At 50.0% G+C, this 59,038-nt stretch overlaps 2 protein-coding genes across 3 annotated transcripts; one reads left to right on the forward strand and one right to left on the reverse strand.

Moving 5' to 3' along the window:
- The first annotated feature begins 25,809 nt into the window (after positions 1-25,809).
- CCNF (cyclin F) lies at positions 25,810-37,938 on the forward strand. Its single transcript, XM_088523217.1, has 17 exons — positions 25,810-25,861; positions 28,451-28,632; positions 29,000-29,106; positions 30,014-30,081; positions 30,798-30,991; positions 31,338-31,391; positions 31,932-32,036; positions 32,579-32,656; positions 33,046-33,197; positions 33,513-33,677; positions 34,407-34,530; positions 34,866-35,046; positions 35,467-35,554; positions 35,685-35,784; positions 36,102-36,232; positions 36,445-36,614; positions 37,206-37,938. Exons 1-17 carry the CDS (start codon positions 25,810-25,812, stop codon positions 37,658-37,660), a joined length of 2,406 nt encoding a protein of 801 aa, XP_088379343.1. The 3' UTR covers positions 37,661-37,938.
- A 2,974-nt stretch (positions 37,939-40,912) lies between these two features.
- On the reverse strand, positions 40,913-48,524 carry VRK3 (VRK serine/threonine kinase 3). Of its 2 annotated transcripts, XM_088523008.1 has the most exons (11): positions 48,116-48,524; positions 46,990-47,042; positions 45,076-45,142; positions 44,234-44,318; positions 43,654-43,756; positions 43,286-43,378; positions 42,935-43,067; positions 42,672-42,792; positions 42,319-42,377; positions 41,749-41,897; positions 40,913-41,261 (listed from the first exon to the last, which is right to left on the reverse strand). In XM_088523008.1, exons 1-10 carry the CDS (start codon positions 48,501-48,503, stop codon positions 41,749-41,751), a joined length of 1,251 nt encoding a protein of 416 aa, XP_088379134.1. In that variant the 5' UTR covers positions 48,504-48,524; the 3' UTR covers positions 40,913-41,261. The 2 variants fall into 2 exon arrangements, with proteins under 2 accessions (XP_088379134.1, XP_088379135.1); XM_088523009.1 differs by lacking the exons at positions 40,913-41,261; positions 41,749-41,897 and having other exon boundaries at positions 42,334-42,426.
- Between the last annotated feature and the right edge of the window lie 10,514 nt (positions 48,525-59,038).

Genomic DNA, 59,038 nt, shown 5'->3' on the forward strand with positions numbered 1-59,038 from the left:
ACAAGTAGGGATTTTATTAAAGCTTGTGTCACGTCAGAGAAATGAGAGCTGAGTCACTGCCAGGTACAGACAGTGACTGTGAGTCACCAGCATAACCCAGCTCATCAATAAGTCTAGCGCTCTTATTTCTGCTGCCAAGGCCACCTTTCCTCCGCAGTGCTGATGCTCCTGCTCGGGCTCCTGCACGGGTGGCCTCGCAGCCTCCTGGCCTCTAGCCGTCAGGCTCCAGTGCTGATCCTGGCAGCTTAGAAGAGCTTGCTTTAGCTCACAGTGTTGGTCCCCAGAAGTTACCAGACGGGTCCTTAGGTGATGGAAGTGGCTGCCCATACAGCCCATACCCACCAGCCAGCACCCTACAACGAGTGGGATCCCAGCCCTGCTGCAAGGCTGCCAGGCAGAGCTTGCTCTTTGGAGTCCACTGGTCCTTACAGAAGCTTCATTAGACGTGGAGCTAGGGTGGAAAGGGTCTGTACTCGCTAGCTGCCTTATAAGAGAGGAAGAGACACCCCTACCTGACATTTGAGCAGGCACGGGCAGAAGACAGTCATGTGCAGCTACGAAAGGGAGAGATGGTGCAGCAAGATGCAGTTTAAGAGCTTTGGCAATCCAAAACCCAGCACAGGACTGGATATTCACAATGTGACAAAGAGAGAAATTAGAGATAGGGATCTGTGACCATGGCAGATGAGACACAGACTACTAAATCAATGTGGAACTGTAAACAGGCATCCGTTACCCTTTAAAGCCCCAAAGGCCCAGGCTTCCACACGCATGAAACCATTTCTCTCTCCTGGTTCATCACCCAATCTGCAGCTTGACAGACACCTTTACGACTTCTTTCCTGGTTGAAGAGAAGAGCCTGTGAGAGGGTACGTTCCCCAGGGGTCACTCAGCTTCAGAGTCAGCACTTTAGAGTGGAAGAAAATTTTTTTTTCTTCCTTCCAGGACTTGCTAAAAGATCTATTTCCACAGATAGGGCTGTAAATGGAGGAAATTATCAAGACTGGTATTACTATAAGGAAAGCGTCTAGCTGGGGAAGCATTTTATGCTTCTAATTCTTGCTTTGGTATATTCATTAATATTAAAGTCAGAGTGAAGGAGAGGCATTTGTCTTACATGCATAGTCACAGCAACTTCTGCAAACAGAAACTGGTTCATGAAGTTTCTTTCCAGGCAAAGGACATAGTGCCCCAAACTGACTCTTGCTCAGGGCCCCAGGGAGCCCCCCGTGATCCCTCAGAGCTGCTGCGCACGGGAGGTTGACACGCAGCGGGGCAGTAATGGCTTCTCCATTCATGATGACCTCATGGGTGCCAGCACAGGCATCCCACCGAGCAAAAAGTGAGAGAGCTCAAGAAATGGGTCCTTAGAGGACTGGCTTGCAGGAAAAAGGAACTTTCATCTGGTTGAGCTGCCTCTACTGAAACCCGACTGCTACCACAGGGAAAGCTGCAGCAGTTGTTGTCCTCCCCTTCTTCGGCAAAAACCTGCACATCTGTCAGACTAACATGATCATGAAAACCAAAGAGCACAAAATAAAACATTCACTGACACAGAACTGAGCAGAATACATCCATGTCTACCAACCACAGCATCCTTCTGGGCAGCCTCACTGCCCTAGTTCCACTGATCACTTGGCCCATGACTGTGCCTGAGGTTTTCCAGCCAGTCCTTGCCCTTGTGGCCAGCAAGCAGCAAGAACACCACACGAGCATTGGTGTTGCTCTTCTGCCCATCGGCCATGACAGGCTCACTCAGAGCAGGTCAGCAGCTGGCAAATGTGTGGATGCCACCTGTCCCTCTTCCAGAGATGAAGCCATCTAATGGGGTGCAACACTTGCCCTTTTGGGGCACTTAGCTACTGGTCCACTTACAAGCAAAGGCCACAGTATAGTGGTCCTCTGGAGAGCATTTCTCAAGCTCTGCAGCAGCTGCTTTTAAACACACCGCTCAGTGTCTCACACGACACTTCGAAGAAGTACATCACGACCACATGAAAATGGCCAGAATAAATGGAAGAGGAGGCTGGATGACTCAAGGGCAGGACAGGTATGAAGTGCCATTAGCTGCTGCTAAGAGGCAGCTCAGGCTGGGAATAGGCTCTTGCTGTTCCGAGCAGACGGCTGTGAGCTGGCTCGTGTGGAGTAAATTTGGTGACCTAGGGCATTTCCTAATGGGTGACTGTTCTCAGCTACTCCCTAGGCCGGCTGCCTCTGCACAGGAGGTCAGGAATGAAGAGCAAAAGCTACCTGTCACCTCCAGCTGTGCGTCCTCCGGGATGGAGCTAAGGCACATCCACCAGGTTGTGTGCCTGCGTGCACAGCAACCATCGTTTGCTGATACCCGCTCTGTGCCTGCGCTGAGCCTAAACGAGTGCTCCCTTTCTGCAGGCTGCCACGCCAACGACTTCTGAGCGCTTTACATTTACAAGAAGCCTCTTTAAAGATAAAACAGACAAAATGAAACAATAAATCCTTTGAAAAATGAAAGCCAAAGGAGGGCAATTTAACACAGGCAGTGTTAATAAAGGCAATGAATAATCTGCCAAGTACCCAGAGGAGAGATCTGGCAGGAACCAACCACTTAAAACTTGAAATTTTCATCCTTTTTCTTTGTTAACTCCTCACCTTCTGTTGGCATCAGGCTCCTGCCTCCTGTTCTCATTCTTTAGAGGCACAGTACCTTTTATATGAAGTGTCCCCAAATGCATCACATTTGTTTTTCTGTACAAGAATCACTTTGTTCAGTCCCAAAATACAGCCACTAACATGGGAGGAGTATGGCAGCATGGAGTAATTAACACTACACAACACCAGATTAGGAGCAGAAGCAAAGGAGCAACTTAAAAACAAGCTGAGTTGTGTAGGATGAACCAGCCAAGCGGGAATTTTGCCATGTGTTCCCAAGTCCTGTGCCTGCAAATGTGTTTTTGACTTTATGTTAGGAAGTTGCAAGGCCTGACAGCACCATCAAACACAGTGCTGCGTGACTGGCTCAGTCTTGACAACTCGGGCCCTCTGACACAAGCACCTTCTTAACATCTTCATATTTCCAGGAAACCTTGGACAGGGGCCCAGCCCGCCAGACAGATTTTTAGAAATTGGAAAGCAAATCGTGTTTTTGCCGAATTGTATTAGTGCCTCTTTGCAACGGGGGCCCATGCACACGAGTGAGTCACTCCTAGCAACACGGCACCCATGCGAATGGCACGTTCTCGCTAGCCGAGCGAAGGCTCCTGGATTGGTGCTGCGGCGCTGCAATAGCTACGCGGCCCGTGTGCTGAAACGAGGGGGATGTCGATTTTACAGCAAACTCTGCGTATTCTGAGCAATGGGAGACGCCATCTAAACAGCCATGGCAACTAAAGGAGGAAACGTTCGCTTCTGGGGCTAGTAAGGCCATTTATTCATGCTTAATAGAGGAAATGCTGTGCAGAAAGGGTGGCGCAGAAATACATGGGACCAGAGGGAGACTTGCATTAGACTTACCTGGTGACCAGTGATGATACTGCACATGAAGGAACTCTCGAACTCAATTCCTGGCTGATAACGGCAGCTCAGAGTGGGGTGCCCAGGGAGTGCAAGCTCCCAAATGGCTTGTTTATGATTATGAGCAGCACTCCCTGGAAGGGCCAGTATGGTGTGACAGCTGGAGCGGGCATGCAGGCAGATCTCCGTGTGCCTTGGAGTTCTCATGAGCGGTGTCGACTGGTTTCTTCTTCCACCACAGGGTTTCCACCGCGCAGCAGGCCTGTATAGGAAAACAAATGGCCAACCATGTCACATAGGCCCAACGTGGGGAAAGTCAACACCTGCCCCAAGCTGGGGGAGATGCCTGCACATGTACACAGTGCTAGAGGATGCCTGGTCGAGGTCTTTAGGCAAACTGGACACCCATAAATCTACAGGCCCGAATGGGATGCACCCGAGAGTGCTGAGGGAACTGGCAGGGGTCATTACTTAGCCGCTCTCCATCATCTTTAAAAGGTCATGGAGAGCAGGAGAGGTGCCAGAAGACTGGAAGAAACCAACGTCACTCCAGGCTTCAAAAAAGGCAAGAGAGGAGCGAGGAAACTACAGGCTGGTCAGCCTCACCTCCGTCCCTGGAAAGGTGTTGGAACAGCTCATCCTTGAGACCATCTCTAGACATGTCAAGGAAAAGAAGGTGATCAGGAGTAGTCAGCATGGATTCACCAAGCGGAAGTCGTGTCTGACGAACCGGATAGCCTTCTACAATGAAGTAACCAGCTGGATGGATGGTCCGAGAGCTGTGGATGTTGCCTACCTTGATTTCAGCAAAGCTTTTGACACAGTCTCCTATAACATCCTCATAGGAAAGCTCTGAAAGTGTGGACTGGATGAGCAGACAGTGAAGTGGATTGAGGACTGGCTGGATGGAGGAGCCCAGAGGGTGGTGGTAAATGGGGCCAAGTCTGGTTGGAGGCCTGTGGCCAATGGTGTCCCGCAGGGGTCGTTACTGGGCCTGGTGCTATTCAACTTGTTCATCGATGACTTGGACAAGGGCACAGAAGGCACCCTCAGCAAGTTTGCAGATGACACCAAACTGGGAGGAGTGGCCGACACTCCCAAGGGCTGCGCTGCCATTCAGAGGGACCTGGACAGGATGCAGAGCTGGGCAGAGAGGAATCTCATGAGGTTCAACAAGGACAAGTGCAGGGTCCTGCACCTGGGGAGGAATAACCCCAGGCACCAGGACAGATTAGGGGTTGACTTGCTGGAAAGCAGCTCCGCAGAGAGGGATGTGGGAGTCCTGGCTGACAGCAGGTTAACCATGAGGCAGCAACGTGCCCTCGTGGCCTAGGCGGCCCATGGGCTCCTGGCTGCATCAGGAGGAGCGTTGCCAGCAAGCGAGGGAGGGGATCCTGCCCCTCTGCTCAGCTCTAGTGAGGCCACAGCTGGAGCACTGGGGGCAGGTCTGGGCTCCCCAGGACAATAAGGACATTGAGCTTCTAGAGAGGGTCCAGCGTAGAGCCAAGAAGGTGATTAAGGGACTGGAGCATCTATCTTATGAGGAAAGACTAAGCGAGCTGGGCCTGTTTAGCCTGGAGAAGAGAAGACTGAGAGAAGATTGATCAACATGTTCAAGTACTTGAAGGGTGATTGTAGGGAGGATGGGGCCAGGCTCCTCTCCATGGTGGCTGGTGACAGGATGAAGGATAACAGGTGTAAGTTGAAACCCAGGCAGTTCCATTTCCATGTGAGGAAGAACTTCTTTCCTGTGAGGGTGACAGAGCACTGGAACAGGCTGCCCAGAGAGGCTGTGGAGTCTCCTTCTACAGAGATCTTCACAACTCACCTGGATGCCACCCTGTGCCACGTGCTGGAGCAGGGGGTTGGACTAGATGATCTCTAGATGTCACTTCCAACCCCAACCATTCTGTGATTCTGTGATTCGGTGACACTTTCCTACCCTCAGCAGCTCCTCTGGCTGAGAAGGAAGGAAAGCGAGATGATGGGGAAAAGGAAGTCAATTTAGCCCTCAAATCAACACAAAAGTCAGCACAAGCTTTCTTCCATGGTTGGGTTTCCTATACCATGTCTCTTGAGGGATCCTGTGTCCTACACCCGTGATGCCAACCACATTGGAAAATAGCCTAGATGCAGTCAGCAGGTGCCTGCAGCCCTGAATTATCAGAATCTTCTCTTATTACGATCCTTCTTTGCAGGAACTTTTATTATAAGGTGCTTGCCCAGAATTTTCAAGTCCTGCTGGCCCCAGTCAGGGGGAACAGGCTGCGTTTCAGCAGGCCCCATGGTACCAAAGGTGCTGTCTCATTCCCTGATGCTTTTTTGCATTTCCCTTGTCACTATCAAAATTCTTTAGCTAAGGACAGTCCCAGTTGAAGCTGCCTCTCCCATAGAGATGGGAGCAGGCTCAAGCTATGAAACCATCAGCTCATTAACCGCCCTGGAACTCATAATTAGGTTGATCTGTGCAGGAAGCACAGCAGAAGCAGATTTCTCTACAGAGAAGGGAGGAGTCCTGTCTCCCCTCTGGTGCAGGAACAAGTAAAAGCAGCAAGGGAAAAACAGTATATTGAATAATATACTGGGGGATATCTCTGGGTGACTCCAGCCTGGCTCAGGTGCCTTCTGTGAGGCAAAATGGGATTGAAGGAAAGGCCAAAATAAAGGGCTGCATCTGGGTGATTCCTTAGGCATGTAAGCCAAAGAGTAGGTTAGTGATCACAGCATGTCTTTGTGCTCCTGCTACCCATGCTATGAAGGGCAGGAGCTGGAGGTCAGGATGATGCAGCTGTGCATGGAAATTTATCCATGGCTATTGATTTTATCTTGTAGAATAGAAAAAAATTCCAGCTGCAGTGGTGTGCCCATTCCTGGCGTGGGCACCAGCGAGGGGACGAGGAGGCTACAGCGTCGCCGCCACTCCTCAGCGGCAGAGCAGGCCAAGGCAGCGGGCAGTACGGTGGGGACCGCTCCTCTCTCCTTGTGCTTCCAGATGCAGACATGCCTGCACATGGACGCACACCATGCCCGCCCCGACCCGCACGGCTCCAGACCGGTGCCAGGACAGCTACGGGCAATGGGAGCAGCGCCCTCAGCTGCTACTTTCTCTTGGCAGTAAGTTCTCACCAAGCCTCCCCATGTGGAACTACATCCCCAAACCTATCCTCCATTTTCTCCATTTTCGTGGGGTTCTGAGAGACAGTGCTGCAGGCACCATGTGTTCTCCCCCAGGACACTGTCCCCATCGCCACTGAATGTTGTTGGCACAGTTGTTTTCCTGCTCGCGCTAAGGAAGCACCGCACGGGGCATTTACGGGGCGTCGTGGGGTTTTACTGGCCAGCAGTTAGCCAAAGACTGCAGCGGGAACATGGTGAGGTAATTGGGGAAGATAAGACTAATCTCATTTTGCTGTTGTGAAAGGGGCGTGAAGAAGAGAAAAGGAGATGTTCTGGTAAATTACCATCAGGGCTGCTATAGTAACACGTCTTTAAAGATTGCCTAGTTGGCCTCTTTGGGATGATAGAAAGCTCTTCAGCTCGTTTGGTACTTTTCCATTTCCTCCGATGTAGGACAGCCAGGGTTGGCTTGTGCTTTCTGCTCTCCCTGTCCCTTCCCAGGCCTGCCGGTGCACCCACCCTGGGCTCCCCACCTTCGGGTCCGGCGGAGGCAGCGCGAGCCCTGCAGAGAGCTGCTTCCTTGCAAGCAACGTGCTGAGGAAGGAGGCAGGCTGAATGTCCAGGATGTTTGTTAGCCAGGGGCTGGAAGGAAGAAAGGCTATTTCCAGTGAAAGCTCTCTGCTCGCTTATTTGCTTCTCATTTATCCCTCATTTACTATCTCATTTACCTCCCCTCATGACAGTGGCTGGTAGCAGGGGCATCAGACTGGCCAGCTGCTGGATCAGAGCTTCCCCATCTATCCTATAGGCATCACTGATGGTAGACAAGGTATTCCCAGGGGACATGCACCTTCCGACCGCCAGCGTGTTGCCATTAACTAAGCCACAAATGCTCTTTTGCCTGGGTAGTTGACCCAGGTGCCTGCGTGGGCACAAGTCCCTCTGCGGACGGAAGAGCAGGGTCAAAGGCTGGGACTGGCGTGGGGATGTGCTCAGGGGACCATTAAGGATGTCACAGTTCTAGGTCTGTTGGTAATGCTTAATGGTATTTGCTGGATAAACAGGATTTAGCAGAATTTCTGGCTCCAGGGACTACCCACGAGCCCCTTGAGTCTCCTCACACTCCTTGCATATTAATATTTTCTAGCAACAGATTTGTAGATGTGGGGGCGTCTGTATTTTATTTCTTTGGTTCCTTTGGGTTCCCCAGGACACAAAAATGCTAATGTTTAATTTCTACAGGAGGGAGAATGTGTTAAAAAGCAACCCTAGGGAAAATAACTAAAAACAAAAGGCCTGCATGCATTATGCCATGAAAAATTTGCAATCAGTAGGTGTCCTGGCCTGCAGCTTAAATCATCCAAGAGTTTTGAGCTCCAAATCTGTAGAAATAATCACTCTTATTTTTTATTAAAATAGCACCTGAGGTGTGCAGGGTAATTTCCTTGCAGATAAGGTGGTATCATCGCTGTTTCGAAGAGCTCAGGGTCTTGGAGATAAGCTGCAAGAGATGAAAGCAGGGAAGAGTGTGCGCTTAGGGAAAGAGAGCGGCTCGCAGCACACGAGGCTGCAGTCGCTCAGGAGCAGGAGAGCGCAGAGACTTGGCACTCGCTGCTCACACGCTCCCCGGGGCATGCGGCTGCACGTATGGTACCAAGGAAATACTGCTGGGAACGCCGTGACGGCCCTCGGCTGCGGCTTACAGCACACGGCGAGCCCTTAGGAGCACAGGATTAGAAGAGGAACGTGGCACTTCAGGCCCGCATCAGCAAAGTCCCTGAGAGCTCATCTCATTAACGGGCTGTGTCTGCCCAGCATCCTGATGTAGCTGTCCTGCCAGCGGGCACAGCAAGAGCCAAGAAGCTGTAGTTTGCACAGGGTCACTTCAAACACCCTGAGCTGTTTGATGAAAGGGGGAATGGGGTGATGCATCTTGCAGGTCCCATGGGTCTCACCACCACTTGATGCTGTGCCCTGCTCCGACCCATTTGGTTGGCAGGCTCAGAGGGACAGAAGCTCTGGACACCTCGGTCCTGCCGTACCAAAGAGCATCTACGATCCCCAGCTGAAAGGATTGGGTAAAACTCACTCAATATCCATGCAGTCCATTTTATCTTTATGTTTTGTTTTCTTTGTGCCTCACTCTGGCAGCAGTGAGGTCACACAAACAACTCACACAGCTGCCAGCTGGACCACTCATCAGAGCCAGCACTTAAAAAATCAGAGTCAGTGTTGAGTACCTGTTACCTGGAAGGCTCTTATAAACATCAGCAGCAAAGCAAGAGACTCACAAAGCTGAGTGTTAACTTCTTTGGAAAAGATCAAGAAAAATCAGAAGGTGCTATGTAAAAGGGCTTTGACTGATGGGGCCCATGGCAGGCAGTCCTTACCACAGTTCATGGTCATTACACTTCCTACAAGACATTTCAAGACAGAAGGCTTTCCCCTTGCTGTTCTGCAATCTCCCTTGCTCACTTTTTCTTATTTCACACCACTGCTTCCTTCCCTCCAAGTGCATTCTTGTGAGGCAGCTTTCTTTTCATTCAGTGGTTACTGGTTTTACAGCTAGAAATCGGACTTTTGTTCCTGTTTGCTCCAGGTCTTTCATTTTTCCCTTTCCTGATTGTTTTTTTTTTGTATGTTCACTGCACAACAGCCACTGTCTGCTGAATGCTCAGGTATCTTTTGGTTTTGTTTGATTAAGCTGGAGGCTGCTGGGGATGGATTTGCAGCTGGACTGCCATGCTGACCAAACCGTTCCAGCTATTTCTCAGGCAAAACCACGCAGATCATGGAAGAACTATTAGATCTACCAAGTCCCTTCTCCTGTGATTTTGATTAATATTTGGAGTATTGTTACATCCATCCAGTTATCGTGTCATCATCAAGAGTGTTGGAGCGCCAGCACATTTTCATGGAGAAAAGAGCTGCTATTGTCCATGATGCTGGAAGGGAAGAGGAGAGGACCGGCCAGTTTGTCCCCCTGAGTGTGGAACATCATCCTGAGGTCTCACTGGAAACTAGAGGAGGAATCTGGGTGAAGCACAGGTTGTTGCAGGTCAGTCACACTCACCTCTGAAGAGCAAATCCTTTTGCTCCCAAGGAAAGGATGCCACCAACTGATTGCTGGAAGTTTACGCCAGCACAGAAAAGGAGGTGCAGAGCCACCACTGTACTCTGTAATACCTAGGAGAGGGCCTTGAGACCTGCTGCAAGACTTCTCGATTTATGGGAACTATTCCAGAGCCCAGGAGGCACGCTGGTAGCCTTACACATATCAGTGAGCTGATGGAGAAGGAATATCCCCTAGCTCTGATGCAGTTTGTTTACTTTCTCCTCTATTTGCAATGTGTCAGATGGAGCACATTCATCTGCAAGAGTGAGATCAGTGCCTGCAAAGCTGTAACCAGAAACTTTTTGATGGAGAAGAGGGCATTGCCATCCACAGCTAAGACACTTTTATGTTGCCCTACAATTTTCTACCATTATTTGGCAAGTAGAGACAGTCTCCTGTCTTCTGAAGGTATCCACAGGAGCTACCACAATTCAGCTCTCAGTAACACAGTCACTCTGGGTGGCAGTAAGTGCCCCTGGACATTTTGTGCTGTAACTGAAGAAATTGCTCTTTGCAGCCAAGCTTCCCTGGCCCAGGGGCAAGAGGAAGGAGCTCTCCCAAGCTACCAGCCCTCTGCATGGGCTCGAGCACTAGACACATACTTCAGAATGGGGATTTTCCTAGTCTTGGTAAATTTTTTTTCCCTTCATGTTTTATGAAAGTTCATTGTTCCCAGAAGGTTTATTTCTTTCCATTACACAGTGCTTTCAGCTTTTACCGGGGATGTGGCTACTCCTCTTGGTTTTGCAGATGGATGAGCTCAGCCTCGGAGTTTATGTATACTTGTATTAATGCTAGATTTGCACAGTTGTTCTGCTTGACATTTCACTGGATTTCCCTCTGAGAACAGGAATCTTCCCACCCTCTTCCTCAAGTATCGTGCAATACTCAAGCAAAAACTAGATAGAAAACAGCCCTTGGCTAAGAGAGGGAGAGAGAAAAGAACTTGACATGGAAGTTTTGCTCTCTAAGAAGCTAGGCCGCTGTTCCCTAGTAGCTTAGAAAAGATTTTATTTCTCCAGGTTCATAAGGAAGCCAATGCAAGGAATTTCCTGCTGGAGGCAAGAAGTGACTTTAAGACTGATAGTTTGCCTTCACAATTGGACATCTGGAACCTGGTCCCAGTTTTGCTCTATCTCCTATGCATGACACTGGGTGAATCCAAAGCCTTTGCTTTCCATCTTGAGATCCTTTATCACCTAGTGAAATTCTGAGCTCTAGGGCAGGGACTGTAGTGCCTGGCATCAGAAGATGATGGTCTACAACAGAACCTTTATGTGCTATGATCAATATGGTGGTAGTCCATTGTAAACAGAAGCCAGTTCTGCCTGGTGGCTGATAGAGAGTCTATGTTGGCCATTGAAATGTCTTCTACTTCTTCCAACTTGTGTTCTCTTATGAGAGGAGAATTGACACAGAGCAAGTTTTTGTGGTGCTGCCCACACTTGCACTCTGTAAAGCTTTTCAAAACATAAATGGTTTATCTAAAAACTTTCCATTGTTACTTAGCTATCTGACCCTCAGATGGAATAAGAAGAACAGAGTAGCGGTGAATGTTTCTTCCCTCATCTTGCTCCACTGAATGTCCTGTAAGGCTAGCATTAAATTAACTTTTGCTATCAAAGCCCAAGGTATCTAGAGAAAATTCTTTAATCGTCATAAGCCGCTTCTGAGAACGGGAGACAAAGCTTTGTTTTGTTGGTTTTTCTTTCAGATTGGATCCTGGGGTGCTGCCAAAGGTTTCTTTATCAAAAATTCTGTGAGCCGACTGTGAGTCTGATGGACTCAGGACAACTTCCTCTGGGAGAGTGGAAGGAGTCGGGTCTCTGTGCATCATCCAAAGGCTGTGTGTGTTTTTCATCTTAGAATCTGCTTGTAGCAGCTCAGCCCAACACTTTTTGTTCTGGAGGCTGTCTTCCTCTGTAGAATTCCAAAGCATAGAAAGCTTGTAGCCAAATGAAAGCATTTACGCTCTGACTCTTTGTGTTGTAGAAATAAAAAGCTTTAAACCTTGAACTGGACAGAAGGACATATATCAGTCCCTGAGATGCATGTCTAAGTGCTGAATGGAGCCTGGCTGAGCAGAGTGAGTCCAGGGGCTGGAATGAGCAACAGGCTAAAGGGCTCATCCACTGAACTGATCAAAGCATCTGCTGATAAAAGCACAGAAAGAAAGAGGAGAGCGTCTTCAACCTTGCTAAAGCTAATCTAAGGCCACCACACATTGTAGGAGCTGCAGTATCCTATTTGACTTCATAGTCCACCCCCTTAGCATTGCTGTTCTTTTCTTGGTTCTACTCTTGTTCAAGAAAAAGATGTCGAGTTGGTATCTAACATAGGTTCAAGAACTTTTATTGTACCATCACTTCAATTTATGTCTGCCTTTTAAGCCTTCAAAGCTGGGTCAGACATTGCTGCCACCGACCACCTACTGAAGATGAAAGAGCCCCAAATTGTGCATACCCCAAGCGCAGTGTTACAAGTCACAGTCAGGAGCTTCTTAACAAAAGTGCTTTGTGCTATGATGGAAACATACTCAGGCTTCTCGGGTAGCATAGCACAAATGCAGCAACCCTACGAAAAACGCATCATCTACTGCGTTCCCCTGGGGTGCCCAAGGTTCTGCCCTTGCCCAGGTGCTTGGAGCAGGTCACAGATGTTACGTTGTTGGAGCTGGATCCTGGGGTGTCCATCAGGAATGGCCCAGATGAATACTTTCACTGGAAACTCCTCACTGCCTAAATTAGCTGCTGCCTCTGTTGGATCTCAGAGCTGACACAGAGCACAAATTTTGGCCTACACTTAGATGAAAGACCCCCTGGGAAGAGCAAGAGAGTGCAGAAAGCTCCACTAACTGCCCCCTGCTTTGAGTTCGACTCAGAATGATTTGGCCTCCCCTGGAGGATGTTGCCGTCAGAGACGCTGCCTTTCTGACCATGAAACTTTTAAAATGGAGGTTCAGCTCACTTGCAGTCAGGCAAAGTTCCCATGGTATACTCCCAAGAAGAGGACATCAATCCCATCGACCTGGTTTGATTTCAATCAATGTGGGAACACTCTGCCTGTGTAAGTTTTTCTGTAATGTTACTTGGCTACAAAAGGGATTTTCTAACCATTTTATTCTTATTGTATAAGCATTTTATAACGTATGATGGACAATCCCTTCTGCACTGTCAGTCACACACTCTGTTCCCAGCCACTTATAATGCCCATCCTTTGGCAGTACCCCAGTTTGTTTCTGTGATGGCACAGTGTTTCATCTTTCTAGTACTCACATTAAGTGCTTCTTCTTTCGTCCATAAATAAGTTTTCCTCAGCTTTACACTATCTGCTCTGGGCTGCAGATGAAGTCGTGTCTCGCTGGTCCAACGCATCTCTGATAGCTGCTGACAGTTCAGGGACCAGGAAGCACATTTATCTTCTAGCCTTCTTGTACCAGCCCTTAGTTTGGCTGTACTCCGCAGGGATTCACAACTACCACATCTCCCTGGTTGGGAGAGAAATAATTCATGGTCTGAACAGCCTTTTTGAGATCCTGCAATGTGAACATTAGTAGATATGAACCCAATATGAACTTTACTTGTTACATGACTCCTAATTATTTAGTAACGTGTTGGGTCTCTCTGCCCCAAAGATAAACCTCTCAAGATATATATGAAAAGCTTGCCTCTAGTTGTCTGGTGATAAGGTCTTTCTAAAGTCTGAGGTTTTGTTACCTCTGTGATTCTGCCAGCACATGTGCAGATAAGACTTTGAATTGTTCTAAGAGTCTGCAGGTTACAGGAATGTCCCAGCATCTGCATGTAACTTACCACAGCTCCATTTGATACCTGGCTTCTCAACCTGGCATTTGAGAGTAGATGTCACAGGTTTTGAACATCCTGTTTTTCTGTATTCCTCGAGCACACAATTGAGACAGGGTGGCATTCTGAATTACATAAAAGGAATTAGCTGTTTTCTTCCTTACCTCTCTTCTTTCACACCGTTAATATGCAAATAATCCATAAACGAATGAACTAGGGAAATAATAAGAGGGCTTATTTTTTAAACAAAACAAAAAACCCTTCAGGCCTTGCATCTGAAAACAAGGACTCTAAACACCACACCTGAAAGGACTTTGACCAGGTCAGGTCAGGTTTACTCAAGATTAGCTACTCTATGGGTGAGTTGCCTTAGACTCTATGTCTTCTGAAGGCAGATGAAGAAACACACCAGTTAAGCATAATGCGCTGCAGGCTTATGGTTACCAGCTTTATCTGAGATCTTCTCTACAAAGGTCAACCAAATATTAACTTGAAGACTGTCTATGTCTTAACACGTTTTATTGGAAGGACTTTGCACAATGAGTAGGCCAGCTGTAAGACTCCCCTCCGACTGCAGCACTGGTGAGGCAGACACCCTGGCCATCTCCTGGGCAGGGAAGTGCCACCAGCCTCCCTGCCAGTGTCACACACTACCCCTCCAGTGACGCCTGGCTGCCACAAGGAATCTTGTTAGCATGGTTGTTGAGACAGAGATTTGTGAGGCCTTTCTTGGAGCTCTATTTCCGTCTTTGCATCAGTACAGGATGAACTCTGTGAGCCAAGTGGTGGTTGACACAAACATGCACATGTGAGTTGGTCACCCAAAGGACACTGGTTGTCCCATGCTTCAGTCATGCCTTTTACTGCTTCACCAAAGAGCTAATCTAGCTTCTTTCATGTGTGTCTGAGATGTGTGCAACCACATTTGTGCATAGTGTCCATTCTTACCCACATCTTGGTCAGGGTGCTGGCACAGCAGCAAATGAGAAGCCATCCCCTCTCACCCACGTTGCTCTTCTTTCTCCAGAGGTTGTATAGGAGGGCTTGCTGCTGTCACTAGCTGCACTTCTTTCGGATGTCTATACTGATTTTGTATACACAAGGTATGATATCCTGAGGAAGAGTGGCTACAAGGTAGACTTGAGTTCAGAACTGTATTTCAGAAAAGAGAAGCTACCTGCACTTGAGTCATTCCATAGCATTCCCTGGCGGGCTGCTGGACTCCCTGCCCGCCCACATGGCACTGGCCACCTTGTCCTAGCATCTTTTTCTGCTTTGCCTCGCATCTTTTTTTCTACAACCTACATTTCAGAACATTTTTAGGTAAAGTGATTTACCTAAAAATTTGTCTGGCAACAAATCTAGCAAGGTCAACCTGTTCCCTTTGCCCCAGTCCTAGGGGGGATTATGATCAGACTGAAGAAATGGCTGAAGCGTAGGACAGCAGCAACATTAGCAACTTTGAGAATCTGGAAAAAAAATTGCCTGTTGGCATATGAAAATTAAGTTGCTTTGTGGTTATGGAGATGCAGTTTTGCAGGAAGCTTAGAAAGGAGCAAAACATGATGGTTCTTTTCATGCACTCACACACATGCACTAACACATAAGCATAGTGGTCTTCTGCAGAAAAATGTGGTCTGGGTCTGAGGAGCAATTGTTCACGCAAAGCATGTTCCTGGGAAGGAGAGGATGAACACTGCTCTCCACAAACGAAGGGGCAGGCAGCGTTCTTGACAGTGAATGAAAATTACTAATAAAAAGTGTAATTAAAGCAATTACCGTGTTCTCTGCACATACACACCCTACATGCTTCATAAAGACTAATGAGGATACAGCATTATGCCAGGAGAGATAGGAAATTGCTGGTTAATCGCCAGGGAATGGATAACTTCCTCAGCCAATCTTCAGCTAATGACTTTAACACGCTCTTTTGAATGCACTTTATTCCGGCTGTGATTGCAGGGGAACTCGGGGAAGGTGAGCTTGGAACAAATCTTCAGATCAGGTGCATCTTTATTAAAGTCAAATTGCTTGGGTATTGTTTCAGACACAACTGAAGGCTCATTCGGCACTGGTAAATGTTTGTCTCCTTTTAGCCCTTGGTGGTGAGGGACCTACTCACAGCTCTCCAACATAACCCCAAAGGAAATCATGCCCATTTACCTGACACTTCCACCAGCAAACTCCTTAGGGATTTGTTCTCTGGTTTCTCCATGTTCTCCAGGCGAGCTGGGCCTGTTTAGCCTAGCGAATAGAAGACTGAGGGGAGATCTGATCAATATGTATAAGTATCTGAGGGGTGAACGTAGGGAGGATGTGGCCAAACTCTTCTCGGTGGTGGCCAGCGACGGGACAAGGGGCAATGGGTACAAATTGAATCACAGGCAGTTCCATTTCCATGTGAGGAAGAATTTCTTTCCTGTGAGGGTGCCCGAGCCCTGGCACAGGCTGCCCAGAGAGGCTGTGGAGGCTCCTTCTCTGGAGATCTTCAAACCCGTCTGGATGCCGCCCTGTGCCCCTGCTCTGGGTATCTCTGCTGGAGCAGGGGGGGTGAAGTAGATGGTCTCCAGAGGTCCCTTCCAGCTTCAACCATTCTGTGATTCTCTGATTCAATGGGTGACATGGCTTCTGCAAAGTCAACAGACCTTCAGTGAAGGAGGACGCAGTGAACCATCTTGTTACTCCCTTCTTGTTTGCTGTTTGCTTAAACTTCTGGGCTGCAGAAGGAAAGAGGCCGCAGCTGATGATCAGCAGAGGTGCAGGACAGGTGCAGGGAAGGGTGGCTGACTCAACTAAATCAACACATTTTGGCCACGCACGACTGGCTAAGCCCTTCTGCAAAATTTATTTGCCTGGAATGAACTCTGCAAGTGTCCTAGAAAGATGCCGTGGTTCCATTTTGCTATGGGAGGCCTGGATGTTGTGCACAGCTACTGAGTCTGGGTTTCTTCCTCCCCAACAATTTAAAGGAGTGGTGGTAGTGGCTGAGCGTGCAGTCTTCTCGCTTGCGGTGCTTGTGGAGCATCCCTGACTTTCTGTAAAGTCCAGAGCCTTGCTTGTTATTGAAGGTCTGTAACCTTGTCCTTTCGCTGGAGCTGCCTGTGAACGTTATTGCCTTGAGTCTCTCGGGATATCACATTTGTCAGCTGATGAGCACTTTCTGACACAATGATCCTCTCTCCAGGGCAGCTCTTCGGAGGTCGAGATGGGGCTCCTGAGGTCTCAGCAGATAGGGCCAGTGCTTTGCTCAGAGAAGCTGACAGACTTTGGGGTCTGTATTAGCAATTTCTCCCTGTCAGCTCAGGACAGCCCTCTTAACCTGAGCAACACCCGAAGTTCTGTTATTCCAAATGACAGGAAAGAGCCAGGCGTTTTAGTATCCTGCTTCCAAGCATTGTCTTATTTCTGTTGGGATGGGAGCCCAAGCCAAGCTGACAGACAGCCATGTTAGACAAGAGAGGAGCAAGTGAATCTACTAGCTGCTAGGAGGATCCATGAAAAACATTCTAGAGGTCAAGTGGGTCAACCAGAGATTCAGCGCAAGATGCCTGAAGGGGAGGAGAAGGATCCGTTCTTTAAAGTTAGCTCTGAGATAATTTGGTATCATTTTCTAAGAATGGCTTCTAAAACAACTAATATAAACCTTGTTGGAGCAGTTTTCTTTCCACTCTGGGAATATTTCCAGCTCATTGAGTTATAGTATCATCACAAAGAAAATGGGATTTTATGACTAGAATTATTGAAGACAGCAATCACTAGAGAGAAATATTGTTTAACCATGGAGCTGCTGGGAGCACTAGGGCAGCATCAGGCAATCTGCCTGATTTTTCACCCTGCTATTGCATCATGACCCAGGAAGTTCAGAAAGCCCTCAGGCCTTTGGAAGCCCTCAGGACTGCAAAGAGGCTGCTCTCACAGCACTGCTTTCACAACATTTATTTAAATTGTTTTTGGGGGGTTTTATCCACAATTTGTAAGATCAGAAATCAAAATCAAACTCATTTTCTCTCTCCTTTCCCATTGATTCTCAGCTCCTATCTCCTCTTTCTTTTTCTCCCTTTCATGCTGCCTCTTTTCCTTCCCATCTCTGTTTGCCAGTCAATCACTACATAAAAGTCCTCCATCACAATTTTGCTTCTGCAACACTGTTTATTGCTCCTCTCTTCCTTCCTGTTTCATGCACTCTCCACTTCCTTCCCCACAATGATGTCCTGGTTTTCAGTTTGCCGGTGTTGGATTGCAAATTCCTTGGCCAAGGCCCATGCCTTGCAACGCGTATTCCTGGCCAGCTGTCCGGAACACGTTCCACTGCCGAGCGCAAGGCTGCTCCTTGAGCGCATTCCCATGCTTGCCTCTTCGGCACTGCTTGTCCAAGCTGCTTCTGTTACACCTTCAACCCACTTGCAGAAATCACTTCTGATTTTGCAGCTCATAAAGGCAGAACTATAACTGCAGGCGTATCGGCACTTCCTTTTCTCAAGCCAGACCCTCTGTTGCAGCTGCTTTATTTCACAGAGTTAGAAAATATAATCTTGATTTATAGCAAAACTGAAAAATATAATCCCCAAACCCAGTGTAGATGACAACCTGGATTTCCTGCATAGGACACGATTTGTCTGATTTCGACCAAGGCTGTAATGCTGTGCCCTGCTTGCCAGAGCAGCGCTCAGCGAGGACACGCTTCAAGCAGGAACCGGTCTGCAGTGTGTTTGTACAGCACCTGAAACAGCAGGGTCTGCACCTGCAGCTGGCATTAGCTAGTGATATTGTAATGTCAACACTAGTAATTAAACATGGCTGTAGTTTTGCAGGAAGAGTCATTGTATTTAACTTTGTTTAACACCGAGTGAGAGGAAAGCTAGTTCAGCAGCGGAGCTATTAGCCCGTGGGTGTGATCCAGATTTCACTGCCACCATGGCAAACTGCACTGCCTGCAGAGCACTAAGGCCTGAATTCATCTTCATCCCTCTTCTTGCACATGTGGAGCCTAACAACGGAGGTCCCTCTCTCCGAGAGCTCTGCAGTGTGATCCTGCCCACACTGTGCCTGAATCCTGCTGGAAGTCCTGTCCTTCTCTGTGGACTCCATGAGGACCAAGGCCTACTAGGACCTAGGCTGAGTACTTTCATTAAGGTCAATTGTTGCATAAGGAAGGATATTTAATTGTTCTCTCCATTTAGCTTGGACATCTTTACTGCACTCATGAGGTTCTGCCAGATTTATTCCTGATGTTACCCATTAACGGCTTTCAGGATAACAACATGATACAGCTGATGGGATCGGATGTGCTCTTGTAACTGAACCATGAATGGATCTAATTACTGATAAAGGCTTTGAAAACATGAAGTTGTCTTGGACGACTGACGATCATCAACCAGATTTGTCGGCTGCAGGGATGGAGACTGGGTAGTAAAAATCCTCTCCTGAGCACCTTGCAGCAGTGCCAAGTTTTGTTGATTCAAGCAGACAAATCCAGGGCTTGTGTTGTGAACATATAGCCATCGTATAGACAGTACCTAAGCGGTGTCCCTCCCTGCTATTTGCAGGTCAACTGCTTAAAGTCTAAAAAGACTAAAAGACATAAAAACAAGGGGCTACTGTTGCACCTTCTGGCAGAGGGACAAGTCAGAACACAATCTTCTGCGACTTCACTTGGATTAAACACACCCCAGCCTGTTCAAACCTTGCAAACACAGAGGCTTCCAGGGAGCTAACAGTGGTGCTTCCTCCTCTCTTGTGAAATACAAGACTCAAAGCACTGCAAACACAAAGTATAAAAACGTCAGTCACTTCCCAGGCTCCATTTCAACAACGAACAAATTTATGCACAGCCACAGTGGAAATTCATCTCCCTGAGTTTTGTGATGCTGGAATTGCATGGAATTGCTATGCTTTAGAGGTAATCTTTAAAGATAGATCTTTAGAGACCTGGATGTTTTATGCAAAAAGCAAGTGTATAAGAGAACGCTTTATACCTTTTGAGATCTCAAGACAAAGAAAGCCTTTCCCTAGTCTTTTGCCTGAGGCTTTTGTCTCTGTCTGGAAGTACATAATAATACGCATTAAATACATGTCCGGATCCCCAGATATATTTTGCCAACTGCCAATGATCTTAAAGGATCTGGGCTGTGCTTCTCTATCCTGTGCTTGCGTTGCCACTGATCAGAACTACATCTAATTGCAAGACGAGTGAATCATCAGCTTATCTTCGAATAGGTTATCTGCAACAGAAAACAGAGTCATGCCGCAAGGCCACCACCTCCTCATTAATCAGACGGATACGGGTAAGAACTGGGCTGTCAGAAACCTCCCATAAGAATTGTTTTGCGATGGAAAATTTTGACATACTGACTGCATTTTGGCATACACTAGCACAGCGACAGCAGTGCCTGCTTTGGAAGGAAGGACGCAGCAATTCACAGAGTAGGAGGACTCGCTCTGCGTTCAAGCCAGTAAGTCAAGTCAGCAGGTCAGGGTGCAGATCAGGCTGGCCTGTGTGTCAGGAACGAGCTGCAGATTACGTATTTCTGTGGGTGCAGGCCAGGCTGGAAGTCACCATGGGGCTCTTCCAAGGGCCTAGGCAGCTCTGTCGGTCCAAGCCAGGGTGGCCATGGTCATGGGTGTGGGTCAGCCCAAGTGCAGGGTTCACAGTTGGTTGCCCAAGGGTCCCCAGGGCTGATGGGGCTGCTGAGACACGAATGCTGAGGAACGAACCTCTAAGTGTGTAAGTTTGGGTGCTCTTTTTAAATGGCTGTGCTATAAGAAAGCCTTTCTGCAATTGCAGCTGCCCGGTACTTGCAGTGTACCCCCGGAATTCTGTTTCTTTCTGTTGTCCATCTGTTTCCTTCTCTCTCACAAGCAGTCCTTGCTGATACCCAGTGTGCTGTCCCAGGAAGCATGCAGAGAATATTTGCATACAGGTCTACAGTTCACAAATATGAATTTGGTGTAATACAAGAAGTGCTAATTGTGTCGACTGGATACATTCAAGGAGAGAAAAGCTCTGCTATCAGGTTAGCCATGGGCAAGGTTTTGCAGGGAGGATTTTGCTCCTTGGACATCAGCAATACGACCCAGCTCCTGCACCAGAGTCCTTGTTCCAGGCTGGCTGGAGAGAGGCCCACTCAGACATCCCTGCACTGAGTCACAATCCAGGGAGTTTTGCAGTTATAAAGGCTAAAGAGCGCATTCCTTTCCTCCATTTTTACACAACAGCTTAGTTTCTGTAGGAGGTCATTGGTTACTAGAGAGGAAATACTGCCATAGAAAGCTGCCAAGGCCAAGCCCTTGCACTGTCCTGCAGCACATTTTGAACACACTTTTCTCACAGGCTTGCTCCCTCTGTGCCTTGCATGGCCTGATGCCACCTAGATAACAACACATGCCCCATGTGTCTACGTCTGTATGTTCCCTATGTATGTGAGAGGGTAAGGCATGACATTTCCTTGAACTTCTCCGGTTACTGGCAGCCAACAACCGGTGCTTACGTGCCAAGTTCTGCTCCAGCTTCTGGGTTTCTATGGCCTGCTCCTCTCCTTGCCCTGGCTACTGTAGTCCCTTCCCAGGGCCATCCCGAGGCCTCCCAGGCTCCAGGACCAGCACACTGTCTTCTGCAGAAAGAGACACAGCATCCGGCCTCCTATTCCCGTCTGTATCCCCTTTCCATCCCACATCGAGAGCGAACTACGCACAAGGAGTCTGGACCTGGGACTCCTGTATTTCACCAGTCTCTGTGTCTCCCTCCTGCACCTCCTTTCACTTCTCCAGCCCTTGTGCTGCCTCTAGCTTTGCCTAGTCTGGCAAATGTCTGTTTTACAGCTTCCTTCTCTACAGTTCTGGCGCTCTAGAAGCACCATCGTTTATCTCTCTGCATCATCAACTCTCCACCCTTTTCAAATTCAATTGAAAGCACATTTTCTCCCTTGCCTGTGGTTCTTAAATTATACACTCAGCTTATTTCAAAACATCAATTCAGAAACTTGGCGAGGTGATTATTAATAACAGCTCTGTTCTTCTCCGGAGGAGAAATAATATGAGAAATATGTGAAATGTGTACACAGTTGTCATTCTCACTCGCCTCTTTTGCCAAACACTATGTTCTTTACAAGAAACAAATACAACCCTACACCCAGCATTAAACGTCTGTAATTGGTGAGGAACTATGGCAAATGAGGCAAGTTTCCTTGCCATGTTCTGACGCTCGTGGTGTTCATCACCTCCTGCGATGGAAGAGCGCTTGGCACCAGGTAGACCAGCAGCACGTCCAGGGCTCGGTCTCAGTGAGCGGGAACCCAGCTAGGCCCCAGGCTTTCCTCCTTCCCTGGTTGTATGTAGCAGCAAAGTACATGATAGCTATCAATATGCTTAATTAGTCACGGCAAATTGTGCTGCGGCTACAATGAAGCTGCTCATGTTGGGATTCCGAGGGCTTGGAAGATGTGCCAGGGATTCGCGGGGACCCAGAGCTGCTGGAAGCACTCAGCTGTGGTCTGGCCTGGAAACTTGAGCTGGCAGCCTGTCAGGTCCATTTCTTTTCTTTCCTTTTTTCTTTAACTCTACTTATTGGACATGCAGTAGGGTACTGAGGAGCATTTCACAGCTTAAGGACGTGCAGAGAAGAAGCTCTGTAGTCCTTCCTGATAACCGTGCACACAGGGACGCTGTGAATATAGAGGAGCTGACCTCGGTGATCCGGGTATCCCCTCTCACTCTACATTTCTGTGTCATCCTAGACAGAGTACGCGCTTCCCCAATGCACGAGAGGGAGAGGAGGTCGTTGGAGAATGAGGGGGAAGATGGAAAACCTCTAACTCCTGTGGCAGGGCAATACAAATAAAGTCTTCCAATGGAGAGGAGGCATAAGGAGAGAGAAATCCATGCACTACATGGACATGTGTTTTTAGCCTTGCAAGACAAGGGAGGTCCAGTTTCTGATCATTTGCTTTTGAGAGGAGACTAAAGCCTACACTGAGTTATTAAGGTAACGATGAGCTTTTAATTTTGAAGCCAGGTTTGCCCTTGCAATGGCCCTCAGTTTGTCATTGGCATGCAAGGACTAGGACAGAAGGATGTGCCAACACAAACCAAAGCAACGCTGTATCAGTAACACCAGCAGCACCTGGACCCAGTGCAACATCTTCCTGGCACCTGAGCCTTCAGGGTGCCACACATAGCTCTCTGTATGAGTAATATATCTTTTAATTTATATCTTCATTAAAAGAAGAAGACATAAATTGAATGCCTCATATCAGTGAGAGCCTCCAAGGTCACTCTGTACCCAAAGTGCCCCGTCACACCGCGAGCCTTGGCTCCTCGCTTGGCTGGCAGCTGAAGCACTGCTCTGTCTGCCCACGCGGTGCCGTCACATCTCCCAGCCGCGGCTCGCCGCTTCCCTTCCAGGTACTGCCCTCAGGCACAAGGGCTTCTCTTAAGAAGCGATACTCTATAATCATCGTAAATGTGCCTTTTCCAGCAAGAGCTTGAAGAGTGTCTGCTCCTATCCAGAAGGGAATGACCACGTTCCCTGTTTTCTGCAGCAGACATCAGTGCAGGCAGCGTGTTCCCACTCGAATGGCGGGGCAGTGAGATGCCCCACTGAGGAGAGCCCAAGGCACGAACCATCCCTCCAACCATCCCGGGAACAGGAGCAGCACAGGGATTCTGCTAACGGCGCCTCCAGGGACAACACAGGCCACTCGCTGCTGCCTGACTGTGGGCTCTGGAGGAAACGATGGAGACCCCTTAGAGAAGACACCACTTCCTATACCCGGTGTTACGGACTTTAGGCTGCCACAAAGCAAGTGCCTTCAGACGACCCACGCACACGCGTTATCCCACCCAGTATGCCAAGAGCTTGCCTTGGCCTTGTGCAAGGAGACTTTAGAGAGAGAGAGGGGAGACCTTTGGCAACCTCCTGCGGCTGTAAGCTAACCAAACATTCGAAGCCATAGCTCCCTTTTCAGGAAAATGAAGCCCATTGCAGACCTCTTTCACCAAGACATTTGTCATTAAAAGCCACATTCGTTCTTCCCTTGCTTTGGTGAGGACAGATCTGAATTTGTAAAAGTGCTGTGTTGACCTGCTTCAGAGCAAATATCTTGATTCTTATTTATTTATTCCTGTAAAGTGGTATTTAGTAATGCAAGACAGGGAGATTATACACATCAGTATTATGTGTGAGGAAGATTTGGAAAATTAAGACCTTGCTTCTACAATATTCGTGCATTCCTGCTTGGTTTAGGACATCTAACAGAGTTTTGATGTCCCATCATGTGTGTTTGATGCCACCTTCTGGTAGTTTGAGGTCCTCATTTGAAAGAGAAGGTTTTCATTCTTTTGGGATGTTTCTGCACAAATGAGTTCCATGAAAGAGAAATAAAATGTGGAGAAAGGACGGAGATATAGATGTCCTGCTCTGCCCTTGCCCATCATTTCTGATTCACAATCCTGTCTCCAAACAGTGCTGTTAACAAACTTTGGTGCAAACAGGGACTGCAACATTATGTTAAAATAAGCACAATATAGGGAGGCAGCCGTTGGAGTATAGGCTGAGACATCCTGACTTAAAACTTGAGCCAAAGTTTCCCCACCATCTAAGGACCTCAGACAAACTCTTCCATCTAACTTGCACCTAGACTTACAGATTTGTGGAAGTTCTTTCCTCTCTCCGAGAGCAACTTCCATCTCTAGCCAGACAGTTGTTATATTGTATTGAGCTACATCACCCTGCTTAAAGCAGGACCCAAGTTACAAACACTGGTATCACCATTTCCGTTGAGGACTGATGCTCTCAAAAAAGGACCATCTCTTTCTACCCTCTCACAAATTTAGTCCAACTGCTGCACACTAGTGATTGACAGGAAAATTTAGACAACCTGTTACAAAGTGCTATATATTGTTTTTGTTTGTCCTTTGAACCTTGGGAAAGACACCATTTTACAACTGCCTGAATGAATTTGTCAGGTAGTATAAAACCACCATGTTTATCAATTTTAGTAATCACAGACTACGTAAAAAATGTTGCAAGATTCCCCATTGCACATTTGCTTTCTAGCCTCAGGCATCCTAGTTTTCCAAATGGCACCACACAAGATCCTGCAGAAATCCTAGATCCTGAAGGCAAAATAGCTGTCATGTTGCTGCCTCCAAGCTAGTTACTCCTAAGGTTCCCCTTGTCTGATTTACTTGCATGCAGCGTTATAATGTCACCGTCATTTCAGTTTGGGTTCTAGACCAGGATGGACTGTGCTAGGCTGGGGGAGAAAGAACCTCTGCAAACCATGCGGCTCCACTGTATCTATAATATATATGCAGTATATATGTATGGAGAATACGTATACGGTGCTATGGTGTCTATACCCAAAATCACACGGTGAGCTGTACCTAGCACTTGGAGGAGAAAGGGGTTGTGATGAGCTGCAGGTTGTTTTCCCCTCTAAGAAAGTTGTCTCCTAGACAGACAAGCTTTGCCTCGGCGGTAAAGCCCTCCACCTTGCTGGGGGGATGCACTTGTTGACCACAGTCCTGTTTCTAGCGCCTTATTGCTTAGATCCACAGTCTCAGGCCCACAAGGGTCTTGGTAAGAAGGCTCAGCACCTTCATGGACATAGTTGAGCAACATCTCTGCCACGTAGGAGAAACGTGGGGCTGGCAGCAGAGTGTAGGTGTTACAGCTGTGTTGAGTTTTAAGGCAAGCAAAGGGCTCTTATGGTATTAATCTTAATTTCCAGAGCAAAGAGATGTGAAGAGAGGAGAAAAAGGCATTTCACCTCTCTCTGAGGAGGTGATTCCTCACGTTTGCTTTGCTGGGGCTACTTTCTCAGGTAGTTTCTCATTTTTTTTCCAGCGAATGCCACACAGGTTTGTGAATGGACACAGAGGAAAGGCCCTACCCCAAAGCCCGTGTATTGACCAGGACAGACTCCCGCTCCGGAAAGCCCAGATGCATCCGCTGCCCTGCCCGGCCAAGGCACAAGATCACTCTGAGGGGCTGCCTGAGTTTGGCGTGGCCTTACACAGGTCACCTCAGGAAACGGATCACTTTAAATTTTTATTTTTAAGGTTATCTGAATCCCAAGGGATTTGGATCAATACCAGGTTCATGTGTTATGGCTACCAAAAGGAAGGAAATTGTCTTCCGCATTCTGCCTTGCCCTCCCAGGGCAGGACCCCAGCAGAGGCCGCGGCCGGCAGGACTCGGTACGGTGCTGAGGCACGAGGTAACAGCGGGCGGGAGGCACCGAGGGGACAGCGGAGCGGAGCGGAGTGGCTGCCCCCACCCCGGCCATGGCGCAGGCCGCGCCGAGGCGGCCCCCGGACACGGGCGCCGGCTGCCATGGCAACGCGCTATCCCCTGCCCGCCGCCCGCCCGCCGAGCATGCGCACCACGCGCCGCGGCGCCCGAACCGCCAACTGCCCCGATTCGAATTCGCATCCTCAGCGTCCAATCAGAGCCCGCGGGGCGGGGAAGGCACCGCCCCCCCGCCGGCCTTCCCACCAATGGCGGTGCCTGCTGGGTTTGAAAAAAAGTGCGCGAGGCGGGTGGGCGGTGCCGTCAGGCGCGGGACCAATGGCGTGCGGGAGAGGGCGGGGCCCCGCGGGGGCAGGACGCGCTCGCGGATGCGCAGGGGGCGGGGCCTGGCGGCGGGGGGCGGGCAGAGGGCGGGGCCTCTGCCCCCGCCGGCGGCGCCCGGGGCCGCCCCGCGCGGCCGCCTCATTCGGAGGCGGCTCTTGGGGCGCGGCGGCCGCGGGAGCCGCTCGGTGCTCGGGACGCGCGGGGATGAAGGCGGGCGGTGAGTGCGCGCGGCGGCGGCGCCGCTCCCCGGGGGCGCCGGGCTCCCTGCTCGGGCTGCCGCGGCTCGGCGGGCGCCCTGGGGCTCCTCGGCGGGGCCGCTCCGCCACGCGCGACGCGCGCGGAAATTCGAACGGCGGCGGCGGCGGGTGAGGGGGGCGGTGCGGTGCGGCCCGGTCCGCGGGGGCTCTGCCCGGGACCACCGGCCCTAGAGCGGCTTCCCCCCGCTCGGGGCGCCGCCGCCCCGCTTCTCCCTCCTCCTGGGAGCGGCCCCGCGCGGTGCCCGGTCCCGCAGCCGCTCGTGAGCAGGGCCTGGCCCGGGGGGTCCCCGCGGCTCCGCCATCCTGCGGAGCAAAGAGCTGCCGAGCCCCGCGGGGCTCGCGCCGCTGTCGGCGCCTACGCGGCCGCCCTCCTTCCCCCCAGGGGCGGAGCTGCCCTTGGCCCCAGGAATGCGAAGGGGGTGCGGAGGAGAGCAGAAGTCTTCCCCGCAGCCGTCAAAAAGCTGCTTTTTGTGGTAAAAGTCTGTTATTGAGGCAGGGGGTGGGTGCTGAGCGCTCTGATGTCTCGGTGTGGTGGCTCGTCCCACTAAAGCCGAAGGCCGAGGCAGTCAGTAGTGTGTGTATAGACTCAGACGAGCTCAGTGGCTTCCTGGCCGTTGCTTATGGGAATCTGCAGGATCTTCCGAAGAATCCCACTGAAAAGCCAGGTTAAACTCAACTTTGTTGACCCAAAAAGCCACAGAAAGGAATTGAGGTAGATGCAGCCGCTCTTCTCCGAACAAATCACCTATAGTCTCCGTGTTGGCTATGCAGCCCATAAACCCAGGTGCTTCCCAGCTCCATGGGTCTGGCACGCTCGGAGACCCGGCCGGTCGGTGCATCTTTCTGCTTATTGCATCTACAGCTGGTAGTGTGCTCTGTTCTCCCCAAAGACAGATGCAACTTCTTGTTTCTCCAGCCTTCCATCCAAGCTCTAGGAAAAGGCTCAGAGAGTTGCACTAGGTCGTACAGCATTCCCAGTAGTATGTTCCCTTTGACCTCATTGAGAAGTGTTTTAGAAGGCCATCAATTACATTTCCCAAATACAGGCTTTTCTGTATAGGGCTTTGAAGTCCAACTTGAAAAAATACAAGCCAGAAGCCTTCCTTAGCAAAGGCTCTGCCGGGGTCCCCAGTCTTGTGGGGCTGAAACTTGGGCTTCAGAAGGGGTTTCCCGAGCCCTCGTGCCTGCCCTCTTCTGTCTGGGCCATGGACCTGCCTCCCTTGCGTGCACGGGCTGCGCTCCAGAGCTCTGCCTTGGGTGGGTTGCTGCTCCTTCCAATGTCCATCTCCTACAAATGTAGCAGCCCAGGATTTCAGCACTGCTTGACAGAGCTGTGAGAGGAGGCAGAGCATGAAATAACAGCGAGGCTGAGGGAGTCCTTCTGCCCAACCAATAAGGTGGGAAAGAACCAGGCTTTCTACCACGGCGTGTGTCCTCAGTGAGAACAACTCGCCTGCTTTGCTCAGTTTGGTCTCATGCTAGGTAGTCTAATGCATTGAGGGTGCCATAACGCTGCCCCAACAGGTATGGAAGATGTAGGTAATGCTCTGGTTTCCGAATGCCAAGAGGTGCTAAAATATCACAAAATGTCCTCGTTTGGCATCTTCCATAAGAGTCCGTGGCAGACAAGTGGCCTCTTAGGAAGATGAGCTTTTCTCTTGACCCCCTGAGTTTCTTAAGACTTGTGGCAAGTCCTGGGCTCCTGATCTCTTTGGTCACATTTTAAAGACTACCCTCAGTTGAGAAGGGAAAATCTGGATGTGGCAAGATGAATGAAGTGTCAGTCTAACCCAAATCATGAAAAGGATGGGCTTGGATTACTGGAGGGGCTCTGCTTGGTGGAGAGGACGCGAGCTGGATTGCCCAAGTCATCCCTTCTGAGCCTCTTGGCTTCATTAAAATAAAATTCGCTTTCTCATAGCTAAAACTACTAAATCATTCACTTCCTGCTAAATGTATTTATCTTTGAACTCTGAGTAAGTGGTGTCCTATGCTGTAGTAGAATAAGTACAGTAATGCCATCCATCTACGTGCTTATGTACATGTATACTCTATGGCATCTTATTTTCCTCATGTTGTTTCAGGGCTAACTGAGATTTTTTTTTTTTTTTTCCTTTTCCAGTAATTCACTGTCGATGCTCCAGGTGCTTTTCTTTCCCTTCAAAGCGAAGGGTAAGAAAACGGCCCCGAGTCCTGACGTTGCTGAGTCTGCCGGAAGATGTTCTGTTCCATGTTCTGAAAGGCCTTCCTGCTGAGGACATCCTCTCAGTCAGAGCTGTGAGTCCTCCAACAGCTTCTCCCCTGTAATACACAGCAGTTTAGGGCTGGCCAAAGGTGCCAGGATGGGATATGGGAAAAGCTGGCTCCTCATATCAGTTTTTGTATCTCGCCTTGAGTTTAAGAAGATAAGCAGCCGTATTGGAGTGTTCTCTGGAGGTTTGCTGTGCAAGTTCTTCTGCCAGGTCACTTACATGAGAAGTATAATTCAATTTGGCAGCTCTTGCCTTAGTCAAGGTTGGGCAGAAAAACAACAGTAATTTACTTGCGGTTAACACACTCCCTGTATAAAATTAGACTGCTGAAGAACTGATCAACAAAACAACTGATTCTGTTGATCCCTTATTTGTGTAATTGCTTTGCACAGGTACACTCACATCTCAGATACCTTGTGGATAATCATGCTAGTGTTTGGGCCTGTGCGAGCTTCCAAGAAATATGGCCTTCTCCCAACAATCTGAAGATGTTTGAAAGGTAAGACTTTAAGAATCACTCTGTGTCCATGGTGGTAGAGGAGGATGTGTCAAGCTAGGTATCCAATGTGAGTCACTTTCTACTCTGTGTGGGGGATCTGACTGTCTTTTCTTAGTTGGAGAAGTCTTTGCTTGCTGTGATGAGGGCTTGTTGAGTTCATGTCTCATGCACATGGGAACTGTTGTCTTTTTAACTGGAGCACAGCCTGTTGTATCTACCAAAGTGTAATTTCTCTTGAAATGTGGTAACATCTTATGGTGGAATGTAGTTTATTAACTAAAACCTGTGTTATTGATGCTCTTGGAGCCTATTTCCATATGAAAATCTATGCATATCTGGAATATAACTATATTTCTAAGTCTTAGTTTATTTAGCCACTTCCTGTGAATAAAAATTTTTACCTAATGAAAAATTGGTAAACATCAATATTAAGAGTGGAGTTTCTGTAGATAATAATCTGGTTAAAAGCGAAGGAGAGTGTGTGTTTGTCTCTGTTTCGAAGAGTAGGGGTCACTTTTAATGTCATGCCAATTGCGTTGCTTCTTATTGTTATCTCTGCTATGACGCATGTTTAATCTTTCTAAAAGATCAGCCTGAGTGCAAATACCAAAACGACCACATTCTGTCACTGGGGACATTGCATGGGATTGGAAAATGGTTCCTGTAGAGTTGTCAAATTGTTCTGGAAATGGGCAAATCCAAGAGCTGGGTATAAATTGTGCCCTGGGTTTTCTTGCTGCAGCTTCCATGGCAGACGCACACGTGCGGGTGGGTTTGGATGGAGGGTGTTTGTTACGCTGCATCAAAATCCCAGCCTGGCTTGTACTGTCGTAACTAGCGTAAGGATGAGGGTCTAAGAGTACTTATTGACTTAAACCTGACGTGTCCTCCCTGTATCCCAATTTAGGGCTGCTGAAAAGGGTAACTTTGAAGCTGCTGTGAAGCTGGGCATAGCATACTTGTACAACGAAGGCTGTAAGTATGCAAGTGCTTGGGCTCTGGGGGAAGGTGGAAGGGTGGATGAATTCAAGGCTTATTTTTAGCTGTAGATCAATTGTTGAGGCAAAAAGTTGGCTTTTTTTATTGGCTGCCTGCAAAGTTTTCTCCTGTGCCTTGAGCACTGATGCCTGTGTACCCAGCTTCTAGAGAAAAAAGTGCAGTCGATTTTCAGTGTTTCAGCCTTTTTCAGTGTGTGATGAGCCTTCCTCTTTGCTTTTATCTTTCAGTCAAATTTTGGCATTGGCCCTAACCTTTTGTTAATCCTGTTAAATGTTGTTATGCTGCAAAAGTGTGTGTGTACTAAAAATACACAATTAGTTAATGAGCTTATGTACTCACATTTTCAAGTTATGCTTGGAAAACTTCTGATCAGACTTGAGCAGCCGCCTAGTTTGTTAGAGTTAAATGTGGCCGAAGGGATTAATGCTGATGGGAGGACTCCTCTTGCTGAGGGTTTTGGCAAGACAGGTGCCTTGCAGGCCGTTTTGTTGGTGTGCTCATAGGGATTAACATTGCTCGGGGTATTGATATTTGCCTGTTGCTCTCAGGCTGTGCATTGACTGTAGCAAAACCTTTCTTATGTTGTCATCTCCTTGAGTCTAAAGCTCTGAAGGGAATTCCCTGTTCAGCCTTTTCCTGATGGCATCTCATGGTTTGTGGTGACTGACTGTTTGGCCTGACCAATTTCTCAGTGTCCATCTCCGACGAGGGTCGCGCAGAAGTGAACGGGTTGAAGGCGTCGCATTTCTTCAGCCTGACGGAGCGCCTGAACATGCGCGCCGCCCCGTTCGTCTGGCTCTTCATCCGTCCTCCCTGGTCCCTCAGTGGAAGCTGTTGCAAAGCTGTGGTCTATGAAAGTCTCAAAGCGGAATGTCAGCTGGATAAGGTAAGGCTTCTTCTGCTCTTGACTTCAAAATAGTGCAGCAGCTTCTCCAAATTCTTCTGGAAAAAATATTCCTGTCTGCCGTGGAGCTCTTGTGCCCTAAATGCTTAAATCGCCACGAATCAGTTGTTTTAATGGGTTTGCAGCCAGGCTACGCTCGGTATGTTGTGAGTGCCAAAGACCTGTACTGAGATTCTGTTTTATCTCAAAGATGACAAAATGTCGAGGAAAGTAAGGAGGCGGAACAATGAAAGGCAAAGAAGTATACTGAGGAATTGGTTGTTTTTAAAAAGTATTCCTTGTTTCTCCTTAATGAAGCTTTATTTTTATGTTTTGTTTCCTTTTTCAGGTTCAAAAAGGATCTATCCTCCACTGCCTGGCTAAGGTCTTAAATCTGTTTGAGGTGAGCAATGTTTCTGATTTGTTGTCTCTGGCAATTCTGAAAATGACTTTTTCTGGTAGTGCTAATTCTGTTTGATTAGAAGTTAAACAAATGTTCTTGTGTTGCTCGAGTGGCTTAGGAATTTCTGTGCTGAAGAGTATATGATACATACTTTTTCAAAGAAATGTTAGCAACTCAGTTTCTTCCGTTTACAAGAACTAAAATTAATTTTGGCCTATTGTGGGCTAGTACTGTGGTCAGGCCTCAAAAGAAGGCTTATAGCCTTCATGTTCATCAAAATAAATGGCCTTCAGTGGTGAGCAACCCAAATAGCTTGCAACTAGCTGAGGAAAATTACCAACTAATTCATGAACCTGGTAGCACCTTGTATAGTCTGGAAGGGGCTTGCAGTTCCTAGCTACTGTACTGTAGCTCTTAGTGTGGTGCTGTTCTGCAACTGCTGAAATTCTGAGGTCTGGCATCCAGTCAGCTGGACAAAATAAATATCATCATGTGGGTTTGTTTGTTTATTTTGTTTTGTTTTTCCTCCTCTCCCCTTAGGATGAAGAAAAAAGAAAAGAATCCCTTGAAATGTTTGAAGAATCTTCAAAGCAGGGTTGTTTAAACAGCTCCTACCTCCTTTGGGAAAGCAACAAAAAGGCTGCTGTAAGTAATTGTCTATTGGTCTCAAAACAACACTTTCTACTGTAATGTCTGGACCTCCATGTGTGATAAACAACTGCAGAAAGGCGTTGCTCTTTCTTTTAGGTTCCCTGCCTCATAAACAAGGAGAGCACTAAGAACTCTCAGAAATGAGTCTTAATATTTGCCTTCGTGTTTAAAATAAGCGAGTCCATGAGCAGTTGTAGCTCAGGAGTAAGCAGAAGCTTTATGCCAAGCGTGGTGAAAGCAAAGTCACCACTGGCTAGTAATCAGGTTGCCCACTTGGGAGTGGGAGCAAGGAGACTGCCCACGTGGCCGTTTTATAAATACATTGCTATCCTGAATGGCCTTCATCTCCTGTGAGACCTCGGACGAGACTTGAAGCAAGTTTCTTAAAGTTGGCCACACAATGAGAAGAAGACTGGTTGCTGCAATAAGTGTAACCGCCAGCAATGTTTTTCCTATGGAAAGGAGTATTTGCAAACCTTCCATTTCCTTTGTAAAGGTAATGGGTTTTTAAAATCCATTTATATTTCTCTCCTTAGATGTCAGATCCTGGCAGATACCTGCAAAGCCTCAGGAAGCTAAGGGACTATGCAGCAAAGGGCTGCTGGGAAGCACAGGTAAGACTGACTTTCCAGGAAAGCTGTCGGACTTTGGTCTCTTACGTGCTTTTGTGAGTACAGACTCCTCCTGTTAGATACAGAGTCAAAATTACCAAATAATGTGTGTGGGGATGTGTGGATGTGTTCTCTGCAACTCCCCCTGTTCTCAAAATGCTGCATTTGTGTTCTACAATCTGAGCAAGGATCCATTTTCTGCTAGAATTAAAGGCCTACCCCAAAAAATGAGCACCTTGTTCAGCCTTTAAGTCAGACAAGGAAATAGGCATTTCTTTCTTTCAAGTTGCTTTTCATGACAGCTGCTTCCATTTTCAGCAGCAAAATTGCAGGAATTGCAAAATTGCGTGTGTTTGGTAAACGCATTTTCTTCTGTATTCTGTCTGCTACAGATAGCTTTAGCTAAAGCTTGTGGGAATGGAAACCAACCAGGATTAGAAGCGAAATCTTCCAATGAACTGGTATCCCAGATCTTTCAAGCCTCCATGCCTGTCAGCAAGCAAAGTATCTTCACTGTGCAGAAAGGAATGAATGAAACAATGAGGTAAAAACTCAAATCCAGCTATAGTTAGTCTTCCATTTTCTAGATTAGTGGGCTTTAGCCTCCTGATTTATATGCCTTGACTATTTCCTTTTAAATTAATTTCACAAGCTACTTAACAGGTCCATTGGATTCTAACAGAACAACAAGCCTCTGGCTGCAAACCCTTATCTCTATGTAATGTGAAGCTTTTCTGAAATCTTTTGGTGCAATTTCCTGGTTTGGAAGCCTTCAGTGCAGAAGGGCCTGGTATGGGGAGAAGGTTCAGCCCAGATCTGAACACCTTCTAACCTGGCAGATTCTCTTTTGCCTGTCCAGGTACATCCTGATTGACTGGTTGGTAGAAGTGGCCACCATGAAAGACTTCTCTAGCCTCTGCCTTCACATGACAGTGGGATGTGTGGACCGTTACTTGAAGCTGAGACCTGTACCCCGAGCTCGACTCCAGCTTCTGGGCATTGCCTGCATGGTTATTTGCACACGGTAAGGATTGTGACCGATGGTCACGGACCGTTGCTATGATCCCTCAAATTCACTTGTGCACTTTAGCTTCCTGCCCACACGTGAATAGTAGTACTGGAAAGACCCCCTGGCTTACCTTTACATTGACTGCTGCTTAAATGGGGGTCACATACAAACTTGCCTGATCTCTGCAAATGGCAGGCAAAAAAATATTTCTTTAACATGTATTTGAATATGAGGAGGGAAAAAAAGACTGTTGCAGGGAGGAGGTCTAAATCAATCAGCTAATCTAGTTGCCTTCCATCATCAACTAAAGTCTTTCACACAGTATTGGCATGAATAATCCTGTAGGAAACAACTGCAGCAGTGCTGTTACCCAGTTTGGTCTCTTGTACTCAAATGCCTGCACTTTACAGGAATAAACGAGCATGGTGTGGTGGAATATAATTTTTCTGTATTAGTTCCTTTATCTTCTTGATATCCAAAAATCATCTTAACCTAGTAGAGGTTTTCTAAATGTGATGAATTAGAAATGTTCCAATATCTGGTTTCAGCTTAGATGTAAAATAAAGAGCTGCTATTCCTTTTTTCCTGGTTTGTACCAGATCCATGACTTTAGCAAGTATTTTATGAAGCTGTTTAACTCTTTGGTCATCTTGGATGTATTTGTTTGCCCTCACAAGAAATCAGTGCACACATGTGCATTCAGGTTCTTGTGGGGGCAATTGTTAATGATATTTAATATTGCAGTTTTGTTAGCAAAGAGATCTTGACGATACGGGAAGCCGTGTGGCTAACGGACAACACATACAAATATGAAGACCTTGTCAGAATGATGGGCGAAATCATTTCTGCCCTAGAAGGAAAAATAAGGGTGAGTTTGGAAAGAGGATGGGCCCCTTTGGTCACTGCTGAAACAACTGCACTGTTGTCGTTAGCAGTGAAATGTGGATCACTTCCTGCTCTATAATAACATTTAAAATATTTTTGATGGAACTGTTCTCAATAAGCTGTGGAGACTTAAAAGCCTGCTGATGCAAAACTATCTCCCTTTGTGTAGAGATTAAAACTTAAGTTGAGAGGTCATATTTAAAAAAACAAACAAACAAAAAAACTTAAGGTAATGAAAAGAGGGTCTGCTGGGAACAGCTGTGTTGTTAATACTTGGTGCTTAATCATTTTGCCAACTTCTGTTCTCCTTTGTGTTAGATGCCTACTGTCGTGGACTACGTAGAAGTGTTGTCACACATAGTCTCTCTGGAGAGAAGAACCCTTCACCTGTGCAGCTTCATCTGTGAGCTGTCCCTGCTGAACACCGGCCTCTGCGTGTACTCCCCGGCGCGCCTGGCTGCGGCGGCGCTGCTCCTGGCCAGGGTGCTGCACAAGCAGGGTAAGGAACTGCCTCCTGCCTCGGGAGCCGCTCTTGCCTGCTTCCTTGGCAAGATGCCCCCTTCCTTGGAGGGAGGGAAGGTGAGCGGCCTGGGTATGAGACTTGAGAGTGCAGAGAGGAGTTCACCTGATTTTTCCCTCATTACAGTTATGAAGAACAAAAGCGTTAGTGTTGTACAGCACCAAGGTGTTTAAATAGGAATGAAGGTTTCTGCTACTAATTCTACAACATAGACAAAATAGCTAGCCTCAACTTCACTTTGACAGACAATGGTATTCATGGAGCTGATTTTAAATTTGAATGAGCTGTTTATAGGCATAAGTTTGTAGATGATTGTGGTTTTTATCACATCTTAAAAAATCCGTGTGATTGCACAACTACCAAGCTTCTCAAAATGATAGTGTGTACTCTCTTCTCCAGCACATCCCTGGACAAGCCAGCTGTCTGAGTGCACTGGTTTCTCTCTCGAAGACCTGCTGCCGTGTGTGCTAAGCCTCCACCAAAAATGGTAAAACCTTTGGAATCCTTTTGGGAGGGCATGTGAATGTTTGGAAGCCAACTCTTCCAAGTTGGCAGGTGTCGTCAGCATGGTTTCATGTAATCCATTCTCAGACTGGGGGTTTATTCTTTCTTTCTAGTTTCCACGATGATGTCCCAAAGGATTATAGGCAGGTGTCTCTAACAGCGGTGAAACAACGATTTGAAGATGAACGTTATGAAGAAATAGGTAAAGAAAAGGTGAGTTCTTGCTCTTCATTTGGTGATGCTTGACATTCAGAGCAAAACTAGCTGTGTGGCAGGATATACAAAACAGAGTAAGAGCGATGTAACTGTTAACTTTAGATTTTTAGGGAGGAGAGAACATAGAAATCAAGCACTGGTTTTTAAACTTATCTGCTGGGACTTGAGGATAGTTGAGTACATGTGGAGTTGAGCACAAGAACTTGCTGTGATGTATTTTTCTAGGGCGGGGGGGATAGAGAAACAGGACCCTTCTGAAAAGGGGAATTGCATGATCTGCTTTACTGACTGTTTTTTATTTGTTTATTTATAAGATGATGAGCTACAGCCAGCTGTGTTCGTTATTGGGTGTGAAGCAGGAGGACCCGGAGCCCAACCCCATGCACACAAATATGGTGGAAATTCAGACTTTCCTTAGTTCTCCCTCTGGAAAGAGAACTAAAAGGCTAGTATAAATTCATTACTGCTAATGTCTAGGAAGATTAGTATGAGGCTTTCCTCTTCTCTGGTGTTCTGAACTTCTGTTCTAAAACATAATCAATTCTTCTGATCTTCATCTTCTGATTCTTAACTGGAATACCTTCTAAAAGAGCTGGAAAAGGATACTTATCTTTCAATCTGTGACTTCTGGATTTTGTTTTTTTTCTCGTGCTACAGGAGGAGGGAAGACAGCTTTCAGGATGACAGAGGCAGCTTTGTGACTACACCAACAGCTGAGCTCTCCAACCAGGAAGAAAGTCTCCTAGACAACTTCCTAGACTGGAGCTTAGACTCCTGTTCTGGTTATGAAGGGGATCAGGAAAGCGAAGGCGAGAAAGATGGAGATGGTGAGGGTTTCTTTCTCCTTACAGAAAGCAAATGAGGGAATTAAAATAATGTAGCTATCTCTTTCCTTAAAATTATTTCTTTGGGTAACTTGCAGAGGAAGACCACTTTGGAAAAAGACTTTGCTTCTACAGTGGTCTTAAGTTGTTTGAGGTACATATCCCTTCTTATCATACTGTTTCAGAACATGATGAAGGATTTTGTAGGTGTTTAGAGATTCAGAGTGAGACTGTGTTCAGGTATTGCTGTGACAGAAGACCAAACTCTGAATTAAGAGCATTAATTGACACTACACTGGATGGTTCTGCTGCAGGGATTTTTGCCCATGACCAGTGATGTAGTGAATGCTGTTACCTGCTTGTTTTCCAACACTGTGATTGACTTTTCACTGTGAAAACTGTTGATGGACAACAGTATTCCCTCAAAGAGGGAATGTCCCCGTTTAAAAAAAGGAGAAAGATAGCTGTGCCGCCTCCCCTTTACATATAAATAGCCTTCAGGCTATATAAGGTCTTCATTTCGGTTCTTACTCTATGCTCATTGTCTTGTCTTCGATTTGCGTCACACTAACCTTTGCTTTCACCATCCTGCAGTGACCGCTCCCAGTGGTATCCTGGATGTGACAGTGGTCTATGTGAATCCAGCTGACCACTGCTGTCAAGACTCCAGTGACGAAGATAACGCAGCCACAGGCTGGTGTGAGCACACGGTGCCACCGAGCGAGGCTCAGCTGTCCCATGAGAGCTGTGTTCTTCCAGCATATCTCACCCCAAGAAATCCTAACCTAGAAGGGAGCTCAGGCTACTCCTCTGTCAACAGCACCAGTCCTACATCTTCTGTAGAAGGCAGCTTTGGAGTACCTCTCAGAACTACCTCAGCGCTGTCCCTTGGCAGTGCCACAAACAAGGGGCCGTGCCAGCCTCATTACTTGAAATCACATTTACAGTCGGTCAGTGCTAGGCCCAACCAGGGCAAGTGCGACAGAAGACAAGTCAAGCGAAAAAACATTGCAGAACACAGCGAAGAAAGGGTGAACTTGGGTCTCTGATTTCAGGCTGTTTACTTCTAGAGGGTCCCTGGAAACAGTATTTCTGCATAGTCATGCAAGGTGGTAGTGAGTAACTGTCAATACCTCCACCACGTTCCCCCTCCTGTCAGCTTTGTCTATGCCTATCATGGTCTGCAAACCTATCCTGTGCTTCTGTAGCTCACTTCTGGGCCATTTCCTTTCTTGATAGCTGCCCTTTTTAATGTATTCCCTATGACCTGATCCTATGCAAATTAAGACCCTTCTTTGTGTATGAAATTTGCAGTTCCTTATCATGCCTCACCAGTTAATCCTTGATAGCAAAGTACCTGTCACGTCCCTCACTTTGCTGTGAGGCCTGGCCCTGGTTTTTAAAGATGCAGCTTTGGTTCCCAGGTTACTGGATGTCACTCTATGCTTGAAGTCTTCCACTTGAAAGACCTTTTTGAGGCTGTTACCTTATTCTTCCTGACAGGTGCTATCTTACTCAGCTGGTGCTTTCCATGTATATACCACTTGCTGCACTGATCTAAGGGTTTTTTTAATGGATAGAATCAAGAGGTATATGAAGGCTCTCTGCAGGTCTATTGTGGTGTGTGTGTGTGTGTGTGTGTGTGTTGTTGTTTTGTTTTTTTTCCTTAACCTACCTCTCGCATGGTTTTAGTCCCATTTGCCTCAGGCCCTAGTTGCCATGTGTTCCCCTCACCTGAAAAACTGCCCTTCTGTGCCTTAAAGCTTCACTGCCTGAGCAAGCAGTAACATGAGCTCTGTGAACTGTTAGATGCTGGACGAGAGGTTAAACTGCCTGCTCCAGCCAGTGCCTTGACTTCATTTCCTGTCTTGCACAGTCTTCCTTGCTCTTCTCAAATGTGTGTCCTCAAGGAAAGCACAACCACCACTTGAACACTAGAAGCGGAGGCAGCTCTGCACTAAGGGCAGGTAATATTTGTTGAAAGCTCTAACTTAAGCCTCACTACTCTGTTCCAAGCTGCACAGACAGCAGAGCTACAGCCCAGACGTGGTCCTGCTTGGTAACAACAGAAGAAACCATCTACTCTGACCTCAGCCTAGCAGAGCTGGGCTAAAACTGCTTCCTTCTACAACTGTTAAAAGAACATCTGCCTCCTTAAGAACAGGTAGCAAGTCTATCAAGGTACAAGACCTCCAGGAGCTGTCACTCAGTTTAACACTGGAACTGGACTGCACAACTCTTCCTTTGGTTAGAAAGCACTGTGGCAGACAGCAACAGTTGAGATACAGTGGAGTGACTTTTTTATAAATTTTTTTTTTTTTTTTACAAATACATGGTTCCCTGTCTTATTTTAAGGGCTATTGGGTTAGCTGTAGATCATGTTCATTCACTTTCCGTGACTTAGGGTTTAGAGAACTGGTGTTTGAGGTGGGGGGCTGGAAGGCTGAGTTGGGCCTTCAGTATCACAATGAATCACAATTAATACTGAAGCAAGGTATAGAGCTCTGGGCAAGTTCTTTCCCTTAAAAACATTAAAACCCTTTAAAAGCCTTAAAAGGAGAGCGTGGTGCAGGAGCCAGGGGAGGGTGGGGCAGTTAGTATGGCAGTTCATGCAGGCAGGAGGGGCACGCAGGGTGCAGGGAGTCTCCTCCCGGCGCAGGAAGAGAGCTCTCCCCACAGCCTCTTCTATCAGTGGTAATTCAGGTGTGGTAGCCAGAGTCTCTACACCACAGACAGCATCCACCAGAAAGCCTGGGGTGACTCTCATTGGAATCACAGAGACGTGGTGGGACAGCTCACACGACTGGAGTGCTGTCATGGAGGGCTATGTGCTCTTCAGGAAGGACAGGCTGGGAAGGCGAGGTGGTGGAGTTGTTCTTTATGTGAGAGAGCAACTGGAAGAGATGGAGCTCAACCTGGGGCTGGATGATGGGTGAGCTGAGAGCTTGTGGGTAAGGGTTAAAAGGCAGGGTAATGCGAGAGACACTGTGGAGGGAGTTAAGGTGGATTAACTGGGCTGGATGGCAGAGCCCAGAGGGTGGTGACCAGTGGTGCAGAGTCTAGTTGGAGGCCTGTAGCTAGCAGGGTCCCCCAAGGGTCAGGCCTTGGTTCAGGCCTGTTCAGTTTATTCATCAATGACCTGGATGAAGGCACAAAGCGTTCCCTCAGCAAGATTGCTAATGATATCAAACTGGGAGGAGTATCTGATACCCCAGAGGGCTGCACTGCCATCCAGAGGGACCTGGACAACAGGGTGGTGAGAAACCTCATGCAATTCAACAAGGCCAAGTGCAAGGTCCTGCACCTGGGGAGGAGTAACCCCAGATACCAGTACAGGCTGGAGATCGACCTTCTGGAGAGCAGCTCTGCAGGGAGGGACCTGGGTGTCATGGTGGATGACAAGTTGACCATGAGGCAGCAGTGTGCCCTCGTGGCCAAGAAGGCCAATGGGATCCTGGGCTGCATTAAGAAGAGCGTCTCCAGCAGGTCGAGGGAGGTGATCCTGCCCCTCTACTCAGCCCTGGTGAGGCCACATCTGCAGTATTGTGTCCAGTTCTGGGCCCCACAGTACAAGAGGGATGTGGAGCTGCTGGAGAGAGTCCAGCGCAGGGCTACAAGGATGATCAGGGGCCTGGAACATCTGCCCTATGAGGAGGGACTCAGCGAGTGAGACCTGGCAGAGCACTGGAACAGGCTGCCCAGAGAGGTTGTGGAGTCTCCCTCTCTGGAGATCTTCAAAGCCCAGTTGTCCAGTCTCCCTCTCTGGAGATCTTCAAAGCCCAGTCCTGTGCCACCTGCTCTAGGTGACCCTGCGTGTGCAGGGGGGTTGGACTAGATGACCTCTAGAGGTCCCTTCCAACCTTAAGGATTCTATGATTCTATGTTCAGCCTGGAAAAAGAGAAGACTGAGAGGGGACCTGACCAGTGTATAGAAATACCTCAAGGGAGGCAGTGAGAAGGATGGTGCTGGCCTCTTTTCAGTAGTGGCCACCGACAGAACTAGAGGAAACGGCCGGAAACTGAAGCATCAAAAGTTCCACAGGAACTTAAGAATTTTTTCCTTAACAGGGAGGGTGACAGAGCACTGGAACAGGCTGCCCAGAGAGTTTGTGGAGTCTCCTTCTCTGGAGATCTTCAAAACCTGCTTGGATGCAGCCCTGTGCCACGTGCTCTAGGGTTGGACTAGATGATCTTTAGAGGTCCCTTCCAACCTTACTAATTCTATGATTCTATGATTCCCCTTCACATTTTATGCCCTCCCTAAAACTACAGCAAGGGCTTGAGGACCCTGACTAACCAAGGTGCTTGTCCACAAAGTTTATTATAAAACAAGATGATGCCTCTATCATTACAAAAAGTCCCTGATTTCAGTTCTCTGTGCCAAGCTCAGCCCTTTCCCAGTGGCTACATTCCAGTTCTCCAGCAGTTTGCACCAACTTGCCACGCAGAAGTGCCTTCCCAGTAGCTGGAACGTGGTGTAACAGTGGCTCAAGATTCAGTGTTAAGTCACATTATAGTCAGAGAACGTCACCTATAAAAACCATTCTCACTTCTAAAACAGGTAGATAAAAGTTAGATGTGGCTCCTAAAAAAGCATCACAGTGCAGAAAGTTTGGAACTGAACTCTTTTCCTGTGCAAACTTTTTTGATCTGAAAAAAATAGAAGGCACAGAAGAGGAACATTAATCACTTGATTCAACTCTTTCCCAGAAAGAGGAGTAAGTTAGGTGAGGAGTTAAGCTCAGTGCACCTGGACCTGCTACTTCACCCACTACTTTGAGCTGATGCACTCTAGAGTAGAAGTAGATTTGCCTCCATGTATCAAAGACTTTCAAATAGCCTTTCAAGTTTGGGGGCTACCCTTTGCGTGTGAAACACAGCAACTGTGCTCAGCAGAGCTACAAGCTGGTATCTGAAAAGGAAGGGCAGAAAATTCAGGCCCTTGGCTGTGTTTTCTAAGGATCAAAGATCTTACAGTCTGATTTGATTTACAGAGAGTTTATAGAACACCCTGCTCCTGGTCTCTGCTCCCATAGCTGCTGCCTGCAGCACCCCGTGCTTAGGAAGGGGAGCAGAGCTGCACGGCTGCGCTGCCCACACGCTCGTGCGGAGCCGCTACACCCTAAGCTCAACTTACTCAGGGTACAACCCTGACATCCAGAGAGTCATAAGCTGAAGCTCTCATCTTCTCCAGCGGCCTCCTCAAGAACTGCCGCAGGGCTTCGTAGTCAGGCCTCTCCTCGTACTCCAGTGCCATTGCTTGCTGCAGGTAGCTCTGCAGGGCCTCTGCAAAACAAGCAATAGCAGCGCCGAGGGCAGCACAGCCACCTCAGTCACCTTTACAAGCTGCCAGAGGGACTTTTCCGGTCGACAGATCACCTGCCTCGGACAGGGAAGAAAACAAAACTGAAGACCAGTATCATGAAGCAAAACGTCCTAAATCCTGGGGGTTTTAAGCCACCAGAACCCCTGCCTTTTCAACAAGGCTCACGAATACAGACAACAGCCATCAGCAATGCTTGTTTTGCTGTAGAGCAAAGGGAAACAGGGGATTCATTCACCCAAGGGCTTAGCCAACTAGTTTATGTTATGCTTTGTCACTACTGGAAGCCACTTCTGACTAGCATCACAGCAGAGAAGGTGCTAGTTTCAGATACAGTCTGTCCTCTTTTCCCAAGTTCCCCAGTCACAGAGAATATGCCCATACCTGGAATCACTTTCTGCCTGAAGCACAGTCGGAGAAGGCCGGTAACATCCTGCTTGTACCTGGAACAGTCAGACCATAAACAGTGAAGCAAGGACCTGAACGGTTCATCTTTGACAGTCATAACAATGAAAAAATAAAGGGCTGCATTCAGATGGCCAAGTTCTGAATGGAGGTGAAATTGGGATTCAAACACCCTTTCAAGCTGGAGACCATCTGGCCAACTGCTGCCAAGAATCAGCTTTTACAGTGCTATGGATTTACCCACATTCCAATACCATGTCATGACCAAGGAATTTTCCTTCAGTCATTGCTTTCATCAAAGCATTTCTCACAAGAGTTTACAATTTTCCTACCTTTCCTTCTTCTCCACCACAGTTTCTATTTTGGTCAGCTCATCAGACCAAGGCAAGAAGCCACAGAGCCATTTCAGCAGACAGTAGCCCAGAGATTCCAAGTCACTCCGACGAGATGGTCCTGATAAGAAGGAAGAGAGATCCAAGTGTGAAAATCAGCAGTAACAGAAACGTCAGCGGGTTGGTCTAGTTCCCCACAGCATCCCCCCAGTGAAGAGTTCTAGACAAGCTTTATTAGTTGATGTCAAAGACAAGAGACTCACCTGCTCCCTTGTGGCTATCTAGGCTGATAAACTCTAATGTGCCTTCATGAGGGGTCCTACTGCCTTCACGCAGAGCCACGTGCTTCCCTCCTGGGCAGTAGCGGAATGCAAAGCAATAGCCTGCAAGGGTCACCTACAAAGCACCAACAACACCCGACATCCAAGTGCTACTGCCTGGGGCCAAGCCCAGGACTGTATCTTTTACTCTGCCTTCTCCAGAGGTATCTTCTAACCTTCCCTTCAGGGGAAGTCAGCGCTCCTCATGCCTGATACCTGGTGGCATCCAAGGCACCATCGCTCCTCCCTGGCAGGCCCACCTTCACTGCTGATTGCTCACGGCTTTATTCCTACCTCTGTGAGGTCAAGGGGGTTCACGTAGATGTTCTCAGCCGTGATGTCCCCGTGCACATACTCATTTTCGTGAATGTACTCCAGGCAGTCTAACTAGGAGTAAAGAGAGGAGGCAAGCCCATCAGAGCTGCTCTTGGCAGCTGTGAGCTTGAGAGGAGCTCACAAGAACCACGTGCAACAGCCTCTGGTTTTCTAGTGTTAAGGGTTTCTCTCAAGCTCTTTACTCCAAATTCCCTTGAGGTTACATATTAATAGGCTCAAGGGACACTACTTGAAAGACCTCAGCCAACCCCCTTGATGATCAGCACAGCCATTAACACAGGTCTTTTCTGAATAAGTCTCTTGGGAAGGAGAGGTTCTCTACGTACCAGCCGGACTGCAATCTGAAAAGCTGCCTTCTCCTTCAGCAGGTTTAAACCATCATCCAGGATGGACTGAAGGGTTCGCCCCAAATCGGGGAACACAAGAAACCTAAAATAGACACAGACTTTTAGCAGAACCTACCCAATATGACAGTCCTGTAACAGACATTCATCAAGCAGTCTGCTGCTTGGGCTGTATCCCCCTTAACCCTGAGTTCACCTGGGCACAAAATCCATCATTTTCGGCAACAGAACCTCCCTGGAAAGGAGGCATGCTGACCCCATGTTGTACATATAAGAGTCTTCCCTCATGTTAAGTTCAAAGGGCAGATAAGTCCCACGGCACGAGGAGAAGCGGCAAAACGCAGGACATCACCAGCAACATGAGACATGAGGGGAGAAAGGAAACGAATGACAGAGTCCAAGCACTTGTTAGGAAATTAGATATGACCAGGGCACAAGACTGCAAGCTCGGGGAACAGCGAGGCACAGTGAGAATGAAGAGGGAAAGCCCAGAAAGACGGGCAAGGAAGCAAGCAAGCCATGGTGGAAAGAAGTCAGCAGTGCCTTGCACAAAGTGCCTCACCGATAGTTATCGCCGTGCAGTCCAAAGCCAAGGCAGTCGGGGATACCCAGCAAGGGCACAGAATGCAGCTTCTTCCACTTCTCCACTGGAAGGACAAGACAGACACTGCCACGCAGCTCCTGAGCAGAGGGGCAGGCGCAGAGCCACGCTGCCTTCCTCCAAAGGCAGCCTCTGCCTGCGGCAGCTCGCAACCAGGAGCCCTTCTCATACCACTGCTTGGCTGTAAATACTGGCCTAATGCTTGGGATATCAACACGCCAATGCCTGGAGCACCACGGAGCGAGAATCAGTGAGAGAAAAGATGCTGGGAACGCCAGCATGGGCATGTGGTTGCTAAGGGGCTAAGTAAAACAAGAATGGGAGGGAGGGAAGCAAATTACAAACAAAAGGGTGGGAAGGACTTGATTAAGGTCTTTCCAGAAGTCTGTCTTCTGGGTTTGACAGGAATTCCTCCATCACCCTACCCCAACACTTGCCCACGTGCACGGCCAGCTTGCCACACTCTGGCTTTTGGATCAATGAATTAGAGGCCAGGCAGCAGCTGAGAGCAGGGAACCAAGACAAGTTGGACCGCAGGATTCAACAGCTACCAAGAAGACCAAGATACAGAGCACAGGTAGGGCAAGAGAGCTTCAAGTGCTCCAGCGCCAACGTCATGCTGTCCAAAAGTACCTCTTGGGAGAGCAGACACCTGACTGAGCTGCTCAACGCTCTGGCACGGACCAAGCATTGAAGTAGTTTACTCAAACCCAGACTTCTGAGAAAGTCTCACAGCTCATGTGCCAAGGCTGCCAATTTTCCTAACACGCAGCACAGTTCTCCCCGCTCTCAGGAGCACCAACCTGTGGCCTTCTTTGCAGCCCGCTGGAAGAAGTTCTGTTCATTGTAGATCTTGCCATCTTTCACATCCTAGAGGCAGCACAGAGATGAAGGATGTTATTTTAAGCTACACGCTTCCTTGCTAGAAACTTCGGCTGGATTGCTACAAGCACTTCACTGTGCATTTTAAAGAAGTAAGCAACAAGTCCCCAAATCAAGCAGAAGGTAAGAGAGCTGGAAACAGAGCTCAGGACTTTAGGCTCCTGGGCTAATGTTGCATTTAACAACCACAAACTTGCAGCATCAGCACGGGGCTAGGAAGTGGTTATTACAAGATAGGCCTCTCGAGCTCTACTACTTAGGAGTTCTCTGGCGGTTAAAATCTCCTAGATAGCAGTTCTAATGCTGAAGCTGACAAGAAGGTTGTCCCCAGCTCCTTATCTAGAGCATGGATGACGCTATTCCTACAAACTGGCAAGTTCCAACCAGGAGCTGCACCACTTTTAACTGTCAGAAAGCACAAGGTAAGCAAGAAAGACTGTATTCGGGACGCTTCCTGAGCGTCTGTGGAATGGGCTGAATTCTTAGAATACAACTTTTTGTATGTTACTGCTCTTTTACTATGGGATGCTACAAGCCAACTTAGGACAGTGTCTTCTGCATGGGAGGAGGCTGCAGTTTTACACCCTGTCTGATCTGATACCAGCCCCACCCTCAACTGGCCAGGTCGCTGAAGAGCAACTGCCTCCCAACAGCACAAGTGACCGTGTTGCAGAGAAAAAAATATATTTTTATTACAGGTTTTGTCCAGTGAGCCATGAAGACCACCAGCAATGTGAACCCCCAAAGGCAGGGGTCGAAACGCTGCCGTCTGCCACACGATACCCCCCAGCACTGGGATCCCCGCGGGTGCCCAGGCAGCCAGCAGACTGTGGAGCCAACGTCACATCGCGCCCAAGTTCAAGACAGAGGCGTTGCGAGTGCTATGAACAGAACTAGCTGCAGCTCCCCGCCGACTGGCTCTACTTTTGCAGCATTTAGCTGTCGCTCCTCACTGTCACTTCTTTTCTTTCTCCGCCCTCCCAAATGACTCTGATAAAACGGAAGAGCAGTTTTTCAAACACCTGCAAGAACAGGCACACAGGAGTCCCCACAGAACCATTAGTCCTCATTGGTTTTCCCAGACACCCACTAAGCAAGAGAAAACAGTTTTTCACTCCAATTTGTGAATTACTGGAAATGTCAGCTGAATTCCAATAGCTGAATACATATTACAAAAATAACCCCTTTCTGGAGAACCCAAGTGGCTGGTGAGCAGCTAGGGAGCTGGCTCAGAACTTTTATCACCATGGGATTTATGGATATGCTCTGGCAATACAGAGAGGCTCTCAATGCTGGTTCATCAGCTCAGCAGAGCCATCTAATTCTAACACATCCCGATCCCTCAGACTTGAGCAGGACATACGCATGCTTGTCATCTATGGAGAAAGCACATCAGGTATCTCAACTCTCTTTATACTACATCTGTGAAACAAAATTTCTACCTTATTCCACTAGATTTGGTTCTGGAAACTACAGACAGCCTAGCGGGTCTAAGAGGTAACCACCTGGGATGAAAGTGCTTCTTTTTTTAAAAAAAAAAAATCCTCATATATATATATTTTCTTGGCATCTCTATTAGCAAAAATCAACATGTAACAAAATCCAAGCTGAGCTGTAGAGTCATCTCAACTCTGGTGTTCTTTCCCTTATTTCTCTAAGAAAATGTGCGGGCAGCGATGAAGGCAGTGAGAACACACAGAGTCAAACTCGAGGGGGCTTCTGCATCACCATTTTCTTCTAATTCCTCCAACACTGACAGCCCTGCAGGCAGCCAGGTCGGGTCCTAGGCACGGCACACGCCACACTTTTCCTCACACACACCCATGAAAACTCACAAGTTTCAGGGAGTAGCTTTGCTTTTGAGGACAGGCTCCAGAGGCTGACTGTGCTGTGAAAGGATGGAATAAATGTGGTTACAGGAGCACAGAGATGAGGTACTGGCAGTTTTAATTGCTAAAAAAAAAAAAAAAAAAAAAAAAAGAAGAAAAGAAAAGACACAGCACAACTAAGCACAGCTTGTGCATCTGGCTTTTACTTATCCTGTGCTTCTTTCTCTTGGTTTTTGTGAAAGCATCCATGGCGGGCACACCTTCGCACAGAGCACAGGACAAGCCTTACCTCCCTCCACAAGCACAGCACCTTTCACGTGCTTCAAGTGCAGTTCTGCTCAAACCACAGTGGCATCGAGGCATGGCCACAGGAGGGGTACTTTGGAGACGGTTTGTAAAGAGCAAATCGTTAGTAGGACCTCAAAAGTATCTCAGATTCATTTGCTTAGAATCCACTGCAGCTCACTGCAGTTTCTTGGGTCTCTGTAAGAGACGGACTAAAACTGCTTCTGCTCCAAGGGACACTAGAGTTACACGCAACCTTTCTCCTCCAAAGAGATTCGCACCCCAAGACGGGGCCTCGGCGTAGCCTCTCTTCTCCCTTTGGGCTCGCTGCTGTGCACAAGTTGTTTGCTGTTCCCCATCCACAAGGTGGTTTCTGCTGTTTTGAGATACCACCTCTTTTTTCTAACACTGCAGCTTTTTAAGACACATGTTGCACAATGAAGGCTGGGCCCGAAGATAAGTGAGCAAAAAGAAACTTGGGCCGAGTATCAGGCCAAGGGAAAATAAAATATTGGAATAGTGCTTTCCGAATGACATCCAAATCTTTCCCTTGGAAGCTTAGACCTGAGCTGGAAAGGAATAAGGGGCCTGGATGATTTAGCTGAAACGCGGTGTGAATCCTGCACGGACAGAGCACACACTGCCAACACCCCCAGTGCGGGAGCTCCTGGGGTGCCGGGCGGGCAATGCTGCCTTTGCGTTTTGAACCCAAACGCAAGCGGAGGAAGAGCTGAAGAGTGGGGTGAACACGGGGGACCCCGCGGCCACCTCGACGCCCCCCGGGGCCGCGGGCGGAGCAGCCCGCGCGGCGCCGCCTTCCCGCCCGCCCGGAGCGCGGCCCCGGCACCTTGGTAGAGCAGCGCGCCGGCGCCGCGGCGCTCCAGCAGCTTCAGCAGCCTCCAGCGCTGCCCGCCCCGGTCCGTCAGCACCTGCTCCGCCGGCAGCGGCGCCACCGCGGCGCCCCGGCCCTTCCGCGGCGAGCGGGAGCAGCTGCGCGCGGCCCCGGCAGGCGGGGAAGGGGCCGCAGGCGAGGCCGGGGGCCGGCCCCGCCGCTCAGCCCGACTAGCGCCCGCGGGGCTCCACGCGGGCGATGGCGCCGCCTCGGCCGCCGCCTCCTCGTCGTCCTCCTGTTGCTGCTGCTGCTGCGGTGGCGGCGGCAGCTTCTCGCCGCAGCCCGGGCAGAACCTGAAGGTCGGCTCCACGCCGCCCCCGCACTGCGGGCAGAACCGCGGCATCCTGCGGGGGGCCGCAGCGTCAGCGCCCGCCCGCGCCGCCCCCGGCCCCGGCCCCGGCCCTGCCCGGGCCGCTCCCCGCCCGACCCCCGCGCACCTGGGGCCGCCGCCGGCCGCCGCGCGCCGCTTCCGCCCACGCCCCCCGCGCGCCGCCATCTTGCGCGCCCCCCGCCTCCCTGTCTGCGCCTGCGCCTGCGCCGGGCGGCGGCGGCTCCTCCTGCCCGGGCCGTCCCCGAGCCGCCCCCCGCGGGGCCGGGCCGGGCCGCCGCGTCGCGGCCTCCCTGGGGCGCGTCCTCGGGCGGAGGCCGCGGTTGTTTCCCTGCCCGCTGCTTTGGCACTTAGTTATTTCCTATTTGAGAAAAAAAACGAGGTGAAAAGGAAGCGGGCGGGCTCGCGCCTCCCTGTTGTGGGGAGGTGAAGGCGAGTTTTGCCCGGGGAGATGCTGTCGCGGTGCCTGAGGGCCCTCCGCACAGCGGGGACACCGGTGCGGAGGACCTGCTGCTCCCTGGTCCTGGAGGAGGCCGTGTAAGGGAATTGCTGTTCAAGAGCCCATGAGGCGCCTGCGCTCCAAGGACGTGACCTTCCACAAAATCTTGGGGCTAGAAAGGTGTTTCTCCTGCTGAGACAGTATTCCCTACAGACCACGGGCCACGGACCACGTCCCGCCTTGGGCTGGTCGCCTTCACCCAGCCCTTCCAAACACCAAAACACGTCTGTAACCCTCAGTAAGCACGTGAAATTGCCCTATAAACGGCCAACCTCCACCAAGTGAGATCAGGAGGACATGATTGGTTTCTGCAGTCCACTGCAGAAATATTTCTGTCTCTATCTGAAGCACGTGGTCAGGAGCAGCAGAGCTGGTTAGGTGGGTTCCTGGCTGTAAAATTTCTAGTGGCAGAATTAACTGCTGTTATGTGACTTTTTTTTTTTTTTTTTTTTCTTTGCATTGTAGGTGGCAGGAGGCATGTGCTAAATGGGCTTAATTTCCCCATCAGGCAGCACAACCTTTTCAGTTCCAGCTATTGCAGCTCCCTGTGTCAATTCAAGTAGCAATTCATCTGTTATCAAAGCAGCTCTCCATTTTTTAAAAAAATATAAAGAGTTCTCCTTCGCGGAATCTGTTTTAATATGCCTTTATCAGGCCTATGTGTGGTACTTTGTTGCTTACTTGCACTTGAATCAAATCCAGTGATCAGATTCAGTGATTTATCTACTAAAACCATTTTGACAATTAGTTGTGCTGATGGGAATGCGTCAAAAAAAAAAAAAACTCTATAAAAGTTGAGGAAAATAACAGGCAAAGTTTTGCGGTTCTTCACAGTCTGCATTAGATTTGACCACTCTGAAACACGTTGTATCATGAGCACCATCTGTTCTCCTTTATGCATGAAGAGCACAGATCTGGTACAAATCTTATCCACTTTTCCCGGCCCTTTGTCCCCTCTCTTTTAACTAGAAAATTTACAAGCAAATCTTTTCTGTTATCCCATCCCATCTTAATGCCAGTCCAGTGGTTCCTGGAGCCCTTTGGAGCTCTGCCTATAAATTATCCTCCTCTAAATTTTGGCCAACATTTTTATGCAGTAAGGAAATTAGAACCAAAATGCTTTTCATCTATATAAGTGCAGTTTTTAACTTGCTGGGCTTTGTGCAGCCTGCCATTTTCTTGTTTTAAATTAAATGTCAGTTACTTTAATCATTTGTATTTTCGATAGCTTTCTTTGCTGCTAAATGATCCTTCTGGGGACTGAACAGGGTATTTCATTGAGCCTCTTTTGTTAGGTGGCATACATCCATTCTGGCTAGATGGTATCTCCCCGTCATCTGCAAATATTTTGTCTCCGTATTTGATTTTCACTCCTTCTGGCAGGTTTCTTTACATAGCTCATTCTTGCAAGGGGAAGGAAGCCTATAGGGTTTTTTTTTACCCCTTCTCCTGCTTTATTGCTTGAAGTGCTGAATTTCCTACATTCTGCATACTCTGACAGACTGGCTCTTCTGCAGCGCTGTGAGCAAGATCCTGGCTGTTGCTGAGCGCTAAATCAGGAGTCCCTCATGCCTGAGAGCAGCTGTGCCAGATCAGACTAAGGGTCCAGCTAGCCTGGGATCCGACCACTAGCAACATCCAGTGACTATGGAAGTGTATAGAGACTGGCACAGCATGTAGTGATGCTTCCCAGAATATTTTCCTAAATTTTGGCACAAGCACCTCTTGTGCTTCTCTAACTAGGGTCTCAAGACACAGCCATTTAGGATGGCTTTGCTGTGGTATTTTCCCAATTACTGTCTCCCAGGCTGGTGGCCTCTCTTAGCATTTTAGGTTAGTGTTGCCATTCTTTACTGGGCAGGTTAGAGGACAACCTTAATAATCTCTTTTGTTCCTTCTTTGTGTCTCACACAGTCCATTCCCTGGGGATTGGTGCTGCTTCCTGATGCATATAGTTCATTTTCTTCACTTGATTCAGTGCCTGCCTTAACACTTCCCACATGCCAGCCCTGCACCAGCTTTTTTTCTGCTCTTATTCCTGGGCTGTTCCCCCTGCCAAAGTCACCTAGATGTGGCTCAACCCACTCATGGGACTGGGATGCTTATATCCTAAAACTGTCCTTAGAAGTACTGCTTAGGATGAGCATTACCTCCTTTTAGGACCAGGACATGGCACTGTAAAAAGGGAAATTCCGAAAGGATTAAGATCTTATCCATGCATCTATCCATGGATCCATTCCTTTACCCCAGTTAAATCCCTGGTGCCTCCCTGTGTCCCTGGTTTCCCCTGGCCACAAGTCTGTGTTTCTCATGACCATCACAGGGACAGATGTGACCCTACAGGTGGAGGCAGAAGGAGAGGCCTGTTGTAGATGCTGGGAGGAGAAGTTTCCCTTGCAAGGTACGAGCAGAGGAAAGAGAAGAGAGAGAGGAACAGTTCAAAAACTGCTTGGATGTGCACATGGCATTGGGCTGCTGGCCTCATGCCCACGGATGGCAGGAAACCACCCAGGAACAGCGCTGCCCATGAAGGGAACAGAGCCCAGGTCATGGCCACATCTTCACAGGACGTGGTACTCGGAGGAGGTGTCTTCCACCTTCCCAGGCCCCTGAACACAGCTCAGTCTGCAAAGCGTTGGACCTGGCTGTTGGAGCCAAGGGGCTGCTCAGCCGTGAAGTGCGTCCTTCCTCGCTGAGTACAAGAGCACCTTCCTTGCAGTGCTTGCTGTTTCTGTGGGAGGGGAGGTTCGAAATGCCACCGAGAGCTTCAGCACTGTCTGGATTTTTTTATTTCTTTCCGGGAATGAGAAAATGGTGAAACTTTCAGTACACAATGCAGCTCCCTCTGCAGTTACAGCAGCTTGCAGGACTTGGCCTTCATGTGTGGAGGAAGGTGTGTGCCCCCATGCTAGGCAAGAGCCTGCAGTGAGCTGGGGTGGCAGTGGAAAGAGCAGTATTCCTGCCTTCAGGAATCTCCTCAATGTCTCAACAGTCCTGCCTCCTTCATCTCCCCCCACCTGCCCAGATGGGCAGCTCTCAGTGGAGGCTTCCTGATCTCTACGCTGGCACAGATCAGAGAACGATCTGCATTTCCATGTGCCCTTGATCCTGGAGTGAGGTGCTCCAAGAAAAATGGTGCTGTCTCCACGCTGTCCCCTGCTCTACTGAGAAACACAGACTCTTTGTTCTCCCCTTCCTGGGAGGTGGCGCTCCAAAGGCACCCAGTTGCCACATCCATGACAGCGGCAAGCAGGGAGAGAGGAATATCAAAGTGGGGACGGTGTCTGCAGCACTTGGCTGCGTGTGGTTGTCTCAGCCCCCACTGCAATGGGATGCGCTGATCCAGGGAAGTGCGAGGCTGCTCAGGAGGGAGACGGGACAAGGGGACACACGGCCTGGACGGGGCGGACAGGATGCCCTGTTAACCATAGCCTTTAAAATGCCTCTCCCGCTGCAGCGAGGTATGGGGCGCGCAGTGCCAAGAGCTCCGAGTCAGACTGAGGATGAAGGCAGCGTGTCAGCATCCCCTCCGTGAAAGAACATGGATGAGGCAATGGAGAAGGACAAGGGGAAAAAGTGAGGCAGGAATAACTGGGAAGGTCTAAACCAGAACTAGAGCAGGGCTGGGAAAGGCGGTGGAAGTGGCTCTGTGCTGGCCCCGGCACCAAGGCCTTGCGAAGGTGCTGCCTGCCCCGCAAGCCCCTCGCCCTCAGAGCCGCGCTGCCCGCCCGTGCCGGCCTGCTCCGCAGAGGGCAGCAAAGAGCCCGCTCGTGAACCCGTGTGTGGGGGAGCACGGGAACCCGCGCGGCGCCGCGGGCACCTGCGGGCTGGGGCCGCCCCGCTGCGGGCGCTGGAGCCGCGGCCGCGCGCCCCGCTCCCCCCCGGGGCCGCCCCGCACCTCGAGGCCGCCCCAGAGCGGCCCCCTCGGCGCGTGCGCGCGCCCGGCGCCGCCCCGCCCCCCGGCGCGCGCCCCGCCCCGCGGCGCCGCGCGTGCGCGCGGGCGGCGGCGCCCGGGGATGGCGGCGGGGACGCGCGGGCGGCGCTCGGGGACGGCGGCGGGGGCGGCCGCGCGGCGCTGAGCGCGGCCCGGAGCGGCCCGCGCGGTGAGCGGGGCCGGGGGCGGCGGGTGTCCTTGCACGGGGGCGGCGGGAGGCGGGGGGGGGGGGTCTCGGTGACGCAACCGCGGCGGCCGCCGCGGCTTGGGAGCGGCCCCGGCGCCGCCAAGGGCCGGGCGCGGCCTCTCCAGGGCGGGCGGGTCCGGGCGCGGCGGGGCGCGGGCCGGGGACGGCGCTGCCCGGGGGGCGCTCCCGGCGGCCGCGGCCATGCGGGCTCCGACACGGTGCCGCTGCGGCGGGGAGGGAGCGGGGCGAGGAGCAGAACGTGTCGCCCCGCAGAGCTCCCTGGTGCCAGCCGGGGGGGCTCGGGCGGCAGCGGCGCCTCCTCCGCAGCCCTTGGGGAGCATTCCAGGGCCGAGCGGGTTGGAATCGCTGCTCGGGGCTGCGGGGAAAGGGCAGCTCCCAGCTTGGCTGGGGTGCCCGGGGAGAGCGTCCCTGCCTGGCAGCGCTTGGCACTGTGTGGCTGGAGGCAGGAGAGGGGATGGGGCAGGCAGGACATGGGCTGTTTTGTTGCATGATGCTCTAGGGGTTGTTCTGGAGCTTTGGCTCTGGGTGCTGCCCCTCGGCACACGCCGTTGTTTGCACCTTCTCTGTTCCTCCTCTCTTGCCATGGACCTGCAGGCAGGTCATGAGCAGGGGGAAAAGCACCGTCCCCTTTGGAAGGACAGCAGGTAGCAGCACCCTTTGGAATCAGGTCCTCATAGCCATTGTGTGGGATCCCAAAATCCAACCTAGGGGCACTTCTGTCCTTCCACAGCCTTGCTGCGGGCAAAAGGGGCTCAGATCATTTCTTCACGACGGGCATGGGAACGGTCTTGGCTGAAAACTGAGCAGGCTGGAACCAGGCTCTGTCCAAAGGACCACGCGTCGCCAAAGCGGTGACATCTGTGAGGGCCGGTGGGGATTAGAGTGGAGGCCCCCGGGTGTTAGGAAAACCTCTCGTTGCATTTGCAGTGGAGATTAAGGTCAAAATGCACTTGTGTTTTTGGCTGAGGCACTGGGAAGTGCTAAGCTGCCTTTCTGCTCCTCTCCTTTCCTCCGCGGGTAGCAGGTAGATAAGGAGCAGCTCCGTGTGGGTTTTGCTCCCCTCTTGAATCCAAAGAGCTCTTGAAATGCTGAGCTGGGCTCCGGGCGGAAAAGCTCAGGTTTCCTGCGCCCTGGAGTTGTGGGGAGGAGCAGGACGTGTCCTCGGCTCCCTCGCGCGCACTCCCGCTTCTCCTGGTCTGCTTTGTGTTGCCTTGGAAAGGCTGCAGGTCCATGATGGACGTGTGTGGGCGTCCGTCCTGAAATGAGGAAAGTTGGGTCTGTCCTCCAGAGCTGACCTGCTCCGGGTGCCTTGGTGTGAGCGGTGCGGGTGGGAGCAGCAGCCCGGCCCGGTGCCTGCCGGGTGAATCCCTACCCGGGTCGCACAAAGGCTGGTGCCGGCAGAGAGCCAGTGGTTGCCACCTGCCTACGGCTTCTCCCCAGGCAGGAACCAGCAACACCAACAACTTCGTGACAGCAAAGAAAGGCTTGGAGGGGTCGGCTACACAACTACTACCTCAGAGCCCTTCTTTGCCCGCTTTGAGCCACAGCAGAGAGAGCCCAGCTCATTTCACCCGTTAGGAAAGGGAGCTGAGCTGTGACTTGCCGGGGCGCTTGACGCAGCCCAGGCCCCAAGACGCGGGCAGCGACAGCGATTCCGTAGCTGCTTTCCCCCATCTCGCCCCCACCAGGGGGTCAGTTCTGCCGGGTTATTGACCCAGCGGGTGAAAGAGAGGGAGAGTGATCGTGGCCCTATTCTGCAGTGGCTCTGCTGCCTTCTTGCAGCCTCTTACAGAGTTTTACTGCCCTATTTCCCCACCCCTTGTACTGCAGCAGGATTGTTTCTTTTCCGGCCTTTTTGGTCCGGTAGGTCTGCCATGGCAATAGGAAGGAAAAGAAGAAAATGGCAGCAGGATCCGCGGGTGACCCCGTGGCCTAGCCTTGCTGATCCTGGATGCTGCCGGCTCCGTTTGCCAGATGGGACTTCCTGAGCGTGGAGGCATTGAAAGGTTCCGGCTGCTTCTCTAAATGCTTCCAGGAAAGCTTCCCTTAGCCACATTTTTAACGTTCACCCCCAGCACTGCAAGGAACAGGGAAACACAGAGGCCCTGCACGCTCCAGCACAACCCCGGCCGCTGTCCTGGGAATGGCAGCTTCTCTAGCAGCGGCCGTGCGGCAGGATCCTGGAATCGGAGAGCCAGGAAATGGGCTGGCTGCGTGTGCCGCCCGAGCGCGGCAGCCCGTCTTCCAGCGATGCGGATCTTCGAGTCGGCGGGGAGAAGAGTAGTAGCGGTGAAAAAAGCAACGCCTGCCGTTTCCAGGCCGTGTTTCTATGGAAACAGGACATCGGGAGAGCAGAGACGCAGTCAGGGCGCTGAGATGATCGCCAGCTCCCAGAGCACATGGCCTTTTTGCAGCTCACTCAGCCCTCCGCGCCGCGATGGCAGCCGGGGACGCTGCCTCTTGGGGACAAGGCGGTGCGTGAAGGGGGGCAGCGCGTGGGATGCTGAGGCCTGGATCTCTGCCGATCCTTGGGCAACGCTCATCTAAACTGCGCCGGTGGGAAAGCACTGGCTCAGCCCAGCCCTGCCGGGCGTCCAGCACCGTGGAAAGATTTGACTCCTCATGCTGCTGCTGGGGCCCAGGTTTTGCAGGGGCTGGTCAGGCCGGGAGGACGTTACTGGTTTCCTTAGGTCTCAGTCACCAGTTGAGCTGCTGGCTCCTTTGCTCCTGCAGCCTCTTGCAAGTAAGGAGGTAGGAGGACTTTTGTTTTGCTGGCTGTGGTGGAGCTGACCCGGGTAAATCCGTACCCCTCAGGAGGCGCTTCCTCCGTCCGTGGTGCAGTGCAGGGTATTTCCTGTGTGATGGAGGAACTTGGGGCTTGTGTTATCGCAGAGCTCTTCTCCCACAAGCTGATGCTCTTCCCTATTCTTCTGTGTCCTGGTCTGTGCTGCTTTGTGGGAAAATCAGTCTTATTTCGCAGAGCTCAGTATTGAAGTGAGGTAGAAGTGTCTGTGGTGGGTAACCTGACCTGCCGGTGAGTCGCCCAGCGTCCTCTTGCAAGGTGAGCAGCGGTGTCTGAGGATCACCTTGAGGCTCCACGTAGCCCTCCTTTCCCGAGGAAGGTGATCCCTGCGGGCCGGAGCGAGCAGCCTGCCGGCGCCCTGCCTCGACGTGGACAAACACGGAGCGTTCCTCAGGAGAGCGGACAGAGGCCTGTGGATGGAAACCCCTAGGCCTACAGGCACAGGACGCAGGTCTGACCCACAAAGTGCTTTCCTGAAGTTTGTCCTTCTCCCTCTTCTGCATTGAAAGGAATATTTCTGTGCATGGCCAGAGCCTGAAAAAGCTCCTTGCCTCTTGACCCAGGTAGGAGTAGCCCTACGTTCCCCAAGGTGCCGCCTTCTCTCCTTTTCCAGTGAGCAAAAGCTGATTTTCTTGGCACACTGAAGAGCTCAATAAATTTGGCAACAATGAAGTTTTCTGGGTTTGCACAGTGTTCTTGTTACCCAAGACCTGCTTGACATTTTCTCAGGGACCCGACAGCCGTGTTCACAGCGGCAGCAGCAGCCCTGGCGGCCAGACCGTGTCCGGCGACGGGGAGCCGCAGGAGAGGCGCGGAAGCAGCAGGGACGCAGTTGCTGGTAGGGGAGCAGAAAAAATATTTCTACAGCCTGATTCATTGCCTTTTCTCGCCTTGAGACAAGTGAGCAAAAAATTTAATATCTTTCCGAGCCTGAACCTGACAGCAAAAGTTTTCGTCTTGCCTTCCCCAGGGCAGTTCAAAATCTTAATCCTTAATTTTTGGGGTCTAATTCCTTTAGTAAATAAGCGGCTGCAGAAGCAGTGCTGAAGTGCTTCTGTGGTGGGGCTGGTTTGGGCCGCTGTGCTCCAATTTGCTATTTCCAGCTGCTTGTCTCCGCGCTGGTTCTTCTGTGCTTGGTTCTGGCTTCTCTCTAACGCAGCCCAAACCGTGTCTGCGAACTAGAGATGACGGGAGTTGAGGTTACTGGCTGTGAAGGCCAATTGGAAACGTCTGATCGATTGGCTTTGATCTGGCTTGAAGTCCAAGCTTGCGGATTGTCCTGACTGGTGCTTTCTTTGCTGCTATGTGCCTGCCGAGACAGTGCTGAGCTCTCAGTTCTCTCCAAGTGATGAAGGAGGGGGTTCTGCTCTGGGTGCTCCTTCTGAATATCTGTCAGACCCTGCTTCTCCTCCACCTGCTTCCTCTGGGGCTCTGTGTGCGGCAGGACACTCGCGCACAGGTATTAGCATTGCGTGAACCCGATATCTATGTACCGCACAGCAAAACCCGTGTGTTTCTTGCTCTGAGAACACACGAGTTTTGATTTCAGGGTTGGGAAGATGAGCGCCGAGCTGTGAGCACCTTCCCCATGTGGGGCTGGCACTGCCATGGATCAGTTGTGCTCCATGTGGGGTGCAAAGAGCTGCTGCCGTAGAGCAGGGGCGATGGACGGGTGCTTGGGCTTTATCTGCACATCTACATTGGCTTTCGTTTGCACTTGCTGCAGAGCAGCAACCCCGCTCGGGATGCACTTCTACCCTGCGCTGATCTCGGTGGAAAGCTCATTAACCCCAAGCTGCTTCTCTCTTTCTCTTGGCCGTTTCATTTTGATACTTCGAGTTCTCTGGGGCTCGAGGTGATACATTGTGTTATCCCGGCTCTGTGTCGTGCCTTGGGAGGCGGGAAGCAGTCGCCCTGGGGGTGGCGAGGGCTGGGACACCTCGGGGCTCCCACGGAGTCTCCTGCTGGGACGCAGCCGTGTGGCGCTTCCCGGCCGTGCTGTGTGGGGAAGGGGCTGGCTGGCTGCAGGCGCTTTGTGACTCCCCCTGCTCGTGGCCGTCCTGGGCCGTGTTCGCCCAGGGGAAGCTTTCTTGGCTGACGTGAAGTTCTTTGCACGCGTTCTGCTGCGGGGAGCCCTGTTGCTCTGGGTGTGCAGGGAGGCGAAGGAGGCCGTTTGCCGTGGAGCTCCTAGGAGCAGCCAGTGTGTGAGGAGACCTTGCCCAGAGGAGCATTGACACAAAACACACCCGGAGACTGTGCCGGGTCCCTTCCCAGCCTCCAGGCCGCTGGAGGCTCCTGCTGCTGGCTACCATCTGCGGAGCTGCGAGGGCAGGAGGAGAAAGCAGCTTCCTGCTGCTCCTGGATCCCGCCGCCTGCGAGATCCCCACGTAGCATTTCCTGGTGACGGGAGAGGAGCCGTGATGCTGCACGGGACGTGGAGGCAGAGGAGACCTGGTGCTTCTGGCTGGTAGCACATGAGGCTGCGTAATCATCAGCAGGGGCTGTACTCTGCTCGCCTGTGTGTGGGTGACACTCCCGGTGTCACCCCTCGCCGTAGCCGGCTGATCCGAGCTGGCGTTTTGGTACTTCTGCAAGCAGCAGCAGCCGCACAAGAGCCGGCCCCCAGACCTGCAGAAACTGCTCTCGAGTGTCTCCAGCAGCGTTGCTGGCAGGTCGTGCTGCTCCCCTGGGTCTGCAGGGCCTTGGCTGCTGTCAGCTCGCAGAGCAAACTGGGCCTGGGGTTTTACGTGTAGGTCTGCTCAGCTGCAAGAGGAACCCCGAGCTGCTCCGCGGCTGGTGCTTGTGCTTCTGCTGAGGCCGGCTGCTTGTTTGCATTGTCCTGCTAGGCAATTCCACCAGTGAATATTGTGGACTCATTTCTTGGTCTGAGAGTAGTGCTTCATGAGGAAACTTCTGTTTAAATAGACAGGAAAATAATCTGGAGAGCGAGCTTGGCTGGAAGTGGGAAGAGGGCTGAGAGATCCTTTCAGAAAGAGCAGGATGACTAAGGGGCCTCACCCCGCAGTACTGATCTGCTCCGTGCTCTGCTCTAGCTCTGATTCCCCATGCTCTTCTTGTGCTCTCATCCCTGAAACACCCCTGAAAC

The sequence above is a fragment of the Tinamus guttatus genome, unplaced genomic scaffold, assembly GCF_059628265.1.
Source record: "Tinamus guttatus ecotype Peru unplaced genomic scaffold, ASM5962826v1 Tinamus_guttatus_pri_ptg000172l, whole genome shotgun sequence".
Classification (NCBI taxonomy): Eukaryota; Metazoa; Chordata; class Aves; order Tinamiformes; family Tinamidae; genus Tinamus; species Tinamus guttatus.

Excerpts from the sequence above, each read along its gene's own strand:
- CCNF (XM_088523217.1), top strand. The coding sequence starts at position 25,810 with ATGGCGCAGGCCGCGCCGAGGCGGCCCCCGGACACGGGCGCCGGCTGC. Across the intron at positions 32,657-33,045 it reads AGGGCTGCTGGGAAGCACAG|ATAGCTTTAGCTAAAGCTTG; the intron begins GTAAGACTGACT and ends TGTCTGCTACAG. Across the intron at positions 35,555-35,684 it reads CTAAGCCTCCACCAAAAATG|TTTCCACGATGATGTCCCAA; the intron begins GTAAAACCTTTG and ends CTTTCTTTCTAG.
- VRK3 (XM_088523008.1), bottom strand. The coding sequence starts at position 48,503 with ATGCCGCGGTTCTGCCCGCAGTGCGGGGGCGGCGTGGAGCCGACCTTC. Across the intron at positions 43,757-44,233 it reads CTGCACGGCGATAACTATCG|GTTTCTTGTGTTCCCCGATT; the intron begins GTGAGGCACTTT and ends TGTCTATTTTAG. Across the intron at positions 42,793-42,934 it reads AGATAGCCACAAGGGAGCAG|GACCATCTCGTCGGAGTGAC; the intron begins GTGAGTCTCTTG and ends CCTTCTTATCAG.